Below are 72,089 nucleotides of genomic sequence, written 5' to 3'. Positions count from 1 at the left end.
TATTATGACTTACTCCACCTTTTGCAAAAGTGGCTACAGCCTGATGTGCTGAGTCCCCCGGCTATGCTGGATAGACTATTAGATGATATGTTTTGGAGGGCTTTTCCATACCCTCTCCAGCCCTGGATCAGTCAAGTGTCTCCTGGCAGTGCCCTTGAGATGGTGGACCTGGTGGAACGCTATGAAGCTACCAGGAATTTAAAGGAGGGTTCTCTCGGGAGGGGGGTCGGCAAACCCCAGAAATCTCCACCCCAGGGCTGGAGATTTTAGCCGATAAAACCTGCCCGGGATGTACAAACGGTGGACCCGGCTCTGATAGTCTGCTGTCAAGAGCCTGGCCATGCAAGGGCTGACTGTCCCCATCAAGTTGAGACATTAATTATGACTACCGTCAGTCGCTACAGTGGGATGCGAAAGTTTGGGCAACCTTGTTAATCGTCATGATTTTCCTGTATAAATCGTTGGTTGTTACGATAAAAAATGTCAGTTAAATATATCATATAGGAGACACACACAGTGATATTTGAGAAGTGAAATGAACTTTATTGGATTTACAGAACGTGTGCTATATTTGTTTAAACAAAATTAGGCAGGTGCATAAATTTGGGCACTGTTGTCATTTTATTGATTCCAAAACTTTTAGAGCTGATTATTGGCTTGGTAAGCTCAGTGATCCCTGACCTACATACACAGGTGAATCCAATTATGAGAAAGAGTATTTAAGGGGGTCAATTGTAAGTTTCCCTCCTCTTTTCATTTTCTCTGAAGAATAGCAAAATGGAGTCTCAAAACAAAGTCTCAAGACAAAGATTGTTCACTATCATGGTTTAAGGGAAGGATACAGAAGGCTGTCTCAGAGATTTCAGCTGTCTGTTTCCACAGTTAGGAACATATTGAGGAAATAGAAGACCACAGGCTCAGTTAAGTTAAGGCTGGAAGTGGCAGACCAAGAAAAATCTCGGATAGACAGAAGTGACGAATGGTGAGAACAGTCAGAGTCAACCCACAGACCAGCACCAAAGACCTACAACATCATCTTGCTGCAGATGGAGTCACTGTGCATCGTTCAACCATTCGGCGCACTTTACACAAGGAGATGCTGTATGCGAGAGTGATGCAGAGGAAGCCTTTCCTCCGCCCACAGCACAAAAAGTGCCGCTTGAGGTTGGCTAAAGCACATTTGGACAAGCCAGCTTCATTTTGGAATAAGGTGCTGTGGGCTGATGAAACGAAAATTGAGTTATTTGGCCATAACATGGGGCGTTATGCATGGAGGAAAAAGAACACAGCATTCCAAGAAAAACACCTGCTACCTACAGTAAAATATGGTGGTGGTTCCATCATGCTGTGGGGCTGTGTGGCCAGTGCAGGTTCTGTTACACACAGATTGGGTCAGAGTGGTATGACCTGAAGACAAGCGTCAGATCATGCAATGCTGTGCTTGTACACTGCAAATGGCCGCCGATGACCACTCAAAAAAGTGTCTGAAAAAACACTCAGGGCAGGCACAAAACCTGTGTGCTCTGCCCCCACAAAAGATCAATGATTCTCAGCTGTAGATGTGCAGAATTTCGGGACTTCGTTGTATTTCTCCCTGCCTAATCTGTCCCTCACAGCAGCAGCAACCTATCCCAACACTAGTGAAGAGCAGAGTGAAGTGCAGCGCTACGTGACTCCAGCTTTTAAGGAGGCTGGGTCACATGGTGCACTTGGCCATTCACAGCCATGCCAATAGTAGGCATGGCTGTGATGGCCTCTTGGGGCAAGTAGTATGAAGCTTGTTGATTGGCTGCTTTGCAGCCTTTCAAAAAGCGCCATAGAAATCACCGAACTCACAGGAACCCACAGAATATGGACACTATATTAGGCCCAGATTATTGGAATTTACGCTAAAGAAACAGTTTTCAGATGGAGTACTGTATATGTCATGGATGTGTATTACACGCACACACTACAGAGACAGTAGATGAGGACTGGCCCCTGATTATTTAAATTTACGCTAAAGAAACAGTTTTCAGATTGCGTACTGTATACGTCACAGAAAACAACACACTATGGACACTAGATTAGGCCCAGATTATTGGAATTTGCCCAAAGAAACAGTTTTCGGATGGCGCACTGTATATTTCACAGAAAACAAACAATACACTGTGGACACTATATTAGGTCCAGATTATTGGAATTTGCAATAAAAACTCCGTTTTCGGATGCAGGACAGTATATTAGACCCAGATTAGTTAAATTTGCCCTAAAGAAACAGTTTTCGGATGGGGTACTGTATATATGTCACAGATGTGTATTACACTCACACACTACAGAGACAGTAGATGAGGACTGGCCACATATTATTTAAATTTACACTCAAGAAACAGTTTTCGGATGGTGTACTGTATAGGTCACAGAAAGGCACACACTATGGACACTAGATTATGCCCAGATTAGTTAAATTTGCCCTAAAGAAACATTTTTCGGATGGCGTACTGTATATGTCACAGAATACAACACACTATGGACACTAGATTAGGCCCAGATTATTTAAATTTATGCTAAAGAAACAGTTTTCGGATGGAGTACTGTATATGTCACGGATGTGTATTAAACACACACTATAGACAATAAATGTGACGCTGATTATTTGAATTTACGCAAAAAGACACAGTCTGTGGATGATGTACATAATATGTCATTAATAGGTATTAAAGAAAAATATCTTGCTGCTGTCAAACACACACACAGTAGTCCTTAAAAGGACTTTAGGGTCTTTGAAAAGCTTTTGGTAGTAAAAACTGAAAATTTCTCTCCCTGCACTATCTGTCCCTTCTTCAGCACAGATGTCCCTGAAACTAAATTTAACGCATGTAAAAATATATTGCTGCTCTAACACACACACACACACACACAGTAGTCCTTAAAAGGACTTTTGGGTCTTTGAAAAGCTTTCTTCGAATAATAACTGAGAATTTGGCTACCTACACCGCCTTTGCCGTGTCATCGGGTGCTATATAGCATCCGATTACATGTTTTCCGTCCAGCCAATGACTGTAATGCCAGCAGCCAACATGGCTACTGGCATTACAGTGATGGCAGTACTTACTTGCACGTTTATTGGCTGCTTAGCAGCCGCAAAATGTGTGGGTAGGAGACTCGAGCATGGCGGCTCATCACTAATCATAAGTTTTTTTAAAAACTGCAGAACCCCTTTAATCTTGATAGTAGAGTTTTTAATTATGCAACATACGGCAATATTCATGCGTGATGTTTCGAATCGCAGGCCTTCCTCAGACACTGCCCATATACAAGAAAATACCATTTACCATATGATGTACTGTATAAATCAGCGGATTACATAGTATAGGATTCTGGGCGCGATTTACAAGAACGATTCCTTTGGTGATAAGTTGTCAATTTGAAACTTGCACAGAATCTGAAGCACATAACTGATGGACCATAGTAATTGTATCAAAAGTCTACACATATTCGATATTCACACTCTTTCTTCATAATTCCTAAGTAATGTACTGTGTAGGGTATTTAGGAAAACGCCAAACTTTGAGAAATCAAGTACATGTGAAAAGAAGATGGAGAAGGAAAAGTAAGCAGGCAGATGCAGTATTAAGCAGGTCACGTATAATACATGTATGTAGGAAGAGCCTCTGTAGATAGCGGGACGAAGGTAGCTTTATATACAGGAGAAAGAGGAAGTATATAATGTTTGTTATAGTAAGGTTGCAATGTACTGATCACAGGAGACGGACCTGGTCACATAAATTTCATCACTCAATGCAGTACTTCAAATAAACACATCCAGGCAGCACTCAAGAAACACTGGCACATATTGCAACAGGACCCACATCTAGCAAAGCACCTACCAAAAACACCCAGGATTGCCTAAAGGCGGGCACCAACTATTAAGAGCATTCTGGCCCCCAGCAAACTGAAACAGCACAAAAAAAGACAAGATACGGGAAAGATATTAACATGCAAATCCCTAAGACAAGGAACTTTCAGATGTGGAGCAAACAGGTGCCTGTGCTGTAAGGTAATTACACACAACCAAACAACCTTCACATCTAAACATAATGGTACAACATTCCCCATTAAACAACGCATGACATGCCAAGCAAATTATGTCATTTACCTCATGGAATGTGTCTGTGGTCGTACCACACTGCCCTTACATTCCCGCATAAACCAGCATCGGTATAACATCCAAAGACATTTTACCAAACATAGTTTGTCCAGACACTGTACAGTTACCCTGGAAATGAAAAACATCCATTCAAAGTAACACCCATTAAACAGATAATGGAAAATCCCTTTAATAGATTTGATAATCTCCAGAAAAGAGAGGTATTTTGGTGGCCACCCGACGGCTTAGGGAGGGTGGGCAGGGACTGGTGGGCCCCCCTCCCCCCTGTTCCCCCCCCTTTAGAACGTTCTTCCTCTTATGCCTGGGCATGCAGGGGTTAATGTAGGGTTCCGGTTAGGAGAGTGGGCGGTCAGCCGGGAGGGCATATATGCCACTGTCCCGCCTTCCCTCTTCCTCTTTGAGCGGAAGCGCTTTGTGGTGTAGGTGCTGCGCTCTGTCCGCATGAAGATGGCCGCCTCAGATGCCCCTCTGCGGGATGCTTTGAGGGCGAGATTAGCGGAGGGAGGTGAGGGATGGCTGCGCTCATTTTTGAGCAGCCTCGGCCCCCCTCTATCTTCCTCCTCCCCTGGCTTGGCGTGTCCCCCTGCGGTGGTGGTACCCGGCGATCCCGATACTGCGGTGGGGGGCCGGCGGTCTGCTCGGCACATCCGCCCCCCCGCTAGGTTCGGGTACAGTCCCCCCCCTTCAATTCCACTTACCCTGACTGCCCCGGCCAGCGCTGCTGTCTCTCATGCTGGCCGGCAGGTCCCCTGTGCTGCCGAGTCGGCGGTAGCTCCGCCCCTTCCGGTTTCCTCTCTTCACATGTCCCGTCCGGCTGCCGCTCGTGTAACTGCAGCTTGGAGCAGTGGAATAGTCATGGGGGGTCAGGCCAGCAGCTCCTCCTCTCAGAGTCTCCCTCTCACCCCTCCAGCTTCCCAGTCCTTGCCCCCCCATTTTCCCCAAGGGCAGCAGCAGTTAGATGGGGCTCTGCCACCAGCTGCAGTTGTGGAGGCGGCTGCCCCTCTGTCTAATAGTGGCAATGGGGTGCGGGGGGACCCCCTTTCTGCCCCTGCGGTTCCTGCCTACCCGCTGCCGCCTCCCCTTTCCCTTCCCCGGGGGTCACGCCAGCGCAGGGTGCGATCCAGCTCGTCGTCCTCCTCCCCGGAGAGCAGACGACGCGTCCAACGAGGTTCCCGCAGGCGTCACTCCCGCCGCAGGTCTGACGGCTCGGCGCGGAGTAGGCGCTCCAGATCCTCCAGATGGCGTTCGCCGTCCTCCTCTGATGGGTCGATGGCTGCGTCGGGGGAGTCTGGTCGAGTGAGTCGTTCGCGTCGCGCTGGGCGGTCGCGTCCTCGGTCATCCAGGGTCCGTGGCCTGGCTTCTACGGCGTCTGTGCAGCCTGAGGTTCCGATGCCTGCTGCTCCGGTGGTTCCTGTCTCTTCTTCCGGTGAGTACCATTCTGTGGGTGAGTTGGGGGCGGGTGCGGGGGAAACGGGCACGGCTGAGCTATTGAAGTTGTTGTTAGATCGGTTGCAGCCGCCTGCCCAGGTTCAGGGAACCCCTCCTCCTAGCGTTAGACAGGCGCCCGTGCTGGCGGGAGTTCACAAGGATTCATGTTATTGCGGGGTTAGCCTCCTTGGTTCCCACCTGGAGGAAGCGGTTAGGGAAAAGGTGTGGGCTAACCAGTATGTGGATGTTTGGTCCCTCATATCGGTTGACCAACACACAGTGGATAAGGAAAGGCGTTTTTCGGATAGGCCTTCTGAGCGTAGACCCCGGGTGGCCAAGACCATGAACAATTGGTTGCAGGCTTTTTCCGTTTTGGGTTGTGTTATGGGGCAACGCCATCCTGAGAGATGTTCCGAGATGTTCGTTTATCAGGATATTATTTATAGTGCTTATAAATCGCACGGGGGCAGCGCCTGGTGGCGGTATGATGAGGAGTTTCGGCGGCGGTTGGCGTTACACCCGGAGATGGGGTGGGGGGTTAAGGCGACGGATGTGTGGTTGAGGTTAATGGTTGCGCAGAGGCCCCCCCCCTTTCCAGCGGCGGCCGCTGGTTCAGGGGGATCACCTTCCCATGGATCGGTGGCCGTCCGCCGCCCCGGGTCCTGCTGGCTATTTAACGAAGGAAGCTGTAGGTTCGCCGGGCTATGTAGATTCAAGCATGAGTGCTCCGCCTGCGGAGGCCCTCATCCCGCTAATAAATGTACCCGCCCCGCAGTCAGGTCAGCTAAGCAGTGTGAGCAAGGGGGTTTTAAGGACCCCGGTGAGCGTGGCAGAGATGGGCCCCTGGTTAGACAGGTACCCCAATAAACAGGCTTCGGCGCAACTCCGTTTTGGTTTTTCCTTCGGGTTTTTTATCCCTTTTGTTCTTAATCGTTCTCCGGTTTTTTCGGATAACTTGAAGTCGGCTCGGGAGCTGCCGGATGTTCTTAGGGACAAGGTCCTTAAGGAGGTTTCATTGGGTAGGATTAAGGGTCCTTTTGATGTGTTGCCATTCCCTAATTTGCGGGTCTCTCCTCTGGGCGTTGTCCCTAAGAAGGAACCGGGTAAGTTCAGGTTGATTCATCATCTTTCTCACCCGAAGGGTTCGTCAGTTAATGATGCCATTAGTCCGGAGGACGCCTCGGTGTCTTATGTCTCTTTTGACCGTGCGGTTGCGTTGGTCAGGGAGGCGGGACCTGGGGCCCTCCTGGCTAAGTCGGATATTGAATCAGCTTTCCGTCTGCTTCCGGTTCACCCTGATTGTTTTCATTTACTTGGTTGCTGTGTAGACGGTAAGTTTTACTATGACACCTGTCTCCCTATGGGTTGTTCCATTTCGTGTCATTATTTCGAGTTGTTTGGTTCCTTTCTGGAATGGGTCATCCGTTATGAGTCGGGCTCTACGTCTGTTTTGCACTATTTGGATGACTTTCTTTTTGTTTCTCCAGGGTCTGGTGATGGTTGCTTGTTATTGCTGAATCTGTTTTTGGAGAGGATGGCGCAGTTTGGGGTTCCGATTTCCGTGGAGAAAACAGAAGGCCCGGTCACGTGTTTATCGTTTCTGGGTATTGAGATTGACACGGTTGATATGGTTTTTCGATTACCGGGTGATAAGCTTCAGAAGCTTTTGGATTTAATTGATGGGTTTTTGGCAGTTAAGAAGGTTACACTCCTGCAGATGCAGTCTCTTTTGGGTCTCTTGTGCTTTGCTTGTAGGGTGATGCCCATGGGCCGTGTTTTTGCCCGCCGTTTATCTTTAGCCACTAGGGGTGTCCAGTCCCCCCGTCATCGCATCCGGATCACTGCGTCACTGAAGGAGGACTTGAGGGTCTGGAAGGCTTTTCTACGTTCTTTCAATGGTCATACCTGTTACATGTCTGTGGTTACCCCTAACTCTGAACTGTCCCTGTTTTCGGATGCTTCCGGGTCCTGCGGCTTTGGTACGATTTTGGGGGTGGAATGGTGTGCCGGTGAGTGGCCTGACGCATGGCGAGTGAATGGTTTGTGCAAGAACCTTACGTTATTGGAGTTGTTCCCGATTGTGGTGGCAGTGGAGTTGTGGAGGGACCGGTTGTCCAATACGCACGTTTCTTTTTGGACGGACAATTTGAGTGTGGTTTATGCTGTCAATACTTTGTCTTCCTCTTCCCTCCCGGTTCTGGCGTTGCTCCGGCATCTCGTACTTCGGTGCCTTGAGTGTAATATCTATTTTAGGGCTCGTCATGTTCCTGGTGTTGACAATAAAATTGCTGATGCTCTTTCCCGTTTTCGTTGGCAGGATTTCAGGTCTTTTCTTCCGGGAGCGGATTTGGAGGGCAGGGAATGCCCGTCGTACCTGTGGGACCTGGTGGACAGGAGCTGATGTCGCTGGTTCGATCGTCTGTTTCCCCGGCTACTTGGCAGGCGCATGGTAAGGCGTGGGCTGAGTGGTGGGGGATGGTGAATGACAGGGACGTGGTCTCCCGGGATGACCTGCGGTTGGAGGTCACAATTGATTGGTTATTGCGCTTGCGGGCTACGCGAGTTTCGGCAGCGGTGGCGCAGCGGCGACTGGCGGGTGTCGCCTTTCATTTCAAGTTGCGCGGGTGGGTAGATGTCACTAAGCAGTTCGTCATCCGTCAGGCCATGAGGGGCTGGAGAAAGGAGTTCGTCTCTCGGGAAAGCCGGAGACCGATCTCTTTTAACTTGCTGGGTAGGCTACTGTCTGGGCTCCCCGAAGTTTGCACGTCGCCTTTTGAGGTGGCATTGTTTTCTTGTAGTTTTAGCATAGCCTTCTTTGCGGCCCTGAGGTTGGGTGAATTAGTAGCCCCATCGGGTGGAAGGCCAGGTGGTCTTTCTTATCAGGACGTAGTGTTAGGTGGTGATTCTGTGAGGATTCGGGTCCGGCGGTCTAAGACGGACCAGTTTGGCAGGGGTGCCTGGATTCCGCTATATCCGGTGTCTGGGATTTCTTGCCCTGTTGGGTTGGTGGGCAGCTATAGTTCAGTTCGCCCGGAGTGCTGTAATTTCTTTGCGCATGCGGACGGTTCTCCCTTGACCAAATTCCAGTTTACCCGAGTTTTGAGGTCTTGTTTGGAGTTGGTTGGGGTGAATCCCAGGGAGTTCGGTACTCATTCATTCCGTATTGGGGCGGCTACGGAAGCCGCTAGGGCTGGTCTACCTGAATCGGAGGTTATGAGAATTGGCAGGTGGAAGTCTGCCTGTTTTGCTAGGTATATTAGACCGGACCTGCTGATATAAAAAAAAAAAAAAAAAAGTGACATGATAGGGGGGAGTGTTATATTTTGTTTCTGTGCATTTTACTTGTCTGTGTTGGTTCATTTTATGGTTATTACAGGTCTTGTGGTTTTTGTGTGGTGTTTGCTTGGTGCTAACTCTTTTTCTTGCAGGTCCTGGGCGTCCGGCCGTTTGGATCGTGGGCCATTCATATGTTTTCTGGGCGGCGCAGAGAGCTGATTGCCGACCTGGGGGGAGGTCCCTCGGCTTCCGGGAGGTGGATGTGGCCTGGAGAGGAATCCGGGGTTTGCGATGGGCTCAGCTCCTGTCTCAAGTGGTCGAGATCGGTTCGCAGGCCAGTGGCCCGGTTGTTTTAGTTCTACATGCTGGGGGGAACGATATGGGTTCTGTTCCCCTGGTGGAATTGTTGGCCCTCATCAGGTCCGATTTGGAGCGTTTTCCATCGTTTTTTCGTGAGGTGGTCCTGGTCTGGTCTGAGGTTGTTCCTCGGGTGGTATGGCAGGGTGGGGAGGCAGTCGAGAGGTGTAGAAGGACGATTAATGCCCGTATTTCCCGCTTCGTCAGGTCCCGGGGTGGTGTGGTTGTCAGACACAGACAGCTCGAGGGCGATAACCGCTCATTAATGAGGCCCGATGGGGTTCACCTGAATGAGATAGGTTTGGATATCTTCCTTTCCGGTATCCAAGATGGGGTGGAGCAGGCCATGTTTTTGTTGGGTGGTGGTCGGAGCCCCGTTTGAGGGCGGTGCTCCTCCTTGGCGGCTAGTTATTGCAGCATAAAGGTGTTGGAGGAGAAATGGGCGAATCCGCCCGCTGGGAGACCAGCGGCTGGCGGAGAGCACGGTTCAAGGTTATAGTTGCCGTTTGAATAAAGCTGTGGCCGATTACCACCCAACAAAATAAAAGGTTAAAAGTTGAACGGTGTCAGTGTCGTTATTGAAGGGGTTAGTTGGGGTGGTATGCGGGGCTAGAGGAAGGTTTGGAGTTCCCCTTCCCATTCCTTATGGTGCCAACAGTCTGGATTTATCAACTGGTTACATTAGCCCCCTATGGGCTAAACGAGAGGAATGAAACCATACTATTAAACCACTTGTAATAATAAAACTGGGGCCATCTATACAGAGTAACAATCGATATATAAGTATTAGCTCGCACCTAAGATATACAGTTCCCTGCCTTATCTGTGCCTGATAACTCAGATAACCCCCCTCCTCTTCCATACCCTTCACCCCATGTCATATTTGAGTTCATTATTCCCCAATTTCGCTTACGTGTCTTTTTATTTATTTTTCGTATTTTAATTATATTTGCTCTTTTAACACGTCATAATTAAAGCGAACCTTTCACCTCATTTTCACTATATAAACTAGCAACAGTACCTTATAGATTATCTTCAGTGTGTTCTTCTACATGTTAGAGCCGCTTTCCTGCGCTGTTTATTCTTGTAAAAATCGACTTATAAAGTTCTCATTTCCTGCTCCTGAAGTCACGGGGGTAGCCCTTCCCTCACCTCTGGCCGTACCTCCCCTGCCCTAACTCCGCCTCTATGCGCTGTAATTGACAGCCGGCACAGTCGCCGGGACCGCGCTTGTGAAGCCTGCGCATGCACCGTCCTCCTCCTTCGCCGCGTGATCCGGTCTTTCTTTCGGACACAAGCGCGATCCTGTAACAGAATCGCGCATGCGCCGTCCGCGATCCCTGCCTGTCTGCTCTCCTGTCTGCTCTCCCTCTCGTGCGCGCGCTCCCCTATCTTCAGGCTCCAAGTACCCCACGTGATCACTGTAGACTTGCCGCAGATTGCAAGCCAGTGATCATCGGGAGCGGAGCATTGTTCTAATAATCAGAAGGTATTTTATGTCTGAACACTCGGCTTATTACATGGGCCTCTCTATGTCCACATATATATATATATATATATATATATATATACACATCTGACAAACACAGAATTAATAAGGTTGGCAACTGTAATTCACAGTATACATTTATAAAAATATAATGGTTTGTGATAAAGCTCCTCCAACACTATCTGACTTTCTATGGCCACAATATGAATATATTAACCCCTTAGTCCCCATATTGTACTTACAGCCTGTGTTATGCACCAATCAGAATTTTTATTGGTTCCGTGCTAAAAATTTTCATTTCCATGAACCCAACATTATTAGTCATTGCCCCCAAAGTCAATATCTTGCTAATAAGGTATAATAAGCCTCCCTTTCAAGCCCCCTATGTATTGTTATTACTGCTTCTAAGCCACATTTTCCTGCCCACCTCATTACTGTCATTGACGCCACATGGAAACGGCGCTTATTAGCCACATTTACCTGCACATCTCATTACTGTCATTGACGCCACCGTGAAATGGCGCTTATTAGCCACATTTACCTGCCCATCTCATTACTGTCATTGACGCCACATGGAAATGGCGCTTATTAGCCACATTTACCTGCCCACATCATTACTGTGATTGACGCCAGCGTGAAATGGCGCTTATTAGCCACATTTACCTGCCCACATCATTACTGTCATTGACGCCACATGGAAATGGCGCTTATTAGCCACATTTACCTGCCCATCTCATTACTGTGATTGACGCCAGCGTGAAATGGCGCTTATTAGCCACATTTACCTGCCCATCTCATTACTGTCATTGACGCCACCGTGAAATGGCGCTTATTAGCCACATTTACCTGCCAACCTCATCACTGTCATTGACGCCACCGTGAAATGGCGCTTATTAGCCACATTTACCTGCCCATCTCATTACTGTCATTGACGCCACAGGGAAATGGCGCTTATTAGCCACATTTACCTGCCCATCCCATTACTGTCATTGACGCCACAGGGAAATGGTGCTTATTAGCCACATTTACCTGCCCATCTCATTACTGTCATTGACGCCACATGGAAATGGCGCTTATTAGCCACATTTACCTGCACATCTCATTACTGTCATTGACGCCACCGTGAAATGGCGCTTATTAGCCACATTTACCTGCCCACCTCATTACTGTCATTGACGCCACCGTGAAATGGCGCTTATTAGCCACATTTACCTGCCCACCTCATTACTGTCATTGACGCCACAGGGAAATGGCGCTTATTAACCACATTTACCTGCCCATCTCATTACTGTCATTGACGCCACAGGGAAATGGAGCTTATTAGCCACATTTACCTGCCCACCTCATTACTGTCATTGACGCCACAGGAAATGGCGCTTATTAGCCACATTTACCTGCCCACCTCATTACTGTCATTGAAGCCACAGGGAAATGGCGCTTATTAGCCACATCTACGGGCCCACCTCATTACAGTGTACACATACACCAATGTTAAAACGCCCATTATCTATGTTTTTTTTTTTTATTATTTGTTTTATTTTGTGATTAATGTAAATTTCTAAAAGATTATTTTTCAGGTTTATTAATATAAAAAAATGCCAAGTTGCATTATTCAGCAATGCAGTAACAGAACAGTTAAAAAAAAAATGGTGATGAAGTAATACTTCATTGTTTTCCAAAGAATGTAGAAGGTATAAAAATCATTTCCTGATATTGATCATTTGGCACAAATAATTCTCGAAGAAAACAAAAACAACAAATTTCGCCTTTGTTCGATACATTTTAGCCCGGATTGTTATATTATTTCACAACATAGCCGTGTACTCCGTCCAAATGCTGTCCCGACTATATTTAGATGTAATGAAGGTGAAATATTAATATCGGACAATCTTCAAAAGAAACGGCCTCAAAAAAGGAAACGTGGTTTACAATCTTCAGCAACTGTAGTGGATGAAGAACTAAGTGGTGAACTCAATAGTGATCCATCCTTCAAAACTTCATCTTTAGGATCGGTTGATGTCAGTACTCAAACAGAATTCAATCTGGAAAATTGCATCATAATTTTGAAGACGGTCTTTGAAAATAAAAATGTAGAAAAGAATATTCACTTTGCAGGTGATCAAATAAGACCTTCAACATCAACTCCGCAACCAGTGAGGCAGAGGGACGATTCTGATTCACCACTAAAGAAGCGGATAAATAAAATTTCTTTTGGACCTGATTTATTCGAAGAAACTTAGGAGGATTTCACCAAATTCTTTACACCACTTTCTCCACTAACTGAAGATTATTTAGATACTGAAACAGTGGCTAATGAGGATGTGATAGATCAAGACAAAGATAGTGACTATGTCCCCAACATCTCAAGTTTCTTTGAATCTGAACCGGATGAACTTGCACCAATAATATATTGCGACAAATTGCCTGAAGTTCCACAATTAACTGTACTGAATGAGAAAGATCAAGTTAATGAGCGAAAATTAATTGTATTTGAATCACACCTGGACAATTTACTCTATAAAGTCAAATGCCAAGGTAGACCAGAGTGTAATTGCCTTGTGAAAATTTTTTGAAAGACTTTTGACGGCTCATACTGTAAAATCACCGGTAAATGCTATGCTGGACATCATTTTGAAATTATGCAAACACAGCCTAGAATGGGACATTATGCATCGGGTAATCTTCAGCTGGCTGCTTCACTGTTACTTAGTGGTGGAAATTTTCATAAAATAAAAGAATTCATGGATATCTTCGGTCTGGTGAGTATATCAGAAATAACCTACTACCGTTATCAATCCAAATTTCTATTCCCATCTATTGACCTTGCATGGAGAAGTAACCAGCAGTCGAATTTGGAAGTGCGTAAAAATAAAAAAAATAGCATTTCGGGAGACGGGCAATGTGACAGTCCTGGACACAGTGCCAAGTACTGTGTTTACACAATAATGGACTGTGTCACGGATACGATTATTGACTTTGTAGTTGTTCAACGGAGCCAGTGTTCCTCTTCAGTTGCAATGGAGAAACATGGTTTTGGAATAGTCATGGATAGACTAATAAACAAAGGGCTTCAGATAAAGATTTTTGCCTCTGATCGACACGTAGGCATTCGGAAGATGATGCAAAAAGTTACCAAAACATTGACCATCAATTTGATATATGGCAATATTGTAAATCCTTGAAGAAAAAAAATTACCAAAGTTTCCAAAATGAAACTTTGCAAACAAATCAGTCCATGGGTGGACAAGATTGGCCTTCACTTCTGGTGGTGCGTGAAAACATGTCACAGTAATGTAGAGTTATTCCAGGAAAAGTGGTTTTCCCTACTGTGTCACATTTGCAACAAGCATGAATGGGATGGAAACCTTTACAGAAAATGTGCTAATCAAGGATACACCACCCTTTACTAATATTGAGAAGATTGTCAAAAGCAAACAGCTGACAAAGGACATACCACATCTCATCCATGGATGTCACACTGGTGCACTGGAGACTTTCCATAGCTTAGCACTAAAGTACCGGACCAAACGTATACATTTCGGGATGGACAGTATGGAGGCAAGAACTAAATTAGCCGTTTTAACCAACAATAATAACAGTGAAAGATTACAAGCAAGAGTTACTGTTTCTCGCTCAAACACTGAGGAGATCGAAACTAGAAGAACCAAGCTTTATGTACCAAAAGGACGTAAGCGTTGGATAGTGCGTAATGTGTATGAAAAATATTCTGTGGACTTCATGTCCGAAATTATGGAAGATGTACTAAAAATGGCAGGGGGTAAACTGACTCATGACTGGCAAAGTCGTACCCCTTTGCTACCACCAAATATTGCAAATTTGGAACGTCCAAATAAAGAAGAAATAAAACAAATGAAAATAAACCGCTTCCGTAACACCGCAAAATCGAAATTATTTGAAATTATTTTTATTTCTTTTGTTACATTGAAACATGTGTAAAAATTTTATTTTTTGAGAGATACGAACCTAATATTCTAAGTAAAAATTTTGAAGGACCAATTTAAAATTATTATAACAGTTTGTTAAAAGAAAAGAGTTGATTTGTTCAAAAGAAAATTAATTTTCAGCAAATGTTTTTATTTGCAATCAACCACCGTGCTAATGCCGTAGATGTTGATATATCTCTAAAGTGAGTATGATTACATATACATTTGATTGCATTATAAAATTGCAAATGGAACCTGTGGCCTCACAAAGACATTCAAAGCTGTCAGCAGTACCTGAGAGAAGGCAGCAGTGTGTGTCTGACGTTCATTTCTTCCATAAGCCAGATGAAGGTAAACTTGTAAAAACCAGGTATAATCCCCGGCTGGCAAGCTTCCAAAGTCAGGCTTGAAGTAAAGGGGGCAATGTCCTCCTTGCTTCAAGCTGCATTAACCTTGCCATTTCCCCAAGCCTTTTCTTTGATTGACAGATCTTATGCTAGACTGTTCAGCTGACTTTGCTGAACAGCCGGCTGTCATTCACAGAAAATAGGTGTAGAAGGGGCCGTGTTTATCATGGCCTAAAGCAAGGAGGCCACTGTCCCCTTGACTTCAAGCCTGACTTGAGAGGCTTGCCAGCCGGAGATTATACCTGGTTTTTACAAGTTTACATTCATCTGGCTTATGGAAGAAGATGAACGTCAGACACACACTGCTGCCTTCTCTCAGGTACTGCTGACAGCTTTGAATGTCTTTGTGAGGCCACAGGTTCCTCTACAATAATAACTACTATTATAATTATTTTTTTTGTTTCTTCCTTAGTCTGTCAAAAAAGTAATTAAAAAAAGAATCCACCTACAGAATATGCCAAGATCGGTTCAATATTGTTGGTGAGTGATTATCGCAATACTGATAAAAATTCTTAATTGTTTGTTTTAGAATTTATTAAATTAATTAAATGCTTTTTGTTTTCATTTTCAGATGACGTTATTGTTGAAAAAGAATCCACAATTGTTAACGATGCAACAAAACATTTATTTATAATACATAAATAATATAGCACATTGATGTTTACCTTGTTATTTTTATAATAAACTTTTTTTTCTAATTGTGGTTTGTCTAAAGTAATTTATTAACAATTGAACATAAATTTTAACCATTTAAATATACCGAATAAAACAAAATTTTTATCAATTCTATAATTTTTTTTTTCATTTATTATAATAAGTCAATTATTCTAGTGCCATAAATTCTGCTGGCTGATCATTGCATTCCTTAAAACCCGTGTATTGGTTTTCAGGATCTGGGAAACAATTACAAACATTATTTACAACACAAGAAGGTACAGGTCGACGATTTCCAATTCCTAGGTATCCATGCAACCACGCTGTAAATGATCTATATGCAATTTTACGATGGTGTCTGAAAATTAAAAACAAAAATAGAAAAAAAATTACCCAAAATATAGACATTCACCTCATGAATCCATTTGAATTTATAAATTTTAAATTTTAATTTTTGAACAAATAACATTACATATCGAGTGTTAGACGTTCCGTCAATAGTGTGTACCCGTAACACATCTTGTTAATTGAGTTTTTATTAAATGGAAACAAATTTACAATAATTTTGTAAGGCATTAACAATAAATGTAGAAAAAAAATTTATAACAGGTTTCCACTGTAGAAGAACCATTTAACACTGTTTACGGAATTTAGTAGAAAAAAGGATAGGTACTAATGTAATTACAATCAATTTTTCAAATTTGGGGATTTACCCTATGTAGTAGAATTTCAATACTGCCTGTAACTCCTGTGTGACCCCTTGTCGAATCTGCATACTGTAGAAGGTATTACATCACTATTCCCTTCATTTCAATATCTTCCCCATTCTATTCCTGGATTGTTAGTCAATGTTCACCGCCTTGTCCTTACTGCTTCTCACCTTACATCCTCTTCTGTTTGATGTGGGCTTGAATTTCCAGTGAAACTTTCTGGGCCACATTGAAAGTCAATTGGGGAGGGATCCGCTTGCAAACGGATCCGACCCCATTGACTTACATGGGGGGGGTCTGGGCGAATCCGTATGTCTCCGCCTTGCCAGACGTAAAACAAAACCCTGCAAGCAGGGTTCTGGTCTCCGTCCCCCAAACGGATCAGAGGCGATGCCGAGGCCATTCCGGTGAAACTCGGAATGGATCCGCATCCATTCCGAATGCATCGAGTCCAAACGGTTACGTTTGGCCAGAGATAGTGAGATCTGTCTGAACGGATCTCACTAGCGCTATTGTGAAAGTAGGCTTTTTTTTATGTGCACGCTGGTACTACCGGCAAACATCTTAGGCCTCTTTCACATATGCTTTTTTGATTTTCATCATATAATTCAGTCCCCGTGGCAATAGAACAGAAAAATAATGTCCAAGATTCTTATAATCCATTTTAAATGGATTGAAATCTGTTCAGTATTTTATGTTTTATTAACTTCAAAAGATTTTTTGAAGTTAACCGTACCATAATCTGCTGCCTGATGCTGATTTCCATCAGGACAATAATCTAGAAGAAATGATGCAGGAAACGCTCAGGAATAAATGCCCAATGATAAACAGCAATTATAATTGGATGATTTATGATTGGTAACCATGGTAGCCTGAACACTACTACATGGTGGTGAAGTTAATTATGGTCCGTGCGGCAGCCGTGGTGCACCACATGTGTTCGATCCGCACAACTCAAGTGTGAACGAGGACACATAGATATAGTGACAATAAATGTTACAATAGGACTAAATTTTGGACATATTTGAAAACCGGGATTAATCCTATTAATTGTGTAATAGGTTGGACAATCAAGCTTGCGCGAATGGATACATTTTTTAAAGTATACTGTACCTATTTTCTTGCTTCTTTGAAGGTGGACTAGGTATTTGACCAACAATACGTACTACAACATTTACAGTGTCTTCTCTTTGACAAAATATAGTAAAAAATTAATGTTGGGTTATGCAGTCGAAATCTGACATGTATTGAGCTGCATTATCCACCTCTTTGCAGCATATGGATTCAATCTCGGTGGTCATCTCAACGCAATGACTACATTCGCACCAGTCTACTCTTCCAATCCTTGTCTCGTTAAAAAAAGGCAAAAAATCTTCATATCCGGTATTCTCCATTCTTAACAGATTGGTTTGAAAGCATTCCTCTTCTTCCGAATCATATCCAAATTTTGAACGCAGTTCTTGTATTTACTCAGACATCTATTTTTACAGAATATAATAAAATTTTAGAGTACATTTGATGTATGTTTGTAATTAAAATGGTCTATGAAGGTATAAGCTTTCCATAGCCGGCTATACTATAATGTAATTTTATTAAATTTTAAGACTAGTTATGCTGAACATGACCCCAAAGAGAATTCTGACTAACCCCCGGCCTTAAACGTAGTTTAACTTCGTAATATGTATTAAATTAAAAATTTCCTTCCGATATAGTCTGGAAGGTTATTAGCAGTCGGTTGAGAGGTCAATAAAGATTTTATAAATCTTTTTTTTTTACCTCGCTAGGATTGCTTTCAGGATTCACCGGTAAATTAGAATTTCTTCCCTTGTATCAACAGATAGATCATTATTGTCGCTTATTGCAATGTCAAAATTTTCCTCAAAAAGAAACTGAAAACTAAAAATTATTTTAGGTAGGTCCAATTTTTCCATCTGATTTTTTTGCAAAAATAAAAATTGTGTTTGAAATAAATAAAGTTTATTTTTACCTGGAGATTCACTATATCACCGTCGACATAGTCTTCTTCTATACAGTCAACAATGTCATAATTGGACTGAATCAAGACGAAGGTTAGAGAAATAGTTTCTTCTTTGAAACATTGCTCATTGTTCTAAAAAATAAACATAATTAGTCACAATTTTTTTTTTTAAATTATATTCAAATATTATTATTACTAAATAATACGTACCTGTTCCATACTTCATATATTTTTTTTGAAGTTATGCGATCTATGATAAAAAAAATTAAAGCCAATACATTTAAGAATTTTTTATATTCTAGTAAAAAAAAAATTGATAAAATGGGCTAATGATTATTATATATAAGTTATGTTAATTAATCCATTTAATGAAACAAATCGCCTTCAAATGTGCCCAATAAGCGCCATTTCCCTGTGGCGTCAATGACAGTAATGAGATGGGCAGGTAAATGTGGCTAATAAGCGCCATTTCCCTGTGGCGTCAATGACAGTAATGAGATGGGCAGGTAAATGTGGCCAATAAGCGCCATTTCCCTGTGGCGTCAATGACAGTAATGAGGTGGGAAGGTAAATATGGCTAATAAGCGCCATTTCACGGTGGCGTCAATGACAGTAATGAGATGGGCAGGTAAATGTGGCTAATAAGCGCTATTTCACGCTGGCATCAATTACAGTAATGAGGTGGGCAGGTAAATGTGGCTAATAAGCGCCATTTCCATGTGGCATCAATGACAGTAATGAGATGGGCAGGTAAATGTGGCTAATAAGCGCCATTTCCATGTGGCATCAATGACAGTAATGAGATGGGCAGGTAAATGTGGCTAATAAGAGCCATTTCCCTGTGGCGTCAATGACAGTAATGAGATGGGCAGATAAATGTGGCTAATAAGCGCCATTTCACGGTGGCGTCGATGACAGTAATGAGGTGGGCAGGTAAATGTGGCTAATAAGTGCCGTTTCACGGTGGCGTCAATGACAGTAATGAGATGGGCAGGTAAATGTGGCTAATAAGCGCCATTTCACGCTGGCGTCAATCACAGTAATGAGGTGGGCAGGTAAATGTGGCTAATAAGCGCCATATCCCTGTGGCGTCAATGACAGTAATGAGATGGGCAGGTAAATATGGCTAATAAGCGCCATTTCACGGTGGCGTCAATGACAGTAATGAGGTGGGCAGGTAAATGTGGCTAATAAGCGCCATTTCACGGTGGCGTCAATGACAGTAATGAGGTGGACAGGTAAATGTGGCTAATAAGCGCCATTTCACGGTGGCGTCAATGACAGTAATGAGGTGGCCAGGTAAATGTGGCTAATAAGCGCCGTTTCACAGTGGCGTCAATGACAGTAATGAGGTGGGCAGGTAAATGTGGCTAATAAGCGCCGTTTCCATGTGGCGTCAATGACAGTAATGAGGTGGCCAGGAAAATGTGGCTAATAAGCGCCATTTCACGGTGGCGTCAATGACAGTAATGAGGTGGGCAGGTAAATGTGGCTAATAAGTGCCATTTCCATGTGGCGTCAATGACAGTAATGAGGTGGCCAGGAAAATGTGGCTTAGAAGCAGTAATAACAATACATAGGGGGTTTGAAAGGGAGGCCTATTATACCTTATTAGCAAGATGTTGACTTTGGGGGCAATGACTAATAATGTTGGGTTCATGGAAATAAAAATTTTCAGCACGGAACCAATAAAAATTCTGATAGGTGCATAACACGGGCTGTAAGTACAATATGGGGACTAAGGGGTTAATATATTCATATTGTGGCCATAGAAAGTCAGATAGTGTTGGAGGAGCTTTATCACAAACCATTATATTTTTATAAATGTATACTGTGAATTACAGCTGCCAACCTTATTAATTCTGTGTTTGTCTTTAATTCTGTGTTTGTCAGATGTGTGTGTATATATATATATATATATATATATATATATATATATGTGGACATAGAGAGGCCCATGTAATAAGCCGAGTGTTCAGACATAAAATACCTTCTGATTATTAGAACAATGCTCCGCTCCCGATGATCACTGGCTTGCAATCTGCGGCAAGTCTACAGTGATCACGTGGGGCACTTGGAGCCTGGATATAGGGGAGCGCGAGCACGAGAGGGAGAGCAGACAGGAGAGCAGACAGGCAGGGATCGCGGACGGCGCATGCGCGATTCTGTTACATGATCGCGCTTGTGTCCGAAAGAAAGACTGGATCGCGCAGCGAAGGAGGAGGACGGCGCATGCGCAGGATTCACAAGCGCAGTCCCGGCGACTGTGCCGGCTGTCAATTACAGCGCATAGAGGCGGAGTTAGGGCAGGGGAGGTACGGCCAGAGGTGAGGGAAGGGCTGCCCCCTTGACTTGTAGCGTGACTTCAGGAGCAGGAAATGAGAACTTTATAAGTCGATTTTTACAAGAATAAACAGCGCAGGAAAGCGGCTCTAACATGTAGAAGAACACCCTGAAGATAATCTATAAGGTACTGTTGCTAGTTTATATAGTGAAAATGAGGTGAAAGGTTCGCTTTAAGGTGTTTTTTTGCTTTTAGCCTTAGACTTCTGGCTTAAGTCATATTGTATATGTAAATGACAATACCAATCACTGTATATGCCCATGTATGCCTGTATATATGTTATAAATGAAGTGTTTTAAACTTTGTCCTTAGCCCCAGACTTTTTACTTAGAGTATATTGTATATATGAGCAACTATATTAGCCACTTTAGACGCCACAGTAGAACTTAAGGTACCAATTCTCACATTCCCATATATATGCTGGTATATATACGTCATAATGTTCATAATGAGGTGTTTTCAGGAGCGGTTGGATCGCGCAGGCAGTAGTCGGTACTGCACCTGCGCAAGATTTCAGACGGACGAACTGAAGATTCCAGGTAACATAGTAACATAGTAACATAGTACATAAGGCCGAAAAAAGACATTTGTCCATCCAGTTCGGCCTGTTATCCCGCAAGTTGATCCAGAGGAAGACCCCTCTCTAGTAGCTATAGCCTGTAATATTATTAAGCTCCAGAAATACGTCCATGGCCCTCTTGAATTCCTTTATTGTACTCACCATCACCACCTCCTCAGGCAGAGAGTTCCATATTCTCACTGCTCTTACCGTAAAGAATCCTTTTCTATGTTTGTGTACAAACCTTCTTTCCTCCAGGCGCAGAGGATGTCCCCTCGTCACAGTCACAGTCCTGGGGATAAATAGCTGATGGGATAGATCTCTGTACTGACCCTTGATATATTTATACATATTAATTAGATCTCCCCTCAGTCGTCTTTTTTCTAAAGTGAATAACTCTAATTTTGATAATCTTTCAGGGTACTGTAGTTGCCCCATTCCAGTTATTACTTTAGTTGCCCTCCTCTGGACCTTCTCCAGCTCTGCTATGTCTGCCTTGTTTACAGGAGCCCAGAACTGTACACAGTACTCCATGTGTGGTCTGACTAGCGATTTGTAAAGTGGTAGGACTATGTTCTTATCACGGGAATCTATGCCCCTTCTGATGCAACCCATTATCTTGTTGGCCTTGGCAGCAGCTGCCTGACACTGGTTTTTGCAGCTTAGTTTGCTGTTTATTAAAATTCCTAGATCCTTTTCCATGTCAGTGTTACCGAGTGTTTTACCATTTAGTATGTACGGTTGACTTGCATTTTTCCTTCCCATGTGCATAACTTTACATTTATCAGTGTTAAACCCCATCTGCCACTTATCTGCCCAAGCCTCCAATCTATCCAGATCCCTCTGTAGTAGTATACTGTCCTCATCAGTGTAAATTACTTTACACAGTTTAGTGTCATCTGCGAAAATTGATACTTTACTATGCAAGCCTTCTACAAGATCATTAATAAATATATTGAAGAGAATAGGGCCCAATACTGACCCCTGAGGTACCCCACTAGTGACAGTGACCCAATCTGAGTGTGTACCGTTAATAACCACCCTCTGTTTTCTATCACTGAGCCAGTTACTTACCCACATACAGATGTTTTCTCCCAGTCCTGAGCATTCTCATTTTATATACTAACCTTTTATGTGGTACAGTGTCAAATGCTTTGGAGAAGTCCAGATATACGACATCCATTGATTCGCCGCTGTCAAGTCTAGAACTTACCTCCTCATAGAAACTGATTAAATTAGTCTGACATGACCGATCCCTCACGAAGCCATGCTGATATGGCATTATTTGCTTATTTCTGTTGAGATGCTCTAATATAGCATCTCTCAGAAAACCTTCAAACAGTTTACCCACAACAGATGTTAAACTTACCGGCCTATAGTTTCCAGGGTCTGTTTTTGGCCCCTTTTTGAATATTGGCACCACATATGCCATGCGCCAATCCTGTGGGACATTCCCTGTCAGTATAGAGTCTGCAAATATCAGAAATAAGGGTCTGGCTATGACATTACTTAATTCCTTTAGGATACGGGGGTGTATGTCATCCGGTCCTGGCGATTTGTCTATTTTAATCTTTTTAAGTCGCTGATGTACTTCTTCCTGGGTCAGACAGGACACTTTTAATGGGGAATTTATTTTTGCATTCTGCATGTCATCTGACAATTTATTTTCCTCAGTGAATACATTGGAGAAAAAAATATTTAACAGCTTTGCTTTCTCCTCATCGCTCTCTGCGACTTCCCCCTCATTACTCTTTAAAGGGCCGACACCTTCAGATTTATACTTTTTAACATTTATATAATTGAAGAACATTTTAGGGTTAGTTTTACTCTCTTTGGCGATTAATCTCTCGGTCTCTAGTTTGGCCGCTTTTATTTGTTTTTTACATGTTCTATTTTTTTCCTTATAGTTTTTCAGTGCTTCCGTGCTACCCTCCTGTTTCAGTGAATGATATGCTTTCTTTTTGTCATTTATTGCTTTCGTTACAGTTCTATTTATCCACATTGGTTTCTTTTTATTCCTTAACCTTTTATTCCCATACGGTATGTACCTCTCACAATGAGATTTTAGGATGCTTTTAAAGATATCCCATTTTGTGGCTGTATTTTTATTTTTGAGGACTTTGTCCCAGTTAGTTTGGCCTATGGCCTCTCTTAGTTGGCTAAATTTAGCTTTTTTGAAGTTTGGTATTTTTGTTCCTCCCTGTAGAAACGCTCTTTTGAATGATAATTGGAAGGTTATTACTTTGTGGTCACTATTTCCCAGGTGTCCCCCAACCTGCACGTCTGTTGTTCTGTCCGGCCTATTGGTTAATACTAAGTCCAGTATGGCCGTCCCTCTAGTCGGGTCCTGAACCAGTTGGGAGAGGTAATTGTCTTTGGTTATTGCCAAGAACCTGTTTCCTTTATGAGATATACAAGTTTCAGTTTCCCAGTCTATATCTGGGTAGTTGAAGTCCCCCATAATAACCACCTCATTATGATTTGCCGCCTCGTCTATCTCGTTTAGTAATAGATTTTCTGTGGACTCTGGTATATTAGGTGGTTTATAGTAAACTCCTATTAGTAATTTATTGTTGTTTTTAGCTCCATGTATCTCTACCCACAGTGACTCCACATGTTCATGTCCCTCATTTATATCTTCGCGGAGTGTGGGCTTTAGACCGGACTTTACATAGAGGCAGACCCCTCCTCCTAAGGTGCGTGGCTTGAATGAATTAGTTGACGTTAAGCTAGGCTGTTGGACGATACTGCATAACGAGGAGGCGGTCTACGCAATGCAGTGGGGCGTTACTGGGCTAAGAGGGTCATGAATAACGCCCCTCTGGGCACCTTCAGGGTTCAGTTGCATAATACAAAAATAGTTTTTTTTTAGCAAAATGAAAGCATGAATATAAGAAAGAAAACCACTGCAGGAAATAAGGTATTTTATTAAACATGGCAATGGTGACAGCTTAATATGGTCAAACCAGGTGACAGATTCCCTTTAAGATACACTGCATATATAAATTCCCATATATAGCCACCCTAGATGCTCCAGTGTAATTTGAGTTATCTACTACGCCCCTCTAATATATACAGTGCCTTGCAAAAGTATCCACCCACCCACTGGAGGAAATAAAGTTGCAAGAAAAAGTATGTGAACCCTTCGGAATGCAATGGATTTCTGCACAAATTGGTCATAAAATGTGATCTGATCTTCATCTAAGTCACAACAATAGACAATCACAGTCTAATTAAACTAATAACACACAAAGAATTAAATGTTACTATGTGTTTATTGAACACACCATGAAAACATTCACAGTGCAGGTGGAAAAAGTATGTGACCCCCTAGACTAATGACATCTCCAAGAACTAATTGGAGTGAGGTGTCAGCCAACTGGAGTCCAATAAATGAGATGAGATTGGAGGTGTTGGTTACAGCTGCCCTGCCCTATAAAAAATACACACCAGTTCTCGGTTTGTTATTCACAAGAAGCATTGTCTGATGTGAATGATGCCTCATACAAAGAGCTCTCAGAAGACCTACGATTAAGAATTGTTGACTTGCATAAAGGTGGAAAGGGTTATAAAAGTATCTCCAAAAGCCTTGCTGTTCATCAGTCCACGGTAAGACAAATTGTCTATAAATGGAGAAAGTTCAGCACTGCTGCTACTCTTCCTAGGAGTGGCCACCCTGTAAAGATGACTGCAAGAGCACAGCGCAGACTGCTCAATGAGGTGAAGAAGAATCCTAGAGTGTCAGCTAAAGACTTACAAAAGTCTCTGGCATATGTTAACATCCCTGTTAGCGAATCTACGATACGTAAAACACTAAACAAGAATGGATTTCATGGGAGGATACCACAGAGGAAGCCACTGCTGTCCAAAAAAAAACATTTACAGTTGCTGCACCTGGAGGTTCCACAGCAGTACTGGCAAAATATTCTGTGGACAGATGAAACCAAAGTTGAGTTGTTTGGAAGAAACACACAACACTATGTGTGGAGAAAAAGAGGCACATCACATCAACATCAAAACCTCTTCCCAACTGTGAAGTATGGTGGTGGGGACATCATGGTTTGGGGCTGCTTTGCTGCGTCAGGGCCTGGACGGATTGCTATCATCGAAGGAAAAATGAATTCCCAAGTTTAGCAAGACATTTTGCAGGAGAACTTAAGGCCATCTGTCCACCAGCTGAAGCTCAACAGAAGATGGGTGTTGCGACAGGACAACGACCCAAAGCATGTAAGTAAATCAACAACAGAATGGCTTCTGGAGTGGCCCAGTCAGAGTCCTGACCTCAACCCGATTGAGATGCTGTGGCATGACCTCAAGAAAGCGATTCACACCAGACATTCCAAAAATATTGCTGAACTGAAACAGTTCTGTAAAGAGGAATGGTCAAGAATTACTCCTGATCGTTGTGCACGTCTGATCTGCAACTACAGGAAACGTTTGGTTGAAGTTATTGCTGCCAAAGGAGGTTCAACCAGTTATTAAATCCAAGGGTTCACATACTTTTTCCACCTGCCCTGTGAATGTTTACATGGTGTGTTCAATAAAAACATGGTAACATGTAATTCTTTGTGTGTTATTAGTTTAAGCAGACTGTGATTGTCTATTGTTGTGACTTAGATGAAGATCAGATCACATTTTATGACCAATTTGTGCAGAAATCCATATCATTCCAAAGGGTTCACATACTTTTTCTTGCAACTGTACATGTGAGGCAACCTTTAATGTAAAAATTTATGTAATAATAAAGTAAAAATGATTCTGAGTATATTGGACCTTGGTAATTTTTTTCGGAAATGACTAATATGAATGGTTTCTATAGGTGTGACTATGAATGGTTTCTATAGGTGTGGGAAGTGCTTGGGATGTAAAAGCTCGTCATTTCCGAAAAAATCTACTCAGAATCATTTTACTTTAGAAATTAAAGGTTGCCTCACATGTAATTCCTCCAGTGTTGTCTACCTTATCCAGTGCCCTTGCCAGAGGCAATATATTGGCAGAACCAAGAGACCCCTGAAAGTTAGTGATGAGCGGCAGGGGCAATATTCTAATTTGCGATATTTCGCGAATATTTGGGCGAATATTCGCCATATATTCGGAAATTTGCGAATTTGTGATCTCCAGGCATTATTCTCTTGATTCCAAAAATCTGCATAAAAATTTGCATGAACTGGTATTTTAAAAAAAATATATTTTGCGATATTCTAAATATTCGCAAATTCTCGAAATGCCGATATTCGCGATTAAAATTCGCAATTCAAATATTCGTGATCAACACTACTGAAAGTAAGAATAACGGAACACTTGAACAACATTAAAAAAGGTTTTTAAAACCACTCTTTATCAAAACATTTCAAGGTTTCACACAATAGTGATTTCAGGGGTATCTCTTTTGTGGCCCTGCAGAAGGTGGACACACACTGGAGAGGAGGCAACCATATCATGAGAATGTCCCAGGCTGAGTCTAAAAGAATTTACGACTTTGGTAGTCTTCTCCCAGCATGTCTGAATTCAGTCTTAGGCCTCGTTCACACTTCAGTGTTTAGTCAGTGATTTCCATCAGTGATTTGTGAGCCAAAACCAGGTGCAGCTCTAAACATAGAACAGGAGCAGATCTTTCCCGTCTACCTCATGTCTGTGGAGGCTCCACTTCTGGTTTTGGCTCACAAATCACTGATGGAAATCACTGACCAAACACTGAAGTGTGAACTAGGCCTTAGAGATGTTTGGCTTTAATTGAACCATTGGCCTTAATGAAACCTCGATTGTGTATACTTTACAGACACAAAGCCTCTTCGTCATACAAATATTGACAACATGTCCATGCACTTTACTTTATATGCAATCACTTTATATACAATGCCTTTATTTAATCTATACTAGAATATCCCACAATTTTGTTGAATATCAGGATAATATAAAGGGGACTATCTGAGACAATATCTATCAAATTTTATAGGGAGATTACAGACACAAACCCGAAAAAACATATGTAAAATGTATCTATGAAAATCCACCGATGCGATATAATATTCAATGAACAGCTGACAGATGAGAAATTATCTATAATCATTTAGAAGAAATGTGTATTCATCATATAGGACTCCACAAAAGAAATTAAATCTATGATGTCATTGGAAATTCTTTGGAATTTATGAACAACTATAAGTTTGAAAGAAATCCTCTATATTGAAGGTAAATAGGATCATTCTACATACATTTTGCAGAAAAACCAGCTGTAAAGGAAAAACGCACGAAAAACGCACTTAGGAAAACCCATTGACACTACAAGGGAATCAATTAATAGATGTTAGGATAGGAATAATTTATACTTCTCAAGAAGGTTTCCCCAAAATTTTGAAAATAATTTAAATATCTATACTATGAGGGAATTATAAATATTAGAATGATCACGTATCTACCTAGAAGATTACATAATAATGTGATATTAAAGGAATATGAGTATAAGAAACTCAGGAAGGATATGATCAAAAAATAACGCATGGAAAGACTAATATATAGCCTGCAAGTTTTCAGTATTGCAACACAATTCCCAATGTCTGTCAATCTAATGATATCAATTAACCACTAATGAGGGGAACATAAAAATCAAGACGATTCAGACCACAGGTTACCCACTGAGGAAGAGATAAGTCATCTCTAAACGCATCTGGGCGGAATACCTGTGTGTTAACCAGTCTTGAATATACATGGCCATGTACTAAAGTATACTGTTAAAGAAGTACAGCATCTCTCTACTCACGAAAGTAAGATACAAACGAACTCTCACGAGAACTGGGAATCTCCACACAATGATTAAGGTGGACCAGTGAGGTATACCGTGAGTACAGAGTAAACATAATCTGAAACAATACATGCTCCACATACGAGCAGACTAAATTGGGACTACATAGAGAGTGTGTCTCCGATATAAAAGAACAAAAGCTCTACACATGTGGGCTGATTACACCGACTATACTATTGGAATCACATGTATGGTGTGTCTCCATTTTTAAGAGAGTTGAAACAGGAATATTGACATTGTTTAAAGTGGAATTATACTCACACACAGTGACTCATTACTTGATTCTTTTGTTTCTTTTTTTTATTGTGAAGCAAACAACAAATCGGAAAAAAAAAAAAGAAAACGTCAATGTGCATAATGATTCACCCCCCTAAAGTCAATACTTTGTAGAGCTACCTTTTGCAGCAATCACACCTCCAAGTCTCTATGAGCTTGCCACATAGTACCACTGGGATTTTTGCCCATTCCTCCTTGCAAAACTGCTCCAGCTCCTTCAAGTTGGATGGTTTGTGCTTGTGAATAGCAATCTTTAAGTCTGACTACAGATTTTCTATTGGATTGATATCTGGGTTTTGACTAGGCCATTCCAATACATTTACATGTTTCCCCTTAAACCACTCAAGTGTATGCTTTAGCAGTGTGTTTGGGGTCATTGTCCTGATGGAAGGTGAACCTCCGTCCTAGAATCAAATCACGCACAGTGGTATAGGTTTTGCTTAAGAATATCCCTGTATTTAGCACCATCCATCTTTCCCTCAACTCTGACCAGTTTCCCTATCCCAGCTGCTGAAAAACACCTCGACAGCATGATGCTGCCAGTACCTTGTTTCACTGTGGGGATGGTGTTCTTTGGGTGGTGTGGTGTGTTGGGTTTGCACCAGACATAGCATTTTCTTTAAAGGCCAAAAAGTTCAATGTTTGTCTCATCAAACCAGAGCCCCTTCCTCCATACATGTTGGGTGTCTCCCACATGCCTTTTCACAAACTCACAATGTGCCTTTTTGTTTTTAGCTGAAAGTAATGTTTTTTTTCTGGCCACTCCACTGCCATAAAGCCCAACTCTATGGAGCGTATGGCTTATTGTCGTCCTATCTATAGATTCTCCAGTCTCTGCTGTGGAACTCTGCAGCTTCTCCAGGGATACCTTAGGTCTCTGTGCTGCCTCTCGGATTAATGCCCTCCTTGCCCGGTCTGTGAGTTTTGGTGGACGGCCGTCTCTTGGCAGGTTTGCTGTTGTGCCATGTTCTTTCCATTTGGTTATGATAGATTTGATGGTGCTCCTGGGGATCATCAAAGATATGTATATTTTTTTTATAACCTAACCCTGACTTGTACTTCTCAACAACATTGTCCCTTACTTATTTGGATAGCTCCTTGGTCTTCGTGGCAGTGTTTGGTTAGAGATGCCTCTTGCTTAGGTGTTGCAGCCTCTGGGGCCTTTCAAAAAGGTGTGTATATGTAATGACAGATCATGTGACACTTAGATTGCACACAGGTGAACATCATTTTACTAATATGACTTCTGAAGGTAATTGGTTGCACCAGACTTTGAAGAACCTAGAATATGACATATTTTCTGTTGTTTCACACTTTTTTGTTATGTATATAATTCCACATGTGTTAATTCATAGTTTTGCCTTCAGTGTGAATCTACAAATTTCATAGTCATGAAAATAAAGAAAACTCTTTGAATGAGAAGGTGTGTCCAAACTTTTGGTCTGTACTGTATATATATATATACAGTGGAGGAAATAATTATTTGACCCCTCACTGATTTTGTAAGTTTGTCCAATGACAAAGAAATGAAAAGTCTCAGAACAGTATCATTTCAATGGTAGGTTTATTGTAACAGTGGCAGATAGCACATCAAAAGGAAAATCAAAAAAATAACTTTAAATAAAAGATAGCAACTGATTTGCATTTCATTGAGTGAAATAAGTATTTGAACCCTCTAACAAAAAAAGACTTAATACTTGGTGGAAAAACCCTTGTTTGCAAGCACAGAGGTCAAACGTTTCTTGTAATTGATGACCAAGTTTGCGCACATTTTAGGAGGAATGTTGGTCCACTCCTCTTTGCAGATCATCTCTAAATCCCTAAGGTTTCGAGGCTGTCTCTGTGCAACTCTGAGCTTGAGCTCCCTCCATAGGTTTTCGATTGGATTAAGGTCCGGAGACTGACTAGGCCACTCCATGACCTTAATGTGCTTCTTCTTGAGCCACTCCTTTGTTGCCTTTGCTGTATGTTTTGGGTCATTGTCGTGCTGGAACACCTATCCACGACCCATTTTCAGTTTCCTGGCAGAGGGAAGGAGGTTGTCGCTCAGGATTTCACGATACATGGCTCCGTCCATTTTCCCGTTTATGCGAATAAGTTGTCCTGTGCCCTTAGCAGAAAAACACCCCCAAAGCAAAATGTTTCCACCCCCATGCTTGACGGTGGGGACGGTGTTTTGGGGGTCATAGGCAGCATTTTTCTTCCTCCAAACACAGCGAGTTGAGTTAATGCCAAAGAGCTCTATTTTGGTCTCATCAGACCACAGCACCTTCTCCCAGTCACTCTCTGAATCATTCAGGTGTTCATTGGCAAACTTCAGACGGGCCTGCACATGTGCCTTCCTGAGCAGGGGGACCTTGCGAGCCCTGCAGGATTTTAATCCATTGCGGTGTAATGTGTTTCCAATGGTTTTCTTGGTGACTGTGGTCCCTGCTAATTTGAGGTCATTAACTAACTCCTCCCGTGTAGTTCTAGGATGCTTTTTCACCTTTCTCAGAACCATTGACACCCCACGAGGTGAGATCTTGCGTGGAGCCCCAGAGCGAGGTCGATTGATGGTCATTTTGTGCTCCTTCCATTTTCGAACAATCGCACCAACAGTTGTCACCTTCTCTCCCAGCTTCTTGCTAATGGTTTTGTAGCCCATTCCAACCTTGTGCAGGTCTACAATTTTGTCTCTGACATCCTTGGACAGCTCTTTGGTCTTTCCCATGTTGGAGAGTTTGGAGTCTGCTTGATTGATTGATTCTGTGGACAGGTGTCTTTTATACAGGTGACTAGTTAAGACAGGTGTCCTTAATGAGGGTGACTAATTGAGTAGAAGTGTCTAACCACTCTGTGGGAGCCAGAACTCTTAATGGTTGGTAGGGGTTCAAATACTTATTTCACTCAATGAAATGCAAATCAGTTGCTATCTTTTATTTAAAGTTATTTTTTCGATTTTCCTTTTGATGTGCTATCTGCCACTGTTACAATAAACCTACCATTGAAATGATACTGTTCTGAGACTTTTCATTTCTTTGTCATTGGACAAACTTACAAAATCAGTGAGGGGTCAAATAATTATTTCCTCCACTGTATATATATATATATATATATATGTTGTCTATTACACATGTATCACTGTCCTGATAAGGGGGTATTCACCCCTGAAATGCATAGGCAATAAAGTTATTGGAATTATACACTCAACTTTGATGGTATCCTTGGCAGCGCCCACAGAAGAGGTTCATCTGGTTTCTTTCAACCCACATCCAACTTCAGCTCCAGCACCCTTATTTTTGGGCGCAGGCAGGAACCCAGGCTGCAGCCAAGTCTCCATGTGCTGGTCGTGATATACACCAGCAGGAGCCTGTATAGCTGTTGTGACTACTTCACAACAGTCTCTGGTAAGCAAACTATATACGTATATACAATAATATTTTCAGCAACACCACACATGAAGCGCTGTCCTCTCTCTCTCTTTTTGCAATAGCTTAACATACAGCTGACAATCTACTGTAATGGCCAACATCAGTGCTAGAACTGATATCGATAGAGAATAACAAATTTTCGCCGGTTCGCCTAATTTTTTGCAAAAGATTCGGTTTGAACCGAATATATATTTACCGCAAATTTTATTAAAAACTGGCTATTTCCTGGCTGCAGGTGTTCCTGTTCCTTGCAGTAACACGCATAGGGAGTCTGCTTTGGCAGTGAATTAATACTGTGAGTACCGTATGACATGCAGATGACAGGCGTTGCATACTTCAATTGTTTGGGAAGTCATGGGCCAAAATTGACCAAATAACTAAAGTATGAACTCAGCCTTACAGGTCGATGTTAGCGCCAAGAAGAAGCATACTAATTTTTTACACCGTCATCAGCTAATTCCACATAGATGTCTACAGAACCTGTTCTATTAAACACTTATACAAGTAAAGCCCCCCCCCCCCCGGACAGAGTAGAGAGGGTGTCAACAGTAAGTTTGTGTTGACGTCACTGATTATTTTGCCCTTCCTCTGATCTGTCAGAAAAATAGCCCCCAAAAACAGATTCTGTCTGTTGAGCATCAGCCTTCACTTGGTCAGCATTTGGGCAGTAATCCATAAGTATTGCTAATGCATAAAAAAAACAGGAGTGGATCCAAAACAGAGATGACACGTGAATGGAATATTTGCATGTCTTCTATGTTTTGTACCCAATCCTGCTTTTGGCTACCAAATCACAAGCCAAATTTTATTTTATTTTTTGAACGTAGGAGAAAAAAAAACTTTATTTCAAACAGGACATTAACACACATAAAATACAACATAGAAGGAGCAAAACCACAAGATTTAAAAGACAAACTGGAAAAAAAAGTGCTTCATCAATAAAAATGGATTGACGACCAGTGTCGAGGTGACCACGATGGTAATGCATATTGATCATGAAATGTATGGGGTTATGGCTGATAACTAGAGGACAGTCCAGCAAATAAGCTGACTCCAGCTCATTCCTACTGTTGGGGCTACACAATCACAGTTGGAAGGTAACTGGTCGGTACAGGCAGCACCCGAAAATCTTCATAAATAAGCCTTAGTATGTGCAGGTCTCACAGCTGCTGTAACAGAATGGTAAGAAGTGGTAAAACATGTAGTAAGCACTGCAGGGATCATGTCTAAGACATGTAAGACATCCGGGAGGTCCCGAACATTGTGGACAAGGTCTGAGATGAGAGTCGTCCATGTGTTCCATACTGGATGTTATTGATGGCCAGCTTCGTGATGAATCCCAGCATTCGGATTAGGTATTCCTTACTGAGGAACTTCTTCCTTCACAATGCGCTGATGCCACAGATGCTGTCACCTTGACGAGCTGGGTTGATGATAAGTGGATTCTAAACTGTCTGAACAAATGCGAGTAAAGACATTGGAATAAATTGTCCACTTCCTACGTGACTTTGTCCATTGATTTATGAATATCATTCCATAAAGTCTTGAAGTCCTCTGCATAGATGGCATAAGAAATGTCCATGCAAGGTTCGACGGGCACAGAGAAAGCAAGCTGACACCGATCCAGACACGTCATGCCCGGTCCACATCGCTGTAGCCAAGTAAGGTCCTGAGAACTGATCACCACTTCCCTATGATACCCATGAGTGCCTCAGAGCCATTATACAGGAAGAGCGGGCGGCATGTAAATGTCTTTGGTAACACCTCCAATAGATCGTCCGCTGTGAACGTTCCACAAAAACAACCTGTCCACACAATCCGGTTCTCTTTGCTTGCCTTGGTGAGTGGAGGCTTGGATGAAATCTGTATTAGCACAGCCAGTGGATCTCTGTCCTTTCCTTTGAGCATGTAAACAGGAAAATTTGTCTTTTAGGTGCAGCTCTGAGCCAACTGACTTCAATGGCAGGACCCTCCTGCTTCTTGACAGCTATGTTGGCAGTCTGGTGTATGAGAAATTATACATTGTGTGAGACAGTGACCGGTCTCACGTAGCTTAGAGGAAAGGAAGGGGTGGATAGTGCGGTCCACACCCCTATTCCACCACAGGTGAGGCAAGCTGGAGATAATAAGGGCTGGCATAAAGCACCTCCCAGGGTGTCAGCAAGGGGGAAGTGTTGTCTTGGGACAGAGACTGTGACAGAGGCCTGGAGGCTCTGTGAGTGTGGTCTCAGCCCGGCAAGGCTGAGGGGCCACGGGGCTGGGTGGTAGCCTGGAGTTGGGGGATGTAGCGACGCCTGGGAGGGTCGCACGGCCATAGTCAGGCAGACTACTGAGCCCAAATCCCCCACAAGAAACAGTTAACTGGAGTTTGTCAGGATGGCCGAGTGGTCTAAGGCGCCAGACTCAAGTGGGACATTGGCTGACAAAGCCGCATGAGTTCACAAGGTGTGAACTCTGACCTAGGTGAGTCAGGAAACTTTGTGTTTAGTTAGATCCTGGACGGGCGAGTGCTTATTATTTTGTCATTTTGTTGTTGCTGATGTTGCACAATAAATGCAATGTTTGGACATTATATACGTGTCTGGTGAAGTAACCTGTGAGAATGACCCCCGGAGAAGAGCTAAACCCCCACAATTGGTGTCGGATGCAGGCAGGTGTCCTTGCTGATAATTAAAAGTGCTGGAAGCCTGCTAGTTTGCAGGAGCAGCGGCTGCTGGAAAACTGCTGGTGTTAATCTGGACATTTTTTTTTTCTGTGAATCAAAGTTTGCAGGATTTAAAGGGCCAGAAGCCAGTGAGAGAGATTGACCTGTGGAAGTTTTTTTTTTTATGGCGACCTGGATGAAAGATGGTCCGGTGTGGCGGAAAGTTCCCATAACGGAGGTGATGTCCTCTGGGGGAAGTGGACCGGTTTGGCGGAAAACCGAGGCCACTGAGAAAGTAATGAAGCAGCTGGTGCAGGAAACAAATGCCTTGTTGAGGAAGCCAAGTGCTGCACTTGGAGAGGCTGCTCTGAACTTGCTGGAGAATGGAGTGCGGGAAAAAAATAAGTATGCCGTTGCCATGGGCAACCTACGGGAAGAAAGTGAGATGGAGAGCGGTGCGACTCTCAGGCTTTCCGGTATTCCCTGGCAGTAGGTACAGAGTCCTAAAGTGTGTGGCTGGAGTGACCGTCCGGAAGGAGACTGGAGTCAAGGTGTTTCCGATGGCAACGACTGCACTGAGGAGCCTGTGTGTGTTCAGGTGACCAGGAACTAAGGGTTGGAGGTTCCCAACATCCTGGATAAGGAAGATGACTGCTGTGGAGACGTGCGCACTGCAGTTGGGAGCGCCAAACCCGTGACTGCTGTGGGTAAGAGCGTTCCAGTTGTTTCTTATGCAGCAATTAAAGTGACAGGCAGCAGGGATCTGGAGGTTGGGCATGTTGCTGACCAATGCCCTAACACCTCAGAAGCCCTGTGCTGTGGTATGAGCTGGCAGCAGTTGCTATCTGCCAAGCCAGTGGGTGTAAAAACACCAGGACTAGAGACTGCTACACAAATGTGTGACCTTGTGGAGAAGGGCAGTCCAGTCCAGGCGTTGTTGGATGCAGAGAGCCAGGTGATCCTGGTACCTGCCAGCCTGGTGGCTGAGACCTATGTGCGGGACTTTCATGGAGTTAGCATGAACTGTCCGGTGGTTCTCCCTGAGTGTGAGACTATGGTGACAGAAGGGACTAAAGTGACACCTAGAACCAATGGTGCCAAGTTATCTGCATTGCCTAATGAAAATGTGAAGTTATGCAAATTAAGTGATAATGATAACACCCTTTTTCCCTTGCAGGCTGTGATCAGGAAAAGGGGTAACCCTGCTGGCTTAATTGTATATGTGGCAGGGATGTTGATTGAAAGTGAGGCAATGCTAGAAGGTGTTCCACATGTACTAGGTGCAGATAAGCCGTCTCCACAGTGTTCTATGGTTAGTGAGCCTGAGCAAGTGCAGGTGGTTCTCACTGAGGGGGAGTCTCCAGTAAGAACTAGGTTTTGTGGACCAGATTTGTACAACAAATATGTTCATATATGATGCGATGTTGGGCTGGGACATTGTGTCATTGTTATGGGGTAAGGTAGACACTTCTGCAGATAGTGAGGAAGCTCCTGCAGAACCTGTACCTGTCCCTTTAAGTGAGGATCTAAGAGAGCTGCACTTTGACCTGCATGGGGAAAGAATATTGACCATTGGAAACAATGGTGCTGGTCAAGTGAAAAGTGATGGTGACAAAAGTGCGGAAATGCATGTCATATGAAATATGTGGTGACAGTGATATACCTTTTCCGTTGCAGGTTGTGGTCAGGGGAGAAGCGCCCCCTGGTGGTAAAAATGTAAATGATGATGAAACTTTATTTTCTGCATCCGCTATGTTTCATGAAGCGCTATATGACTTAATCAAAAGGTTTGAAGACATGCATATAAGTAGTGTGGAGCAAAGCCCAGCTCCAGCTCAGTGTTTGAAAGTACAGGAAAATATGATGGGGTTAGAGGGTGTACCGCATGTACCAGAGGTGGAAATGCAGTCTCCACAATGTTGGTTGGTTACTAAGGAAGTGTCCCAGGTGGGGATTAGCTCATCGGTGCCCCTAGAGGTCAGAATTAATAATGACACGAGCGGTATAGGTGACGTATGTGCTGTGACCGATAGCAAGCCAGAGAGTGAAGCTACCATGTCAAGGTCCTGCGAAACAAAGGTGGTTACTAGTAGCAACCAGACAGTTATATCTGACGAGATGGGAATTAAGTCGGGTGACGTCAGCCTAGTGTCTGAGGCCCATGTCCAGGCAGTTATAGATGACCTGACACGACAGTACAGCTGCAAACAGGAGAAGTTTGACTGGCTCTTAGCTGAAGTGAAATACATCTCGGCTCGATATGGTGAAAATGTGACCAAACAGAGACTGATGCTTGGGAAAAGGAGACCAAGGCCCTCTCCTTGGCTAGAGCCCTGGAAGAAGCGCTTGATGAGCGTGCTGAATTGGAGAGGCTGAACAAGCAACTCGGAGCAGAAACGGAAAATCTCATGAGCTTAAAAGATGAGTTGGAGAAATCGAAGGGTGCTCTCGAGCAGCAGGTGGAAGGTGAGAAACCTGAAGAGGAGAGTTCTCTGCAAGACGTCATGAAGCCAGATCCTGTTAAAAATGGGACTGGAGATGGTGGCACTGTGGTGCTGGCTGTGGCAGAGAAGATGGAAGATGCTTCTGCTGAACCAGTTGATGGGGCTGATGTGGATGCCGAAGACCACAGACCCATGGTAGCGTGTAGCCCAGGCCTGGAAGACGTCCCCTCTGCCTACAAGGCCTTCCAAATAGCCAGCAGCCTGCTGGGGAAGAAGTACGAGGAGGTGAACGATCAGTTTTTGGATCCGGGCTATTACGATGAGCTGTATCTCCTGACTCCTCCCCAAAAGGAGAACAGTGTCCTGGGTGAGCCTCTGGAGAAAATGACAGAAGACGAGGAGTCTGCTGAAGACCCTGGTGCCTCCTGCCTCGGTGAGAAAGAGGGGGAGGAATTAACAGAGCAAGTGTATGGTGCCATGTCCGAGAAGGGTGAGAAGGTGGTCAAAGAGACTGGAGACTTTGAGAAGACAAAGGCTGAAAAAGTTAAGGCCGATGTGTTGGTTGACGTGAAGTCCCCAGGTGCTGCAGAGACCAAAGTTAAACCAAAGGGAGCCGCTGCCAAAGTGGAAAAAGCCACTAAAGGAGCAGAGGTCTCTGAAACTGCCATCGTCGCTGGGGTAACTACTGCTGGAAAGAAGGAAGAAGTGACCCAGATGCACTTAAAAGAAGCGAGTAGGTGCAAGCATGCTCTGCTGAAGGAGCCCTGCAAAGCAAAGGAGAAAGTGTCGGGACATGACCATGACTGGGAACAGTTCAGTCAAGAGGTGCAGCAGTCCAAGAAAAGACATGAGGCGCATGTGCGGGAGCCAGAGGATCAAAAAAGAGAGAGGGATCAAAGAGTGCATCATTATCACCCGGGAAAGAGGAAAAAAGAGTATCTGGCCATGAGATGGGCACTTGAGGCCGTTAGGCAGATTAGATTGGGCAAGAGGCTAGTTTGGGTGATAAACCAAGCTCTGCTGGCGTGGGTCTGGCAGAACAAGGGGAAGGTACGTGTCACCGAGGTTCCTGGCCTCGGTGAAATAAGAACCGGTAATTTTCTGTGTCAGCGGTAGCTAGTGCTCGCTGACACTGGGTTACTTAGTGTGGCCGTAAAGCCAATCTGGACCTCCCAGGGTGTCAGCAAGGGGGAAGTGTTGTCTTGGGACAGAGACTGTGACAGAGGCCTGGAGGCTCTGTGAGTGTGGTCTCAGCCCGGCAAGGCTGAGGGGCCACGAGGCTGGGTGGTAGCCTGGAGTTGGGGGACGTAGCGACGCCTGGGAGGGTCGCACGGCCATAGTCAGGCAGACTACTGAGTCCAAATCCCCCACAAGAAACAGTTAACTGGAGTTTGTCAGGATGGCCGAGTGGTCTAAGGCGCCAGACTCAAGTGGGACATTGGCTGACAAAGCCGCATGAGTTCACAAGGTGTAAACTCTGACCTAGGTGAGTCAGGAAACTTTGTGTTTAGTTAGAGCCTGGACGGGCGAGTGTTTATTATTATAAATAACAATTTTATTGTAAGCCAGTGCAGGCCGCAAAAATTAGGCATTCACCTGACAGAAAAGAACAAGTGATTATGTGGCTGGGGGTACATTAGCCGGTCACTGAATAACAATTTTACTGTAAGCCAGTGCAGGCCCCCAAAATTAGGCATTCACCTGACAAAAAAGGCCTTTTATGCCGCTGTATATACATAAGACAAGGACCATTCTTTGTTATGAGTATTGGCAGCTATGTGTGGGCTGATATGAGGAAATTCAATTACACATGGTCGTCACAGGTGTTTAATTCCTCCGAGATCCATGCCTCATTCATTTTTAGTGAGGTAGTCATGAGTTAGGCGAGTGCACTTATCCGTCACGATTTCCCCTGCTGCACTGAACGTCCTTTCGGACAGGACACTTGGACAGGACAAAAATTTCATGCCAAATCGTTGTATTTGGCAACAAATCGCTGTACGACTAAGTTCAGGACGTGTGCCATGCACAGCACATGCGTCATTTTGCCCTGTTTTAGCACGCTCAGCAGATTGGCACCGTTGTCGCACACCACTTTACCAACTGTCAAATTGAGCGGGGTTAGCAACTGATTGGCCTGTGACCTCAGAGCTGAAATCAGTCCAGGATCGGTGTGGCTCTTAGCTTCCAGACACAACAGCTGCAGCACAGCATGGCAACATCTCAACTGGCACGTTGAATAGGTTCTGTGGAGCTTGGGGGGTGCAGCAGAAGAGGTGGTAGTAGTGAAAAAGGAGGAGTCAGCAGAGGGGGAGACAAAGGATGGAGTAGGAGGAGGAGAACAAGAGGCAGGCCTGCATGCAATTTGTGTCGGTAACACCAAATCTACATGGGTGCCACAGGTTACATGCTTCGCGACCATCAGAAGGTTCACCCAGTGGGCAGTAAAAGTTATGTACCTTCTCTGCCCGTGTTTGCTATACCACGTGTCTGTGGTCAGATGTATCTTGTAACCGACACTATCTGCCAGAAATATATTCAATTGCCGCTGAATATGGCCATATACTGTAGCTCTGGGATGCCCTTCTGGGAGAAATATTTCCTTCTGGGGACCTTCCATTGCAGTGTACCAATGGCCATAAATTTTCTAAATGCCTCAGAGTCCACAAGTTTATATTACAGTAGTTGGCGGGCTAGCAGTTCCGACAAGCCAGTGGTCAGCCGTTGGGCAAGAGTGTTATCTGGAGTCATCAACTTTTTACGCTCGAACATTTGGGCCATGGAAGCCTGCCTTGTGCCAGATGAACGCGATGACAGTACGGTGAAGGTGGAGTGGAAGACAAATGGGAGGAGAAAGGAGAAGGAAAAGTGGCAGGACGTGGAGCATCGGGAGTGTGGCTTTGTGGGTTGTGATGGAGTTTCTCCCACTGGGCTCGGTGATGGGAGGCCAGGTGCCTTCTTAAGACAGTCGTCCCTAGGTGAGTGAGGCTTACCGCGACTTATGCATTGACAGCACAGGCTGCAGATGGTAACGCTATTGTTAAAAAAAAGCCCACACTGAGGAGCCATGTGCCAGCATCCTGGGAGCGCAAGATGTGACTGTGCATGGTGGATGGCTCGCTCCAGATAGATTTGCAGTCTGCTTTTTACTTCCTATGCTCTACCTGCTTCTTCTCCTTCTCCTCCCTATCTGCTGCTCCGTCTCTCCCTCTGAACTCCCCTCCTACTTACTTACTTTCTTGTGGGCACCCACGTGATGTCCATCAACACATCATCATCGTCACCTTCACCACCACTGTCATTAGAGATCTCGAAGTAGGCAGCAACAGCGGGAACCACCCTCCTTCTTTACCTGATCTGGGTACTGTCGTCAGACCGCTAAGTGGCGGCCGTTGCTACCTCCTCTTCCTCATCCGATGCCAAGAATGGCTGACCATCGGTAAGGTCTGGGAATGGATGGGAAAATAATTCCTCTGACTCGAGTGGAGGGGCTATGCTTGTGGTGGTGGTCGTGTCACCAGTGCAGAGTACCGCTGATCCCTGCCCACAAAGCAACCTTCACTCCAAGCCAGGGAGCAACACAGAGACCGGGAGTACCAGTTACCAACACAACCTTGGAGGACTCACTGGACAGAGACAGGCTACCAAATTCAACAGGTCCAGTATTTGATTGTGGGTGGGCTGCCAGACTAACTCAGGTACCGAATGGCGTGATGTCAGGTATCTGGTTACTCTTCCCTGGGAGGGGGAGATGTGTGGAGAAAATAACCTCACCACTGGGTTTTGGAGGGGCCTGTTTGCCAGCCTCTTGCCTCAGGATTATGGCCCATATACTAACTTTGAAGGAGAAGGTAGTCCAGCCGCTTGTATTATATTATATTATAAGTATATCACACCCCTCAGTATATCACACCTATCGATAGCACACCTATACTAGTTCTTAAAATGACTTTTGTGGCCCTATTAGCTAGCGTTTGGTGTCCCTAACAGTCTGTCCCGGCTCCACAAAGCAACCACTCCGTACACTGGCAAAACACAGAATGTAAAATGGCTTCCAGATGGGTTCTGTTATAGGGTGGGGGGGTGTCCATGTGCTGAAACGTCTCAATTGGCTGTCCTGTCCCACCTGATGGATGTGTCATGGGTCAAAGTTCAGCACAATGCAAAAGAATATGGCGCATGTGAACATCGCCATATGTTCTCATGTTCGGTGAATCGCGAACGAGCAAAGTTCGCCGCGAAACAACTGCCGAGCGAACCACAAGGCCATCTCTACATATAATCAATAAATGATCCTTGGAGAAGAGTATGCCGTCCTATTGTAAACTCCAGCCCCCAAATAAATCAGAAGGTCCCATTGGACCTATTATGTCCAGTTCCAACATATAACAAATAACCCTAAATAGGTTGCATAGGGTGGATTGGTAAAAAGGTAGATAGTTCTTAACATTACATTGGTTCTACCAGGTGTGGACGTGGCCTAGGATCAGGGTAGGTGTATTGTGAGTCCGTTCCTTAGGTGCCTCAGCCTTCTTGTTTAGCTAGTTCTACTTTTAGTCCCTCCAGTTCGTGGGATCTGGACTTGGCTCAGGAACGGGTTCTAAGTGTCGTGGCTATCTTGACATTAATTTCATCTGACGTCACATCTGGTAAGTATAGATGGAGAGACTGATACCTATGCTGATCCTAATATACCCTATCAAGACTATCACTAACCCTAATGACCTCCTAATACGGAGTCATCGTCTTTAAAAGAGCAGCCTCGTCCAGAACATTTCCCTTTCTAGAGAACCTAGTCAACCCTATTCACTATATTGTAAAAATAGTGCTCAGAAAAAAAACAGATGAAAAAAAGGGGGGGGGGGTGATAAAGCTTAAAGACTTGGCCCAAAACAACTCACAGGGGAGTTAATAGTGCTAGCTACTTTTATTTATTATATATTAAATGTTAAGTTTTATGAGTCACTACTTTTGTCTTGTAACTGTGTTAGATTGTGGGAGATATACTTAAAACCTCCCTTTATACGTGCACACTCCAAAATTGCTTAATTTGGCCTATACAGCAAAAGAAGGTGTACAATCACCCATCAATTTTCCCAAAAAAACATGTTTGAAACAAAAAAATTAATTTGGCCCATGCAGCAAACGGAGGTGTACAATAACCCATCAATTTTCCCCAAAAAAGCATGTTTCACATAAAAGATTTCCACTACGTAATTTGGTGCATGCCATAAAAAGGGCATTTTTTTTCCACTTTTACATTACACATGGCTTTGAAAGCAAACACCAATAAGTAAGCATGGCACAACTGATAACGAATACACTTTATTTAAAAAATGTAATATATAAATACATACAATGCAGCAGTAGATGAAAAACACACAGGATATATAGAAATTCACAATCTGGATAACATGATAAAATATATAATAAATAGGTCATAAAAGGTACAAAAGTCCATAAGTAACAAATACCCAAATGGGTATAGAGTGAAAGGGTCTGACCTGAGGCCCATAGGACGCTACACTAAGCCAAATACATATCTATGTATAAAGTGCAATGTACAAAATACAGAAGAATGGCAGTGTAAATAGGCAAACTAGTAAATAAATAAATACCAGAGTGATGATCAGCAGCCCCGATGCGCGTTTCACGTAAGCTTCCTTAAGGGGTGTGATAGACAAGGCTTTACAATATATAAGTGCAACTCAGAACGGCGAATATATTTTTCTTTTGCCACTAATACACGGTAGACAAGTGCAACGCTGAATATTTATCTTTTGCCTACAGAGTAATTTGTTATGGCTTTGCAGAGATAGCAAGTATCTTACGCACAATTCTGATGGAATTCCTGATCTTAAAGGGGTATTCCTATCTTGCTACTTCATCCTCACCTGCAGCCAGCTATGCTGTTCACTTCCTGGTTTCCTGCTTCTAAGGCTGGGTGGGCTTAGGCAGTTTGAATGAAGGCCTGCCACGCCTCCTTATGACATCACACTGAGAACTCAGTCCTTTCATGTGAAGAGTATGAGTCATCCGTCTGGCAGCCTGCAGTGTCTGTGAGGCCCCTGATGGGGAATCGTGCTCAGAGAGCCATGGGAAGTGAGCGAGGACAGTAACATGTGGCTGTCCTGTATTCTAATACAGTTTTACACACAAAACCCATTCTGAGCAGTAAAACAATAATTCACTACTATGCATCAACCCAAAAGCATTCTAGCTAGTAGCCAAATGATCTGTTGTTTTGCCTCCCCTAAAATATTACCATACCCCACTGACCAGCACTGATGCATATTTGTTTCCATTACAGCTCTATTACAGTTGTGTATACACCAAAGGGTACTTTCACACTAGCGTTTTTCTTTTCCAGCATAGAGTTCCGTCCTAGGGGCTCTATATCGTAAAATAACTGATCAGTTTTATCCCAATGCATTCTGAATGGAGAGCATTCCGTTCAGGATGCATCAGGATGTCTTCAGTTGAGTCTTTTTGACTGTTCAGAATGGAGATGCTACAGTTTTATCTCCGGCCAAAAAAACGTACCCATAGGAATGTATTAGTGCCAGATACGGCATTCAAAATACCGGAATGTGAAGGTGAACAAAAAAATATGCCAGATACGTTTTGCCGGATGACACCGGAAAGACGGATCCGGCATTTCAATGCATTTTTCTGACTGATCAGGATCCATCAGTTGGCATATGTTTTGCCGGCAGGCAGTTCCGGTGATGGAACTGCTTGCCGGATCACTCTGCCGCAAGTGTGAAAGTAGCCTTAGACCATATATCTGTATAGATGCATATACAGCTCTGCTACATCTATCTTTGCCAGTACCCTCTAGCACTGTGGCAGAATCGCTTCCTATACAGCTCTGCTACATCTATCGTCGCCAGTACCCTCCAGCACTGTGGCAGAACCACTTCCTATACAGCTCTGCTACATCTGTCTCCGCCAGTACCCTCCAGCATTGTGGCAGAACTGCTTCCTATCGCTACATCTGTCTTCGCCAGTACCCTCTAGCACTGTGGCAGAACCGTTTCCTTTACAGCTCTGCTAAATCTGTCTTTGCTAGGACCCTCTAGCACTGTGGCAGAACCGCTTCCTATACAGCTCTGCTACATCTGTCTCTGCCAATACCCTCCAGCACTGTGGCAGAACTGCTTCCTATACAGCTCTACTACATCTGTCTTCTCCAGTACCCTCTAGCACTGTGGCAGAACCGCTTCCTATACAGCTCTGTTACATCTGTCTTCGCCAGTACCCTCTAGCACTGTTGCAGAACAGCTTCAGATACAGCTCTGCTACATCTGTCTTCTCCTTCCCAACCAGCACTGTGGCAGAACAGCTTTAGATACAGCTCTGCTATATATATATAGATAGATAGATAGATAGATATTTCCATATACAGGCGGAAAAAATTATATAGAACAGACACGGACAAAAAATACTTTCTTGTGCATAAGTGTACTGCAGTGTATTTTGTATTACACTTAGCCTGGTCAGGCTCCTGCCTTTAGCAGGAGCCTGATCAGGCTTAGATATACCATGGCAAGCCGGATGCCTCTGAAGGCGTCTGGTTGCCATGGTAACCATCAGGGCTGACACAGCAGCGCGGCGCCTGATGGGGAAGGGAGCTCCCCCTTCCCTACAGCAGCCCCTATAGACCGCAGGATGGAAGGGGATACCGGCCGACATTAGTGCAGGCATGATGGCAAGGGGTACCGCTCGGCCATACTGAAATTGAAAGAGGGGGGTTAAAAGGGTTATACACAGAAGCGCAGCCCCGATCTCCTCACCATTTACTGAGGAGATCCGGGCAGCGCTGCTGAACGCTGAAAGCCCGGACAGCTCACCCCCTCCTCTGCTAATAAGACACCATTCTCTCCCCCTACAGCCTTCTCCGAACTGTTCGGGCGGACGCGCATACATTGATCTATATTCTTTTGTGCTGTGTTTACTATGGAGCAGTGCATGTGCAGCTCTATTTTAGATGCGACTCAAATAAATATAGAATCAGAGCATGCACGGCCGCCCGAACAGTTCAGAGAAGGCCGTAGGGGGAGAGAATGGTGTCTTATCAGGAGGGGAGGGGAGCTGTCCGAGCTTTCAGCTTTCAGCAGCACAGCCACTGGAGACGTGCGCGTTCACATTTTCTATGAGAGGCCGGCCACTGGATCGCAGGAGCTCCTCTGCGCAAGCCCGGCCCATGGAAGCGGCAGGCAAAAGGTGGCTGTATCCATGGGAAATGTGCATTAACAATGAAAAAGGAAATATCAATTTTTTATAAGAACGGTAGGAATTTTTAAATGAAAAGTATTGGGCAAAATGTATACTGGGGAAAAAATATTTAAACAAAAGATGATCCATAAGATGGGAATACCCCTTTAAGAAACTGGACTTGGACTCCAAAGCAGAGGCTCTCCTGTCATGTCTTGTGTGCTGTGGAGATCGAATGCAGATGGAGCAGATAAAAACACATGAATATTTTTAAATTCTTGAAACTGCTTGATTTAATTGTGAATAGATGGTAAAGGCAAAATCTACTGGTGTGTTGTCATCAGCATCTTCATTGTGTTTACTGCAGGACCCATGATGATGTAATTCAGTCCATACACCAAAAGGAGGTCTACAATCACCCATCAATGTTCCCGAAAAAATCCTGTTTCACATCAAAAAAATTCACCACTATGTAATTCCGTCGATACCGCAAAAAGGGCTTTACCGCATAGAACTACACCGCTGAACGGCAAATAGGCCCTTATTTTTTGCCACTTTTACACTATACAAGGCTTTTTCAACATATAAGTGCAACGCTGAACGGTGAATATATTTTTCTTTTGCCACTAATACAGGACAGATAGGGCTTTAGAAGATATAACTGCACCGCTGAATGGCAATTAGGCCTTCATTTTTTTGCCACGTTTACTCTACACAAGGCTTTACCACATATAACTGCACTGCTGAACGGTAAATAGGCCCTTATTTTTTGCCACTTTTACACTACACAAGGCTTTTTCAACATATAAGTGCAACTCAGAACATCGAATATATTTTCTTTTGCCACTAATGCATGGCAGACAGGGCTTTAAAATATATAACTGCACCGCTGAACAGCAATTAGGCCTTAATTTTTTTGCCACTTTTAGACTACACAAGGCTTTTCAACATATGAGTGCAACGCTGAACGGCGAATATATTTTTCTTTTGCCACTAATACAGGACAGACAGGGCTTTAGAAGATATAACTGCACCGCTGAAAGGCAATTAGGCCTTAATTTTTTGCCACTTTTACACTACACAAGGCTTTTCAACATACTGTATATGTGCAATGCTGAACGGCGAATATATTTTTATTTTGCCACTAATACATGGCAGACAGGACTTTAGAAGATATAGCTGCACCGTTAAACGGCAATGAGGCCCCAATTTTTTTCCACTTTTACACTACACAAGGCTTTTCAAGATATAAGTGCAACGCTGGACGGCGAATATATTTTTATTTTGCCACTAATACAGTACAGACAGGGATTTAGAATATATAACTGCACTACTGAACAGCAATTAGGCCCTAGTTTTTTCCACTTTTATGCTACACAATCTTTTCAACATAAGTGCACCGCTGAACAGCAAATATTTTTTTCTTTTTCCGCTAATACACGTCACAAAAGGCTTTGCAACAGATAACTGCACCACTGAGCGGCAAATATATATTTTTCTTTTTCCGCTAATACACACCACAAAAGGCTTTAGAACAGATAACTGCATCGCTGAGCGGCAAATATACTTTTCTTTTGACACTAATACACAACAAAAGGGCTGTCATTTTGCCCTTCACAACACAACGGCTAATAAGCCCTCTTTTTCCCACTAATACAAAAAATGCTTTAGAAGATATAACTGCACCACACTAGTGCAAATAAGACATAGAAATATTGCCTTGTAATAAACCCTGTTAATGTCTATATCAATCAACACTTGCACCCTAATACGAACGGTTTGCTGGAATTACAGAACTGTAAAATGACAATTTGGATCCCCAGTCAGTGCTGCAAGGTGTAATAGGATTGTTCCTATTACCCAGGTTGTAACCTCCCCTATTGAACACTTTTCAACATAAAAGCCATGGAATGATTCCTCCCTATACTTTTCCTACACCTTAAACAATCTTGCCCTGCAATGGAAAATCTTTTTTTTAGCACAAAGCAGTTTTTTCTAACACTGTCCGTAGCGCCTCAGACGTCTCACTGCACTAAGTACACTGGTGTCACGAGGGTGTCAAGAGCCACGTCTGACTCCGTTATACCCGGGGTCAGGAAGTCGCAGCGGGTGGCTGCGCGCTCTATGTCTAAAGATCACGTTGTTTCTTAGTGATTGTTTTCTGTGTTTGCCTTGCAATCCTTTTTGTCTCACTCAGGGATCCGTAGCTTCTCCTCCTCAGCTGTTTCTTGTCTGCCACTCCCAACCTCCTTATATTCTCCTCTCACACTTCTCTAGTTGCCAGTTATAGAGCTTCCTGCCTGGACATCTATACTGACCCACTGGAGCTGTGAATCCTGGTTGTTGTTTCAGAGTGCTACCCTCCGGATCCCTGTTGGGCTTTTTGTTGTCTCCTGTTGTCGCCCACCTGGGATTATATGTTTAGTCTGTATTGACTGTCCTCCCCTTGGTGTTTTCCTTTAGAGCTAGTGGTGCGGACTAGTGTTCCCACCGCCCTGTTCACTATCTAGGGCTCATCTTAGGGAAAGCCAGGGTTTTAGGCACGTGATCGGCGTACGGGTGAGGAACCCGTCTAGGGACGTCAGGGCAGCCAGGTGCCAGCCGCAAGGTGAGTCAGGGGTCACCACCTTCCCTCTCACTTGGGCAGGGCCTTCCTCTTTCCCTCCCTCTGTGTCACGTATGTGATAGTCACGCCGATCGTGATATTTGGTGAATGGCAAAATCTAAGATGGCTGCCGATATTTATAGGGCTGTGACATCACCGGGTGGGCTGGCTGGTGAATGGCTGCATGCATTGCATTATGGATGATCCCGCCTTCCCAGAGTTTTCATGCTGCGGTGCAAATCTAATTTTTCCTGAAGTTCGGATCGAATTTCACTTTGTCAGCTTTGATTCACTCTTCTCTAGATGTTGACTGTTTAACCCCTTCCATGCCGCAGTGACCAAAAAGGCATATGTTCCTGTGGAGAAAGCCACTTCGCCTACGAGTTTTGGAGGGGGCTGTTTGCCCGCCTCCTGCCCCAGGATTAATTTGTGCTATTTTGGGATGTTAAATGTCTATCTGTATTGTAAAGGGTGGGACATTGTATATGTTGAGTAGTGAGGTGTGTTCCATTGTCTCTTTGTGTGTATTGGCGATGTCCCTTTGTCCTGAGAGATAATTGAATTACGTCTCGGTTGTCTCCAGGACAGAATACATTGTGTATTTTCCTGCCTGTGATGATTACATCAACCCAGTGTGAGGTAATTGTATCACAGGAAGAGGGGAGGATTTTGTGTGGGAATGTCTGAGTGTATTGTGCGTGGTTATTGGCTGTTTTTACAAAACCCTGTGGGTGGTAACCTTGTTGGAAGTTGTGTATAAATCAATGCTTGTGTGTTCAAATAAAGAGTTCCTGTTTTTACCCTTTACCATGTTGAGGCTGGTGTTTGGGTAACTGATCGACACTGGGGGATTGCTATACGCTGAAGATTTGCTATACTCCCCTGGCATAACTACTAGCTCTTGTAAGAGCTGTTCCTGCTCTCTGGCTTTAGGAGAGGTTCACCCACTGGAACCTGGAGCCTTGTCGTAGGTACAGGGTGGGGAGGAGACGGTGAGACCTCAACCAAGCTTTGGCAGTTTGTGGGGTCTGCAGTGCGTACGATGTCAAGTGGAGTGCTTGGAGTCCTCGGAAAGCACTAGGAGCATCTATCGACGTCCAATCAAACCGTCACCTCATCCCGCAAAAAATAAGACCCTACATAAGACAATTAACCAAAAAATTAAAAAGCTATGGCTCTCTATGGCTATAGAGACAATTAAAAAAAAATTTGTTTAAAAAATGTCACATGACCTAACCCCTCAGGTGAACACTATAAAAATAAATAAATAAAAACTGTGTCAAAATTACCAATTTTGTGGTCACCTTGCCCCAAAAAGGGTAATAATGAATGATCAAAAAATTATATGTACCCAAAAATGGTACCAAAAACGCGCCTGCTTCGCCTGCTTTATTCATAAAAGTGAGTGACGTTACGCCACCGCCAGCTCTACCTGTTACTGGATCTTCATTGTAAGGTAATAAAGATGCGCTGAACCTGATTTAAAGTTAAAGTAATCCGAATCCGAAAAGGTTCTTGAATATATTGAATCTTTCGAATCTCGAATCCTACGAATCCTGCACATAAGAATTGTGTGAACGGTGTAAGAAGCAAAGTGATCCAAACTCGATATTCTTTTAATATGAAAAAATAAAGAGTCCTTACTTTTTTAACAAAGTATTAGTCAACACAGAAAGAAAGTAACCTTATCCCCTTCCCGACTGCAATCCGTTTATATAAGTGATATTTGCACATGCCCCATGCAGCTACCACGTGTATAAACGCTGCAAAGCGCTTGGATTAAAGCTTCTGCCCCTGTCCTGCTGCTGTCACGGACAGCATACACTCAGTAATGCCGGAAAGGGACCAATCAGAGTGGCCCCCTGCCGGCAATCGATACGATTCGTTAGTCTGTACAGACTAACCAATCGGATTGTGGCAGTGAAAAAATGCCGGGTTCAGGCTCTGAACTGTGCTCTGTAGATCAGAGCCTGAAATCAGGTAGTGTTCCTCGTGCCCCCCCGATCTGTGCGCCTCCAAGCCCCCCCTTGTCCCCGCCTGCCCCTTATGAAGTTCCCCCCGCTCCCATCCACATTCATGCAGCTTGCCCAGTGCCCTGATGCGGTCCACCCCCTCCCCGCTCCATACATTCCTCCTGCCCCCATTTGCGCTGCTCCTCAATGCTGACCGTAGCCCCCAAACCCCCCGCCCCCCCTTTTCAAGGCTGGCTCCGATGCGGTCCCCTTGCTGTGTGTGATGGCGGCGGCTCCATCCTGAGCTGCCGCCTTCAGCAGAGAGTGTCAGCTCTATGCTGACACTCTGCTATAATCCCATAGATGCCGCGGCAGCGCATCCATGGGGTTAATAGAGGGAGGGGGCTCCCTCTCTCCACCATCTGGGATGCCGCGCTGCGATGGCAGTGCCCGATGGTTGCCATGGCAACCGGACACTTTGCAAAAGCATCCAGTGTTGCCACCTACAGAGCATCTGATTGTATTATACTTTGCAATGCAAGAGCATTGCAAAGTATATATAGTACAGCCATCAGCCCCACTGAATCTTCAAGATCCAAGAGGGACTTGATAAAAAAAAGTGAAAATAATAAAAGTAAAAATAAATAAATAAATAGAAATGTAAAATGTAAAAAATAAATTGCCTTTTCCTATAAAAAAAATTGGAAAAAACCTACACATATTAGGTATCACCACGTCCGTAACGACCATCTCTCTATAAATAAATCACATGATAGACCCTGTCCGATAAACACCATTAAAAAAAATGTGTAAAAAAAGCCATTTTTGTCACCTTACATCACAAAAACACCAAGCGATCAAAAAGGTGTATATCAAACAAAATAGTAACAATAAAACCGTCACCTCATCCCACCAAAAATGAGACTGTACATCAGAAAATCACTCAAAAAAATAAAAAAAACTATAGTTCTTAGAACATTGAGACACTAAAACATTTTTTTTATTTCAAATATGCTATTATTGTGTTAAAGTGAAATAAATTAAAAAAGTGTACATAAAAGGTATCGCCGCATCTGTTATAACCTGCTCAATAAAAATATCACATGACCTAACCCCTCAGGTGAACACTGTAAAAAATAAAAAATAAAAACTGTGCCAAAAAAGCCATTTTTTTCACCTTAACACATCACAAAAAGTGCAACAGCAAGCGATCAAAAAAGGCTTATGACCCCCGAAATAGTACCAATCAAACCGTCACCTCATCCCACAAAAAATGATACCCTATTTAAGGTATCCTATTTAAAACAATCGCCCAAAATAAAAAAGCTATGGCTCTCAGACTATGGAGACACTAAAACATCATTTTTTTTGTTTCAGAAATGCTATTATTGTGTAAAACTTAAATAAATAAGAAAAAGTATACATATTAGGCATTGCCACGTCCATAATGATCTGCTCTATAAAACTGACCTAACCCCTCAGATATACGCTGTAAAAATAAATAAATAAAAACTGTTCCAAAACAGCCAATTTTTTGGTCACCTTGCCCCATAAAGTGTAATAATGAATGATCAAAAAATCCTATGTACCCAAACATGGTACCAATAAAAACCTCAACTCTTTCTGCAAAAAACAAGCCCCTGCACAAGACGATCGGCAGAAAAATAAAAAACATATGGCGTTCAGAAAATGGACACACAAAAACATAATTTCTTTTTCAAAATTGCTTTATAATGTAAAACTGAAACAAACAAACAAATAAAGTTGACATATTTAATATCATTCCGTCCGTAACAACCTGCTCTATAAAAATAGCACATGATCTACCCTGTCAGATGAATCTTGTAAAAAAATAAAAACATTTTCAAAACAGCCATTTTTCAGTTACCTTGCCTCACAAAAAACTTTCCTTCTGCACCCTGCCGAGCACCCTTACATCAGTTTACGACCACATGTGGGGTGTTTCTGTAAACCGCAGAATCAGCGTAATAAATATTGAGTTTTGTTTGGCTGTTAACCCTCAATGTGTTAAAGAAAAAAATGTAATAAATCAGCCCAAAAAGTGAAATTTAGAAATTTCATCTCCATTTTCCTTTAATTCTTGTGGAACACCTAAAGGGTTAACAAAGTTTGTAAAATCAGTTTTGAGTAACTTGAGGTGTGTAGTTTCTACAATGAGGTCATTTATGGGGGGTTTCCACTATGTAAGCCCCACAAAGTGACTTCAGACCTGAACTGGTCCTTAAAAAGTGCGTTTTGGAAATTTTCTTAAGAATTGCTTCTAAACTTCTAAGCCTTCTAATGTCCTAAAAAAATAAAATGACATTTCCAAAATGATGCCAACATAAAGTAGACATATGGGAAATGTTAAGTAATAAATATTTTATTAGGTATGACTTTCTGTTTTAGAAGCAGAGAAATAGAAATTTTGAAAATTGTGAATTTTTTAAATTTTTGGTAAATTTGGAATTTTTTCATAAATAAAGGTAAAATATATTGACTCAAATTTATAACTATCATGAAGTACAATATGTCACGAGAAAACAATCTCAGAATGGCTTGGATAAATAAAAGTGTTCCAAAGCAATTGCCACATAAAGTGACGCATGTCAGATTTGTAAATTTTGACCTGGACACTGGGGCATCAATGACCCTTGGCCATGAAAGGGTTAAGGACAACTGAAATCAGAGGTATATGGAGGCTGCCACACTATTATGGGGGATCTGTGGATGACACGGTTATGGGGGATCTGTGGATGACACTGTTATGGGGATCTGTGGATGACGCTGTTATGTGGGGGATTTGTGGATGACATTGTTATGGGGGATCTGTGGATGACACTGTTAAAAAAGTAAGGACTCTTTATTTTTTCATATTAAAAGAATATTGAGTTTGGATCACTTTGTTTCTTACACCGTTCACACAATTCTTATGTACAGGATTTGTAGGATTCGAAAGATTCGATATATTCGAGAACCTTTTGTGATTCGGATAAAAAAAAAATTTGGATTCGTCCCATCTGTAATAAAAATAGCATATGATCTAATCTGTCAGATGAAAGTTGTAATAAACAAAAAATAAAAACTATGCCAAAGCATCCATTTTTTTATTACATAATATATATAAAAATCATATGTACCCCAATATAGTACCAATAAAACTGTCACCTTATCCCGTAGTTTCCTAAATGGGGTAACTTTTTGATTGTTTAAGGGTCACTTTTTTTATATAGACTGGGAAACTGAAACTTGTATATCTCATAAAGGAAACAGGTTCTTGGCAATAACCAAAGACAATTACCTCTCCCAACCTAGGCCTGACAGAACAACAGATGTGCAGGTTGGGGGACACCTGGGAAATAGTGACCATAAAGTAATAACCTACCAATTATCATTCAGGGAGGAACAAAAATACCAAACTTCAAAAAAGCTAAATTTAGCCAACTAAGAGAAGCCATAGTATCACGATCGGCGTGACTGTCACATACGTGACACAGAGGGAGGGAAAGAGGGAGGCCCTGCCCTAGTGAGAGGGAAGGTGGTGACCCCTGACTCACCTTGCGACTGGTGCCTGGCTGCCCTGTCGTCCCTAGACGGGTTCCTCACCCGTACGCCGATCACGTGCCTAAAACCCTGACTTTCCCTAGGATGAGCCCTAGATAGTGAACAGGGCGGTGGGAACACTAGTCCGCACCACTAGCTCTAAAGGAAAACACCAAGGGGAGGACAGACAATACAGACTAAACATATAATCCCAGGAGGGCAACAACAGGAGACAACAAAAGCCCAACAGGGATCCGGAGGGTAGCACTCTGGAACAACAACCAGATTCTCAGCTCCAGTGGGTCAGCATAGATGTCCAGGCAGGAAGCTCTATAACTGGCAACAAGAGAAGTGTGAGGAGAATATAAGGAGTTTGGGAGTGGCAGACAAGAAACAGCTGAGGAGTAGAAGCTACGGATCCCTGAGTGAGACAAAAAGGATAGCAAGGCAAACCCAGAAAACAAACACTAAGAAACACCGTGATCTTTAGACATAGAGCGCGCAGCCACCCGCTGCGACTTCCTGACCCCGGGTATAACGGAGTCAGACGTGGCTCTTGACACCCTCGTGACAGTACCCCCCCCTTTCACGAGGGGCCTCCGGACACTCAGGACCAGGTCTCTCCGGATGAGAGACATGGAAAGCCTGAATCAACCTGTTGGCGTTTACCTCTGACGCTGGAACCCACATTCTTTCCTCGGGACCGTAACCCCTCCAATGCACCAGATACTGAAGAGAGCGGCGGACCCGACGAGAATCAACAATTCTGGATATTTGAAACTCCAGATTACCATCCACAACAACAGGAGGAGGTGGCAGCGGTGATGGTTCTAGAGGTGGAACATACTTCTTGAGCAGCGACTTATGGAAGACGTTATGGATCTTAAAAGTCTGAGGTAGCTCCAGGCGAAAAGCCACAGGGTTAATGACGGCTACAATTTTATAAGGACCAATGAACCTAGGACCCAGTTTCCAAGAGGGAACCTTCAACTTAATATTCCTAGTAGACAACCACACATAGTCATTCACTCCTAGGTCCGGACCTGGCGACCGTTTCTTATCGGCCATGCATTTGTATTTACCACTCATATTTTTCAAGTTAGCTTGCACCTTCTGCCATACCGATGAAAGAGATGAAGAAAACCGTTCCTCTTCGGGAACCCCAGAAGACCCCCCCTCTTTGAAAGTACAAAATTGGGGATGAAAACCGTATGCACCAAGAAATGGTGACTTGCCAGTGGATTCCTGACGGCGATTATTTATGGCAAACTCGGCTAACGGTAAATATGATGACCACACCTCTTGGTTTTCAGACGCAAAACACCTTAAATATGTTTCTAGGTTTTGGTTGGTGCGCTCAGTCTGTCCATTCGACTGAGGATGGAAAGCTGAGGAAAAGGATAAGTGTACCCCTAAACGGGTACAAAAAGCTTTCCAAAACTTAGAAATAAACTGGGTTCCCCGATCCGAAACCACATCGGAAGGGACCCCGTGAAGCTTCACGATTTCACTGATAAACACCTGAGCAAGAGTCTTAGCATTAGGAAGTGCGGGTAGCGCAATAAAGTGTACCATTTTGCTAAACCTGTCTACTACTACCAAGATAACTGTTTTACCTGCAGACAAAGGTAAGTCAGTGATGAAATCCATTGACAGATGTGTCCATGGCCTATTGGGGATGAAAAGTGGCAATAAAGACCCTGCTGGACGTGTATGAGAGACTTTCGCGCGTGCACAAGTAGAACAAGTAGACACAAAATCTATTACATCCTGACGCAACCTTGGCCACCAAAAACGACGAGACAATAGCTCCAAGGTTGCTTTACTACCCGGGTGCCCAGCAAGTGCCGAATTATGATGTTCCTTCAATAACTCAAGACGCAGGTTTAACGGTACAAACAATTTCTCTGAGGGGCAAGAGGCCGGGGCGTCCCCCTGGGCCTCTAACACCTTTCCCTCTAGAACAGAGTGTACAGCAGAGACAACCACTCCTCTTTGTAAAATAGGTACCGGATCACTAACATTACCCCCTCCAGGGAAACTACGAGACAATGCGTCTGCCTTGGTATTTTTTGCCCCAGGACGATAGGTGATTACAAAGTTAAATCTGGTAAAGAATAGCGACCACCTAGCTTGTCTAGGGGTGAGCCGCTTAGCCGATTCTAGGTACAGAAGGTTTTTGTGATCCGTAATTACCGTGACGGGGTGGATTGCTCCCTCTAAGAAGTGACGCCATTCTTCAAACGCCAGTTTAATCGCCAACAGTTCCCTATTTCCAATATCATAGTTCTTTTCTGCTGCAGATAATTTTTTGGAAAAGAAAGCGCAAGGACGCCATTTGCCAGGAGACGGACCCTGAGACAATACAGCCCCCACTCCCACCTCCGACGCATCAACTTCAACAATAAACGGCTGGGAGACATCAGGTTGAATTAGGACAGGTGCCGAGGTAAATCTCTCTTTTAGAGAGGAAAATGCAATTTTAGCGGCGTCAGACCATTTAGAAAAATCTGTCCCCTTCCTAGTCATGTCAGTAAGGGGTTTAACGATCACTGAATAATTTTTAATAAACTTTCTGTAGAAATTTGCGAAACCCAAAAACCGTTGTAGAGCTTTAAGGTTCTCAGGAAGATCCCAATCTAAAATTGCCTGGACCTTCCCAGGATCCATACGGAAACCTGAAGCAGATAATAGATATCCCAGGTACTGTATTTCCTGAACGGCGAAGACACATTTTTCAATTTTCGCATATAATTTATTCGTCCGTAGGACCTGCAGTACTTGCCTGACATGTACTTCATGTGTTTTCAGATCAGCCGAATAAATTAAGATATCATCTAGGTATATGACTACAAACCTGCCGATGAGATGACTAAAAATATCATTAACGAAATGTTGGAAGACAGCAGGGGCATTGGTCAGACCGAAAGGCATGACTAAATTTTCGTAATGCCCCTCAGGGGTGTTAAAAGCTGTCTTCCACTCATCCCCTTCCTTGATACGAATCAGATTGTAGGCCCCCCTAAGATCAAGTTTGGAGAACCACCTAGCACCCGCAATCTGATTAAAAAGGTCAGGAATGAGAGGAAGAGGGTATGGGTCTCGGACGGTTATCCGGTTTAGCTCACGGAAATCTAGGCAAGGACGCAGGCCCCCATCTTTCTTTTTAACAAAGAAAAACCCTGCAGCCACGGGTGAAGAAGAGGGTCTGATGTGTCCCTTAGCCAAACTCTCGGAGATATAATCTTTCATGGCTTGTCTCTCGGGACCCGAAAGATTATACAACCTGGACTTGGGTAATTTTGCACCGGGAATCAGGTTAACCGGGCAATCATAAGGACGATGAGGTGGTAGCTTCTGACAACCCTTTTCAGAAAAAACGTCCTCAAAGTCCGAAATAAATGTAGGTAGGGAAGCTATGGAGGCGATTAAGCAATTGTTATTTAAGCAATTCTCTCTGCAATGCTCACTCCACTCCAATATCTCCCTTGCCTGCCAATCCACCACTGGATTGTGCGCTACCAACCAGGGAAGACCCAATACCACAGGAGAGGGAAGGCCCTCCAGAACGTAACATGAAAGACACTCATTATGGTGGTCCCCTACCCGAAGATGTAAGTTATGGACAACGTGAGTGAGGTTTCTCTGAGACAGAGGAGCAGAGTCAATAGCGAATATGGGAATGGGTCTCTGCAGCGTACAGAGAGACAAACCCATAGTGCGGGCAAAATGGGCATCTATCAAATTTACCCCTGCACCACTGTCTAGAAAAAAAGAAATAGACTCCGTCTTAACACCAAAAACAATAACCGCTGGCAACACAAATTGAGATGTTCGTATGGAAGAAACGTATACCCCCCGGCTGACATCCTCCGCACAGCCTGGGGTTAGTAGTTTTCCGACGGTCTTTTGTTTTTGGGAAAAGGAGGGACAGACATTAATGAAATGACCCTTCCCCCCACAGAAAAAACAAGCCCCCCACCTACGGCGAACCTCAGGAGGACGGACCTGACGAGAAGTTCCTCCTAGCTGCATAGGCTCATCCAAGTCAGTACAGACTAACTGCTGCTTGGGAGAGGTTACCGATTGCTCAGGAATTTTCGATCTCTCCCTAAGACGTCTATCTATCCTGATAGAGAGGGACATAACAGCATCAAGGGAAAGGGGGGTCTCATACAGCGCCAGCGCATCCTTAACCCTTTCAGATAACCCAGAGCAGAACTGACTCCTGAGAGCCTGGTCGTTCCACTGAGTATCCGTAGCCCACCTGCGGAACTCTGAGCAATATTCCTCTGCTGGCCGATCTCCCTGTAGGAGTCTCCGTAACTTCGACTCAGCCAGGGCGACACGGTCAGGGTCATCATATATGAGACCCAAAGCCCCAAAAAATCCCTCCACTGACCGGAGAGCCTGGGAACCAGGGGGTAACGAGAACGCCCAGGATTGCGGGTCCCCCTGAAGCAGGGAAATAACAATCCCCACCCGCTGTTCTTCATTACCTGAGGAGTAAGGGCGCAGCTTAAAATATAATTTGCAGGCCTCACGGAACAACACAAATTTGTCCCTTCCCCCAGAGAATCTGTCAGGAAGAACAACCTTGGGTTCTGTAACAACCTGGTTACCCATAGCAACCGCGGGGCTTACGGTCTGCTGCATTTGCTGCTGCTGTTGGAGGACAGACGCCTTCAATCCTGCCACCTCCAAAGACAGGCCTTGAAGCTGTTTTGCCAAAGCAGCAATAGGATCCATATTGGATTCTAAGTAGAGAAAAAAATGTTTTTATTTTTTTTTTTCTCAAAAAAAAAATAAGGGCCAGTTATAATATCACGATCGGCGTAACTGTCACATACGTGACACAGAGGGAGGGAAAGAGGGAGGCCCTGCCCTAGTGAGAGGGAAGGTGGTGACCCCTGACTCACCTTGCGACTGGTGCCTGGCTGCCCTGTCGTCCCTAGACGGGTTCCTCACCCGTACGCCGATCACGTGCCTAAAACCCTGACTTTCCCTAGGATGAGCCCTAGATAGTGAACAGGGCGGTGGGAACACTAGTCCGCACCACTAGCTCTAAAGGAAAACACCAAGGGGAGGACAGACAATACAGACTAAACATATAATCCCAGGAGGGCAACAACAGGAGACAACAAAAGCCCAACAGGGATCCGGAGGGTAGCACTCTGGAACAACAACCAGATTCTCAGCTCCAGTGGGTCAGCATAGATGTCCAGGCAGGAAGCTCTATAACTGGCAACAAGAGAAGTGTGAGAGGAGAATATAAGGAGTTTGGGAGTGGCAGACAAGAAACAGCTGAGGAGTAGAAGCTACGGATCCCTGAGTGAGACAAAAAGGATAGCAAGGCAAACCCAGAAAACAAACACTAAGAAACACCGTGATCTTTAGACATAGAGCGCGCAGCCACCCGCTGCGACTTCCTGACCCCGGGTATAACGGAGTCAGACGTGGCTCTTGACACCCTCGTGACACATAGGCCTAACTAACTGGGACAAAGTCCTCAAAACTAAAAATACAGCCACAAATGGGATATCTTTAAAAGCATCCTAAAATATTGTGAGAGGTACATACCGTATGGGAATAAAAGGTTAAGGAACAAAAATTAACCAATGTGGATAAATAGAACAGGAGGGTAGCACGGAAGCACGGAAAAACTATAAGGAAAAAAATAGAACATGTAAAAAACAAATAAAAGCGGCCAAACTAGAGACCGAGAAGCCAAAGAGTAAAACGAACACTAAAATGTCTTCAATTATTTAAATGTTAAAAAGTATAAATCTGAAGGTGCCGGCTTTTTAAAGAGTAATGAGGAGGGAGTTGCAGAGAGCGACAAGGAGAAATTGGATTTTTTTCTGCAATGTTTTCACTGAGGAAAATAAACTGTCAGATGAAATGCTGATTGTAAAAATAAATTCCCCATTGAAAGTGTTCTGTCTGAGCCAGGAAGAAGTACAATAGCGACTTAAAAAGATTAAAATAGACAAATTGCCTGGACCGGATGGCATACACCCCCGTATCCTAAAGGAATTAAGTAATGTCATAGCCAGACCCTTATTTCTTATATTTGCAGACTCTATACTGAAAAGGAATGTCCCACAGGATTGGCGGATAGCAAATGTGGTGCCAATATTCAAAAAGGGTCCAAAAACTGAGCCTGGAAATTATAGGCCGGTAAGTTTAACATCTGTTGTGGGTAAACTGTTTGAAAGTTTTCTAATAGATGCTATCTTAGAGCATCTCAACGGAAATAAGCAAATAACGCCATATCAGCATGGATTCATGAGGGATCTGTCATGCCAATCAGTTTCTATGAGGAGGTAAGTTCTAGACTTGACAGCGGCGAATCAATGGATGTCGTATATCTGGACTTCTCCAAAAAATTTCACACTGTACCTCATAAAAGGTTAGTATATAAAATGAGAATGCTCGGACTGGGAGAAAATGTCTGTATGTGGGTAAGTGATAGCGTGATAGAAAACAGTGGGTGGTTATTAACGGTACACACTCAGATTGGGTCACTGTCACTAGTGGGGTACCTCAAGGATCAGTATTGGGCCCTATTCTCTTTAATATATTTATTAATGATCTTGTCGAAGGCTTGCATAGTAAAATATCAATTTTCGCAGATGACACTAAACTGTATAAAGTACCGTAATTAAAAGTGAAGAGGACAGTATACTACTACAGAGGGATCTGTATACATTGGAGGCTTGGGCAGATAAGTGGCAGATGAGGTTTAACACTGACAAATGTAAAGTTATGCACATGGGAAGGAATAATGCAAGTCACCCATACATACTAAATGGTAAAACACTCGGTAACTCTGACATGGAAAAGGATCTAAAAATTTTAATAAACAGCAAACTAAGCTGCAAAAACAAGTGTCAGGCACAGGGGTGTAGCTAAAGGCTCATGAGCCCTGATGCAAGAGCTCAGCTTGGGCCCCCATTCCCTCAGTGTTTTGTGACCAAGGGCAGGAAAGCATATAGCTTTCATATTGCCTGAGGCAGAAATTGAAACAGCATCCCCCCCTCCCCTCCATTTTGACCTAACCCCTTCCCTCCATCCAGAGGTGTAACTTGACCAGCATGCACTTTCTATAATACCGGTGTCTTCTAATGCAGCACAAGGGTCTTTGGGCCCCCTCAGGCTCCTGGGCCCGGTAGCGACTGCTACCTCTGCACCCCCTATAGCTACGGCCCTGGTCAGGCAGCTGCTGCCAAGGCCAATAAGATAATGGGTTGCAACAAAAGGGGCATAGATGCTCGTGATAAGAACATAGTCCTACCACTTTACAAATCGCTAGTCAGACCACACATGGAGTAATGTGAACAGTTCTGAGCTTCTGTGAATAAGGCAGACATAGCAGAGCTGGAGAGGGACCAGAGGAGGGCAACTAAAGTAATAACTGGAATGGGGCAACTACAGTACCCTGAAAGATTATCAACATTAGGGTTATTCACTTTAGAAAAAAGATACAGTCTCATGTAAATAATAGCCCTCCCTTCAGGCGTAAAATACAGTCCCAGTTACATAACCACTCTGCCTCTCCCTTCACTTACCTCTCCTCATGTACAGACCTAACAACAGCTTCTTCCCCCAGGACTTCTCCTCTTCACTGCTGTCCTCTCCTGCACTGGTCATATGATGGTGACATCGCGGGTCCTTTTCAACCCCTGCCTGTTTTACTGGTCACATGACCTGTTATGTCACCACAGGTCCTTCAGATCTTCTACTGCATTAGATTCAATTGTATTGCCCCTGAGGATGGCAATATAGTTGGATCTATCTGGCAGGCAGGACATTCAGGGCCTGGAACAAAACATCAGTGGCCCAGGCCCCGAATGTTTTAACCTAGCAACGCCCTTAGTTTCTACTATGTAAGCCCCACAAAGTGATTTCAGACCTGAAGCGGTCTTTAAAAAGTGGGTTTTGGAAAATAAAATTACATTTACAAAATAATGCCAACATAAAGTAGACATATGGGGAATGTTAAGTGAAAAATATTTTATGAGGTATCACTTTCTGTTTTAAAAGCAGAGACATATAAATTTAGAAAATTGTGAATTTTTGAAAACATTTGGTAAATTTAGAGTTTTTTTCACGAATAAAGGTGAAACATATTGACTCAAATTTTTGACTGTCATGAAGTAAAATGTGTCATGAGAATCTCAGAATAGCTTGGATAAGTACAATTGTTCCAAAGTTATTACCACATAAAGTGATACATGTTAAATTTTCCAAAATAAGCCTGGTCATGAAAGTGCAAATGGCCCAGTCAATAAAGGGTTAAAGTTATGTTATGGGGAAAATAAACATGGGGTGGTACTGATGTAGTCAAAACCTGCAGTGGCATGCTGCCTTTGTAGTTTTTATTTTGATTGTTAAGTGGTCATATGATTTTCCCATGGTACAGTTGTCTCACCTGCAAAATCGAATAACTGTTGTTACTACTGTAGATAAGGACAGACAAGGACAGTGATACCTAAGGCTAGAACCTAGCCTGCTTTCCCGACCTACTTACAGTACAAGCCCTATGTCGCTAGACCACAACTGGTCCATGGTCCTATCGCCATATGCAGAGACAGACTAAGAAACAAAGACAGACAAACACAATACAGTCGTATAAAAATGGGTCAGAACCAGACGGGCTATGAAGTACCAAACGAGAGACAGGGAGTGATCAGAAGACAAGCTGGGGTCAGAAGCATTAGCAATTAAAATAAGCACAAGAGCAAGTACCAGGAACATAGCTAGTGAGTCAAAGACTAGCACTAGCAGTGGTATATGGCCAGGAAGAGATTTAAATAGAGCACCGAGTCCCTGGATCAGAACCTGATAGTTCTATTGACTCAGCACTCCATTAGTCAGACACACTAGGACACAGTAATAGAGCAGCAGAGCTAAACAACCCACTGCTAATCTCCTCCAGCACACGCCCACTGCAGGGAGAAACAAAGCATTGCATCCTGTTACTAAGGATGCTGTCACGTCACCAGGGGGCGTAGGTCAACAGTGTGTCTCTTCCTGCATGTGCTGATGCTCAGGATCCCACCACAGGAGCCCGGACAGGTAAATTTGTTACAGCTGTGCTGTTTTGTGGGCGAGACGGCTGTTTTCTGGCAAAATGATTTAGTCTCTTTACAAATAAATTAAAAACTGCAACTGATGTATGCTGTTGCAGTTTTCAACTGCAGCAATGCCACTCTGTGTGGCTTTACCCTTATGTTTTAGGAAATGCTGGTATAGCCTATTGGAGTATATGGTGGTCATAATACATAAGCAGACCATTGTTATGCATATGGAACCATTTTAAGCTTGTGCATGCTTTATGACATGACACATTATTTTACAAGAAATAGCATTTAAAAATGTCCAGACAGAGGTCATAAAGGAATGCAAACCATGGGGATATTAATAAAATAAATCATTTTTTTCAGCTTAAAATGTTGCAAGTCATGTCACTGGAGTTAAGTTTTCTGCATTTAGTGAAATGTTGCGACACTTGCTGAGCCTCGCCACTTTTCAAAATGGTCTATGATTAAGGGACAAAACTGAGATTAGACCTTGATTATGGCAAATTTACTACAGTATGTGCTCCCTTTGCAAAAGTCACATCTCCACATCAGGCAAGCCCCTGGTCTATACATGTATGGTTTGCAATCATGCCAAATACATTATAAAGGTGCATCATTTCATAAACCTGGCGCAGACACACAACAAATAGACAGACATAAAAAAACTGCTGCAAATAATAACTGTCCCCCAATGATCATAATAATAAACTGTATGGTAGGATTTAAACATTGCTGAACTGTTATGAAGAGCAACAAAGCATTCCCTACTCTCAGCATTAACTATAGTATAGAAACATATAGATCCGTGGGTTCATGTGGCATACTCCAAATTCATACCTACGATTTGAATGATGAAGATTTACAGATCAGTGCCTGTTCTTATCTGACACATATAGAAACTAACATGGTATTTTTATTATACAATATAACATATTTGTTATCCAGGGTAGTTAGAATTAACTATTGCCTTGATAAAATCAGAAACCTGCTTAGTTGTTGTCCCCTGACTTCTCTCATTGCCGAGGCTTTATCATTATAGTCTGAACGTTTTATGGTTTGCGCATCATTCTCTCCCTCTCCACAGAATGGGTAAAAATATTTGTATTCTAACTTATCTCTGTGTTCTCCCCACTCCTGATTTTGACTAAAAGTAACTAATGGATATAACTAAACAAAACACTGACGTATAAATAAGGCCTTGGTTTCATAAAACTCCTCAATTGTGCTAAGCTACTGTTGAGGTCGAGTTCACACGTCAGTGTTTTGGTCAGTGTGTCGTTAGTGACTTCTGTCAGTGATTATGATCCCTGTGGCGAAACCAACCTCGCCACTGTGTTTTGGAGGGGGCTGTTTGCCAGCCTCCTGCCCCAGGATTACGGCCCTTTAAGATACTTTTACTAACTTTTAAACCCCTGAACCTATTCAAGTGAATTTTGGATAGGTTTGTCCCCAAGTTATACTGGTTAAATTGATATAAGTTATATGTATGGACAATGTAAACTCACAAAGTTGTAACAATTTATAAGAAGTGTAACTTTTCAGCTTAGGAGATAGTTGAGTAGATACAGAAATTGACTCAATTATCTCCTAGACAGAGGGGAGGAAAATGCTGGGTGTGTTTCTATTGTCCCATTGTGTGTTTAAATGGTGATTTCTGTCCTGTTGTCTCCACATGTGTATTGGCGATTTTGCACCTCGGGTGTCTCCAGGGCAGAGAGGAGGAAACCATGATGCATTGTGGGGATGTGTTGTGTCTGTGTATCCTGAATTGCTACATGTCTGTCCTGTGTCACAGTCTTCCTTCTGGTCCCCTAGGGGCGTGGCCACCAGATGGGGACCTGCATAAATACGGGTGGGTAGCCCTCAATAAAGAGGCTGTTTTTATACCTTCATGAAGTTTTGGCTCATGTTTGGGGAATGCGATAACTACACTCTTGGGGATTGCTATATCACAATACTCCCCTGAGTATAAGCTCTTGTAAGAGATTGTTCCTGGTTCCTGTCTCTGCATTTAGGAGAGGTTCACTCACTGGAGCCTGGAGCCTTGTCATAGGTCCAGGGTGGGTAGGAGACGGCAAAACCTCCACCAAGCTTTGGCGGTTCGTGGGGTCTGCAGTGCTGACGGTGTCAAGTGGAGTGCTTGGAGTCCTCTGGAAGCACTAGGAACATCTATCGGGGGAGGTACCCGGTCGGGGTGCCAGGCGTTCCGTTACAATCCCAAACCAGAAGCAAGAAAAAACACAGAACAAGTGCAAATCTTTACATTATACTTTATCTGAGTATAGGTAACACTTCTGGTTTTGGCTCACAATTACTGAATGAAATGTTAAATCTTCCTTTAAAACGTGGGCACCGATATGTGCAAGAGGCCTTAGATGGTGACACAAGTTTAAGAAGATGATGCATACTGCTGAAACTCTAAATGTTAAGACCTATGCAGTTTTCTGGTTAGAGATTGCCCAGAAAAAATTGACAGATTTACAAATCCTATAGATGCCATCTGGATGTGGATGTGGCATTTCTGGGGCCCCAAGTAAAGGTATGTCTAGGGGCCTCTGTCAGATCTTTAAGTTTTGCCCCATCAGCCTAAGTTCTGACTCCATTGGCCTGCTTAGCAATATAGCCTGGCATTTCCGCTTTACGGAATTAGTAAATCTGGACCAATATATCTTTCATTTCCTTTAAAGACTAGGGGCACCTAGGGGGAAGGGTAATTTTTGTAAATTATTGCATTCTACTCATTTTGGGTTAAAGATATTTTTTTCAAATGGTCTTTACATGTACCAATTGGCAGAACATCTGCCGTGAAAGATTTGTACTGTCCGCGCGGGTAACAGCTGCTCCAGGTGTCCACCGTGCATGCAGCTTGCCACACAGCAACAATTTCAAGGAGCGACCCACATTCTCCTCCACATAAGAGTAGAAGGCAAGGATAGCTTTTTGGGAGAAATAGTGCTGGCTAGGTATCTTCCAGCGAGGCTGAGCATATATCAGAAACTGCTTAAAGGCATCCAATTCTACTAAATAAGCTTCATCTTAAGTGAACTGAAAAGCTCTGCGGGGTTTATTGGCGCATATATTTTGGTGAAATTCTTAACAAAGCCAGTTCATTATGAACTGATTTGCTCCTTAATAGAAAAATGTTTCAAATATTTTCTTCATAATCATTCCAGTAATAATATAATGTATAATTATTAGGTGCATACTTGTTCAATTTTACTTTTTACTTTCCAGCTATTTTCTTATCTGTCACCTTGCATTCAATCTGCAATTCTATTTTGCTTTTTCCAGGTTTTTTTCTGTGCAAGTTTGTGACCAGTTAAACTGCAATTGTCACTCCAATTTAGGTCTTGTTTTATGCTTCTGCAAATACACGTAACTTTAGAATATCTATTTGACTGAAAAAAATGCTTTCACAGAGGAAAAAGCATTTCTCAGTTTGATCGTCAAGTGAAATAGTTTTGATGCCTTTAGATAATCCCGTGCAGAAATAATCTATCAGTGTAACCTTTTTCTTTGTCATAAATGTCACAGATAATGGCTGAAAGTGATGTGTTCTTTTGCCCAAGCTGTGAGAGGGAACTCCAGGGGGTGGCATTATAGACAGCAACTGAGTATGTGCTGTATTATTTTTGACATCCAATTACAAAATTCTCTCAACAAATATGACAGCAATGTCTTGACACTTACGCCGCATAGATACACATGCTTCTAAAGTCAACAGCCCTGTACTATTTTATCATCACTAGTAAACAAATATGGAGTTGTACTCAATATTTGTATTAGTTGTTTCCCCTTACAAAAGTATTTCAAATCTGCAAATGGACACTTACAATGCACCAATAGATGAAGATTAACCCGAAATGAAAAGTAATAGCCTTTATCATTTAATGCGTAGGCACAACTTATATGTTATTACTTCTATGGAAATTCCAGTTGTCTAGGAATAGGTGTTTAACGCCTTAAGGACCATGTACATGCATGGCGCTGGTAAATGTGACTCAAGGACCAGCGCCATACATGTACGACGGCTGATCGGGCGGGTGCAGGAGCTGCGCCCGCCCGATCAGCAGCACAGAACCATCAGTCACTGACAGCCGGGCCCCTGCAGCATACACCAGCATCGGTGAAAACAAAACACTGATGTCGGCGTGTTAACCATTTGTATGCTTGTATGCTGGAGTCAAAGATGACCGTGGCATGCAGAGGGTTCGTAGAGGGCACGTGTGCCCTCCGCTTTCCTATCGGGTCCCTGTACTGTAGTGGCAGGGACCCAATGGCAGAGAAGGCAAGCCCAATGTCTTCCATAGGCATCGGAGCTTGCCTTCTACTGACTGGGTCTCACAGGTAGGCTGTCAGGATAAAAGCTGACAGCCCACGCATTACAATACAGTTTGTATTGTAATGGAATGCATAGAGGGGATCAGACCCCAGAAGTTGAAGTCCCAGAGTGCAACAACAAAAAAAAGTTAAAGAAATATTTTCCCAAAATAAAACACATAAAAATGTTAAAAAAAATGTAAAAAAATAAAAATAATTGCCACTTCCATAACAACCAGCTCTACAAAAAATATCACATAATCCACACCCTCACCTGAACATCATAACATTTTTTAATATAAACCGTGCTAAAACAATCATTTTTTGTCACTTTACATCACAAAAAGTGAAACTCCAAGCGATCAAAAAGGTATATGCCCCCCAAAATAGTACCAAACTGTCACCTCACCTGGCAAAAAATTAGCCCCTATATGAACAATCGGGCAAAAAAAATAAAAAGAACTATGGCTCTCAGAATATGGAGACGCTACAACATAATTCTTTTTGTTTAAAAGATTCTGTTATTGTGCAATACTTAAAAAAATATAAAAAAGTATACATATTAGGTATTGCCACATCTGTAAGTACATGCTGTATAAAAATATCACATGAACTAACCCCCAGGTGAACACCATAAAAAAAACGGTGTAAAAAAAGCCATTTTTGTCACCTTACATCACAAATAGTGTAATACCAAGCGATCGAAAAGTCATATACACCCCAAGATCATACCAATCAAACCATCATCTCGTCCCGCAAAAACTGATAGGTGTAGAGCGCCAGTTCGTGCCACGTGTCCAGCTTGGACACCCAGTAGTTGTAAGGCACTGAGGAATCATTGAGGAGGCTAAAACGGTCTGCTATGTACTCCTTCACCATCTTCCAAAAATGTTTCCTCCTTGTCACAGTAGGCCACGCATCAGGGTGAGGGTGCTAGCGGGGTGTCATGCAACTGTCCCAGGCTTTGGAGAGTGTTGCCCTGCATCTGTTTGTACTGCTGTGTGTTCCTCTTGTCTCCCCTCCTCGGTTGCCCAAAGAACTACGGACTCTCTCATCAGCGTTGTCAAATGGAAATCTTTGGAGCAATTTTTCAACAAGGACGTTCTGGTAATGCACCTTTTTGCTCGTCCTTTCCACTGGAGGAATGAGAGATGAGAAGTTCTCTTTGTAGCGGGGGTCGAGAAGGGTGAACAACCAGTAATCCGTGTTGTCTAAAATGCAGGGGCGTACCTAGAGCATTTGGCACCCGGGGCGAACCTTTTGTTTGCTCCCCCCCCCCCTCCAAGAAAGTTAAGAAAACATGCACAAACTTTTTTCAATGTTTTCAATAATATTTATTACACCCCCTCCCTCCCACCTTAATTACACCCCCTCCCTTAATAACGCCCCCCCTTAATTACACCCCCTCCCTCCCCACCTTAATTACACCCCCCCTTAATTACACACACACCCCTTAATTACACCCCCTCTCTTCTCCCCTTAATTACACCTCCTCCCTTAATTACACCCCCCCTTAATTACACCCCCTCCCCCCCACACCCCCCCCTTAATTACACCCCCTCTCTTCTCCCCTTAATTACACCTCCTCCCTTAATTACACCCCCCCTTAATTACACCCCCTCCCTCCCCACCTTACCCCTCCCTTAATTACACACACACATCCCTTAATTACACCCCCCCTTAATTACAAACCCCCACTTAATTACGCACACACACACCCCTTAATTACACAATTATTTACTCACATTTTGATGATGCCTCAGGCTCCGTCCGACCGCTGGTAATGGATCCTTCCGCTTCTTTAAAAGATCTGTGAAGGCGGCGCGGCGTCAGTGTCGTGACGTCATGTTGCTCGCCGCCGCAAGGCCCGCAATAATCCTTCCACTTCCACAGAAGCCGGCTCCTGGCGGAGTCGCGGTGCAGCAGTGGATGGAGGGGTGACTCCGTCATGGCACCCCCCTTGTGAGTGGCACCCGGGGCGGGCCGCCCCCCCCGCCCCCCCTTGGTACGCCACTGCTAAAATGCGTATGACGCACGGGTCGCTGGAAAGGCAGCCTAACATGAAGTCAGCCATGTGTGCCTGAGTACCAACAGACAAGACTTTGCTGTCGTCATCTGGAGGATCTCAATCTTCTCATCCTCTTCCTCTTCTTCTGCTCATCTATGCTGAACAGATGGAATTAAACTTCCATGTGTACTACCCTTTGTAGCAGAGGCAACTGTCTCCTGTTCCTCTTCCTCCTCTTCATCATCCAATTCGCGCTGAAAAGACGAACTGAGGGTGGTCTGGCTATCACCCTGTGTAATGTCTTCCCCCATTTCCACCTCTGCCACATGCAAAGCGCTGTCCTTAATTGTGAGCAGCGAGCGTTTGAGTAAACACAGCAGTGGGATGGTTATGCTGATAATAGCGTTATCGCTGCTCACCAATTGTGTTGATTCCTCAAAGTTTCTTAAAACCTCACAGAGGTCAGACATCCATGCCCACTCCTCGCTTGTGAATCGCAGAAGCTAACTGGAAGAGTGATGACCATGTTGCAGCTGGTATTCCACTACTACCCTCTGCTGCTCACAAAGCCTGGCCAACATGTGGAACGTGGAGTTCCAGCGCGTGCTCATGTCACACAACAGCCGGTAAGTTGGCAATTTCCAGCACTGCTGCAGCGTTGACAGACAGGATGAAGCTGTTCATGACTTGTGGAAATGTGCACACACGTGGCACACCTTCACCAGTAGCTCAGGCAAATTGGGGTAGGTTTTGAGAAACTGCTGAACCACTAAGTTTAAAACATGGGCTAGGCATGAGATGTGTGTGAGCTTCACAAGCTCCAAAGCTGCCACCAAGTTATGGCCATTATCAGACACAACCATGCCTGTTTTTAGGTTGAGTGGCGAGAGCCACAGGTCTGTCTGGTCTCTTATCCCTGGCCACAGCTCTGCGGCGGTGTGCTGTTTGTCAACTAAGCATATCAGCTTTAGCACGGCCTGTTAACGCTTCACCACTGCATTGCTACACTGCTTCCAGCTACTGACTGATGGCTGACTGGTGCTGCAAGAGGACAATTTTGAGGTGGAAGTGGAGGAGGAGGCGGAGGAGGAGAAGTAGGAAAGTGAGAAATCCTGATGAAATTAGGGCCCGTAATCCCTGGCGTCGGTAGTACCTGTGCCATCCCAGAGTAGGACTCGCTCACGGACTCCACAACGTTCACCCAGTGTGCAGTCAGGGAAATGTAGCGTCCCTGGCCGAATTCACTTGTCCATGTGTAAGTGGTTAAGTGGACCTTCCCAGTAACTGCATTGGTCAGGCCATGGGTGATGTTACGGGAAACATTTTGGTGTGAGGCAGGCACGGCACACCTTGAAAAATAGTGGCAGCTGGGGACTGCATAACGCAGGACGGCCGCCGATATTAGGCTGCAGAAGGCCTCAGTGTTCACAAGCCTAAATGGCAACATTTCTAGGGCAGTAATTAGGAAAGTTGCGCATTTAGTGCTATGGTCTGTGGGTGGGTGGCTGGGTATTTGCGCTTGCGTTCAAATGCCTGGTGTAATGACATTTGTACGCAGCGCTGGGACACACTTATCACTATTTGGAATGTGGAAACGTCACACAGAAAATATCCCGCAGATAATGTCAATGCTGTCACCAGCGGCTAATAAAAAATTTACAGGGAATATCACAGGTATTTGGGATTGGGAAACACTATACAGGAGATGTACCACTGGTAATGTCACTGTCCAAAGGGTCTACTTAAAAAGTACACTGTATGTCACAGATATTTTTTAGATGCGCACACTTTACACTGGAGATGTGGCGCAGCTAATGTCACTGTCCGCAGCGGACACCATCTATTGAAAAAGTACACTGGATGTCACAGATATTTTTGGGATGCACACACTTTACACTGGAGATGTGGCGCAGCTAATGTCACTGTCGGCAGCGGACACCATATACGGAAAAAGTACACTGAATGTCACTTTTTTTTTGGGATGCGCACACTTTACACTGGAGATGTGGCGCGGCTAATGTTGCTGACTGCAGAGGTCTAACTATTGTACGCTATTTAGCGCAGGATGTGCTAAAAATGCATATTGCTACTACACACAATAGTCCTTAGAAGGACTTTTGGATCTCTAAAGTTTTAGCTATTTAGCGCAGTTTGCGCTAAAAAAAAGATATTGCTGCTGCCACACACAAGAGTCCTTAAGAGGACTTTTGGGTCTCTGAAAAGTTTTGATGGTAAATATATTCCCTACACTGTCTGTCCCTTCCTCAGCACAGCTCTCCCTGACTAAGAATGAGCTGAACATGCGTCATCGGATGCTATATAGCACCCGATGATGCGTTCCGGCCAGCCAGTCACTGTAATGCCAGCAGCCAACATGGCTATGGCATTACAGTGCAGTACTTACCTGCACTTTATTGGCTGCATGGGTGGAGACTGAACTGATGTTCGGCCGAGCATGCTCGACCATCACTATAAAAAAATTTGGGGGGCAGATGACACTAAACTGTGTAAAGTAATTGACACGGAAAAGGACAGTATACTGCTACAGATGGATCTGAATAGATTGGAGGATTCGGCAGATAAGTGGCAGATAAGTTTTAACATTAACAAATGTAAGGTTATGCACATCAAAAGGAATGATGCAAGTCACCTGTACATAATAAATGGTAAAACAGTGGGTAACACTGACATGGAAAAGGACCTAGGAATTTTAGTGAACAGCAAACAAAGCTGTAAAAACCAGTGTCATGCAGCTGTGTCCAAAGCCAATAAGATAATGGGTTGCATCAAAAGGGGCATAGATGCCCGTGATGAGAAAATAGTCCTACCACTTTACAAATCACGAGTCAGACCACACATGGAGTACTGTGTACAGTTCTGGGCTCCTGTGAACAAGGCAGACATAGCAGAGCTGGAGAGGGTACTAAAGTAATAACTGGAATAGGGAGACTACAGTACCATGAAAGATTATCAACATTAGGGTTATTCACTTTAGAAAAAAGAAGACTGAGGGTAGATCTAATTATTATGTATAAATATACAGACTTGATCAAAAGTTTAAGACCACTTGAAAAATGGCAAAAAATAATATTGCTGGATCGCGGTCCGGAGGCGGCAGTCTCAGGCACAGTCACGCATATACGCGTCATCTCGCAAGACGCGAGATGATGCTCACAGCCTGCCCGCGCATGCGCATCGCGGGTCGGCAAAAGTTCGAGGGGGGTTGCATCATCAGCCTGTTAGCCAATGATCATTGCTGGCAGGCTGATGATTTTTAAAAAAACGAATCACAGGCCAGTTAACACTTTATATTTATAAATATAAAGTGTTAAATGGCTGCTGTGCTCCTCTGCTGATTCTTTTCGTCGGTTGGTCTCAGCAGAGGAGCACAGTTCACAGTGAGTACACCAAACACTTCACTTAGCCCCCAGATCACCCCCCATCACCCCAATTAACCCCTTGATCGCCCCTGTCAATCACCTA

This window comes from Bufo gargarizans, chromosome 3 (genome assembly GCF_014858855.1).
Source record: "Bufo gargarizans isolate SCDJY-AF-19 chromosome 3, ASM1485885v1, whole genome shotgun sequence".
In the NCBI taxonomy this organism is placed as follows: Eukaryota; Metazoa; Chordata; class Amphibia; order Anura; family Bufonidae; genus Bufo; species Bufo gargarizans.
Note: the sequence above shows the minus strand (reverse complement) of the source record.